The 72,049-nt window shown below is 41.9% G+C and overlaps 1 long non-coding RNA gene across 2 annotated transcripts; it reads left to right on the forward strand.

The window, feature by feature from the left end:
* The first annotated feature begins 33,115 nt into the window (after positions 1-33,115).
* Positions 33,116-38,608, forward strand: LOC128782068 (uncharacterized). Of its 2 annotated transcripts, none has more exons than XR_008428639.1 (3): positions 33,116-34,104; positions 36,748-37,086; positions 38,194-38,608. It is a non-coding gene; the product is annotated as an uncharacterized LOC128782068 (long non-coding RNA). The 2 variants fall into 2 exon arrangements; XR_008428638.1 differs by having other exon boundaries at positions 33,116-33,824.
* Positions 38,609-72,049: the final 33,441 nt, after the last annotated feature.

Here is a 72,049-nt window from a genome sequence, read left to right on the forward strand (position 1 = left end):
TACTCAGTGGATTTAATTTGGAATTAATAAAATTAAACATCCATCAATTATTTTCTCACAGCTTTAGCTTTGCACCATATCTTGAACAGATTATATAAGCAATGAAGAAACTGTAACTATTTAATAAAAATATTTCACTCTAGAGAATGAGCTAAAACTGAAAAGATTATCACTGAAAATAAGAGCCAACCTTGCAATCTTCAGACAGAGTTCTCCAAGGGTATTCTTGTTGCCCTATGTGTTTAAAAAGAGCCATGTTCTGTCTCCCACTTTTATTTAAATACATACGTACATGCATGTGTTTGCATACATTTATAGCACTCCCACTGTTGCCAAGGGATTTATGTAGAGCATCTAAGGGCAAAAAAACACCACAAACTTTAAAAAGTTGATTTATGGAAGTTGATTTATGGTACACTCAGATGTGATTTAAGAAACAAAAAGACTGTTTTACTTTCTTTCTGTTTTGGGGTGATTTTATCATGGTACTCTATTCCTTAATCCTCCTGCTTGATGCCCAATACAAGTTGCTGAATCTCTAGGGTGGGTCTGGGGGAGTGGGAAGCCTTGGGCTTTCTGGCATTTCATTTTTTTCGAAGCCTCAGTCCCAAGGCATCCAGGGTGCCATGCAATCTGGTTTTTTTTGCTTGGTTAGCTTGGCTTTTTTGTTAGTCCAGGCAAGAAGCCTTTTTATCCTTCCCTGTCCTTGGAGATGCTGCAGCAGCAATCCTTTGGCGTCTTTTTCAAAGTGAACTGGAAAATTTGGTTTTGGTCTAAGATTAGAGAGGATTACTGGCAGGAGAGGGGTTCAGTTGGAGCTGGTAGGAAAGGCAAGGGGCTCTTTTTTGGCTCCACACCTCAGAAAAAGCCCAGCCACTGAGAGAGAGCACATCAAGCCCTCCTGCTTCATCTGCTATGAAGAGGGGACCAACACACCAGAGTTCATGTCTCTTTGCCTGAACTGCTACTTGAATCTCATATTTAGTTTTTGTTTGTTTTTTTTTCCTGAATGCCCATGCCATTTTCTACCCACCGTGTGGCAAGGTGCTGCTGTTTTTTTTCTTTCCCTGGCATTTTTGGGTTTTGTCCCAGGGTGGAGGAGGAGAGGGTGGCAGGGTTAAGGTCTGACATTTCAATATCTAGCATTTCTTTACCATTTTCCTGTGTCATGTGGTCACTCTGTCTGTCAATAAACAGTTGTTTATTTGGGTTTTTTCACTTTCATTCACTAGTATTCATTTCCTATTGGCAGAAAGGAGTTGCTTGAATCCTTTTGGAGGAAACACTCATTCCAGGGTGTTTTCTCCTAAACTTGTCTCTAAACTGAGACATGTCCCCATTGTGCTCAGAAGAATTCTGCTCTGTTTATATAAAGCCTTTTTTCTCTGTATGATTTTACTTTCATAGGTAGCCAACAAATACCCACTTTGCAAGTAAAATTTCCATATGATTAAAATTCTTGTAGAACTGCAGGGTTACCAAGCCCACCTCAGCTCCAAATGCAGAGCCCAGCAGCCCACCTACCCTAAATTCCACTGATGCATAGCTTGGAGGCAAAATACGCGTGATATGTCTCCAAGCACTGCCCATGTACAGGAAAGCGTCTGACAGTGGTTATCGGTTATTCTGTTGGCTCAAATGAATGCAGCCTATACTACAGCTTTGAAGGTCCTACCGTCAGCCTCTGCTGATTGAATAACTAAGAAAAACACTATGTGACAGTATCATAATGGCTTCAAAGGAGGATTTAATTCTTACACCGCTAAACTTTCTAAAACTCAACTGCACAACTCTCTTCTAGTGAAACTTTAAGACAGAACTCACAAACTGAGTTTTCCAAGATTGTAATGCAAGAAGGGCTTGTCTTTTTATTTTTGCCATATATATGCTCCACTGCCTGACACACTTTTTCTGTAAAATGGTGACAAAACCGCTAACATGTAGACCCTGGAAGAACAGGAAAACTATTTATTACTTTTTTTGCTGATCAGTTAATTAAAACTGAATAGCATTTATGATACAAAACTGTAGATAAAGAAGTGTTTGTGTTTGCTGCTGACATTTATTTGGCCACTAGCTTTCATCCCAGTTACTGAAATAATGCCCTTTCTGAGTAGGAGAGCCCTTTTTATCACACAGTTTAATAAAACAAACAAACAAAAAGCCTTCTCTCTCCCCCCTTCCAAAAAAAAAAAACAACCCAAAACAAAAAACACCAGAAAACCTCAAAGCATAAAATCATCAAGTGATGGGTCATAGTAGTGGTTGTGGCAGGAGAGTGGAAGATGCTGTTGACAGAGCTTTGCTCAGGACCCTTTCTTTTCAGGAAAAAAAAAAAAAAAAAGAGTCACCTTATTGGGAGCATGTTCAACTCTTCAAACATATCAAATGCACCACCAGACTCTGGCCTATCAGACATAGAGCTAGAGGAGATGCCAAAAGAAGGACTTACATAAATTAAGCAGGCCTGGATGCAGCCAGCCTAAATTCTACCTAAATCTTTCTGCCTGGCCTTATTATAGGCTGCGTCTATTTGTCATCTCTACAGAGAAAGTCAGAACTATTCCCCTTTGCCAGGGATGGGCAATTTCTAGATGAGGACACTCAGTCTTGCTCAACTTGCAAAGAAATACTCAAATTCATCAGGCCATAGAGGCAAAGAAGTAGAGCAGCTAATGCTGCCACTGTATAAGTTTTAGGATTTCTAAAAAAATAAAACACCCCATTTCTATTATACAAAAATTATTTATTTTTTCAGAATATGAAATATGAACAGACACCATATCAGCTACACCCACCTTACTGATCCAAGTCAGCTGAGCTGAACATAAAATTTGTCCTATCCAAACCCTTTTCCAGGGGGAAGGCACCTTGATGTTCTTGGCTAGCTTGGTGAGTCTTGCTGTATCCTTAAAAACTGGGATTAACCTACACTGGAATTGAGATGAAATCTCAAAGCTTTCCTGAAGAAACGGTTGCATAGAATGGCAGCTTAAAACAGGTTCTTAAATTAATTATTAAGAATACCTCGAGTTAAGGTATTTTCCAAGAGTCTTAATTTTATGGAATACTGTTTTTAACCTTCTAGATAAGCTACCTTTTCTGTTGTCTAAAGTTGTCTTCCATTGTCCCTTTTTACTAGGGAAGACCAGCACCTGAGTTACATATATCTAAAATAAGACCGAGGTAAGCAACAACAGCAAACTCAGTCTGAGATCTTATGAATGTTTTCACAGATAGGAGGTAGCATTAAATATCCTGAAGAGACTAAGCATTTTGTTGAACTTCATATTAATAAAATATTTCTTTAATTAGGTGGTACTTGTATTATAGAATAATATACATTTTAATAAAGATGTTCAAAAGCATAAAGACCTTCAGACAGCATAAGCATTTCATTTTCTTCTAGCATTCTAGCATTAGGGAACACTAGAAATTACAGGGGCATTTGTATACCAAGGTATACCAATCTGAATTCATACATAATTTTGTACATACTTCCTCTTAAAGAGAATTGTGTGTGTGCATATATATATATATATATATATATATATATGTATTCTTTGTTACATATTTTAACTTGACAACAGATGTGCAATTGAGATAGTTATTAGGAAGTGCAACAACTTTTGTCTTTAAGAGATATTCAGATATCTATACATCTTCTTAATACATAAGACATTTGTTATCTTTGAATCAACTTCTGTAAACATGAGTTTTGACAACTGAAAGAAATTACTGACATTGACAAACTTGTGAAAAACATTTTTGTTCACACTTTTTCTTAATATCAGTTTGGTCCTTTGTCCTACGTATTTTTGGAGTGAGGATTTTGTTATTAAGAACCTAGAGTTTCAACCCCCTGTTTACAGACTTCCCACTGAAATCAGGTCACAGTTTTGGAATAAATAGAAATTCTGAACATGAAGCATATTTGTTTGCAATGGGTTTAGCATTTTAATTTGTTTTCTGATAGTAATTTGAGCACCCTGATTTTTTGGGGGGTGCAGGTTTTTCAGGTTGCATAATGCCAACAGTAATGTTGGCAAGTTATTCCTCCTCCAAGCAAAGGTGGCAGAAGCACAATGTACCTATAACATAATTAAATAACTAAACATGATTAAACAATAATTAAACATAATTAAAATGGTACCAATTTTGTCTTGCTGAAATTATTAGGAGAAGCAGTATTTTCTTTTACACTACAGACATCTTAACAAACAGTGTTTATCATTTACTCTTTTCAACAGAAACAATTTTTCAAACACTCACAAGGGAGAAACAATTAGTGAAATATATTTCATAATAATTAGAATCTTGCTAAGGCCAGTCTACTATCCATAATGAAAATGCCATACATAACTTATGTAACCTTGATGAAACAGAGTGAGACAGATATACCTCAGACCAGGGCATATTTTCTGCTGCTTTCTAGCTAATACCATTTAAATAAAACATTTCAAAAAATCATTCCATAGCAAGAAAATTCGTTTTCATGCATATCACTTGGCAAATTGTACTTGTCTTATTTATGTGTGTAATCCTAAAGTGGCTGATTTTGACCTCATTTTATGTCAGGTCCACCCTGATAGAAAAGATTTGTAACCAAAACCTGTTCTGGTGAAGAGTTAAAGAAAGCAGAATTTGTGAATTTTCTAGTAGAAGGCTTAGTAGTAATATGACACATAATTTTACTGCCCACACTATCATTTTAAATTGTCTGATTTTCTCATAGTGGAATCTCTGAGGTTTTAAAGGCTCTACAAACTAACCAAAAGCTATACCACTCCTGTGTTTGCCATTATGCTGAGTATTGTTAGGTAAATGACTAGTTAGTTAACCTACAAGAAGGTGCTTCATTATGGCAGAAATCTGGGCTATCATTGTTAACAAAAACTGCACCTAGAAATTACCTAGAAAAGCTTTTGGCTTCACCAACCAAATATCCCTCAGAAGAGCCTGATGTCCTCAGATTTTACCCATTTTGACTCTTTCCTTTGGCCCCAGGCATGGGGAACCTTTTCCCCAGCTGACATTGTCAATGCACAGACAGTTGGACATATATCACTTCAGATTTCTTGCCTTTCAACAGTATTACCTCACTTTGGTAGAGGACATCTTATGCTGGTCTAATTCCAGGAATAATTTCAAAGACATCTCAGCCATTCTCCTCAGGAAGATAGGTCACTAGCCATGCTCTGAAACACAGAATTATTAAGGATATTAGAAAAATGTTTGCTATAAATCTTAGTAATTTTTTTTTAATTTAAATCAAACTTTAAATGACAAAACCTCCCTTCTTTGATTCTATGTGCAATACACTGGTGCAGGTGTATGTTCGTCTAACTAGAGATGAATCACTAATTTTAGAGGTAGCATGACACAGATACTTACAGAAAAATATTTCCAATATTTCACTTTGACATTCTTAATAAATTCATTTGTATTAGAGTAAAAGGGCAATAATAAATTCATTTGTATTTGAGTAAAAGGGCAAATGAAATAGAAATATGCAGTTCCTAGGAAAATGAAAAGCACTTGAAACCTCCTAGTTTTAACCCTAATTCTAATTATATCTTCTACTTTGTCTGTAAATAAACTTATGAAAAGGGAATAAAAACATAATTTACTGTTTCCTGAGGTGACTGAGGATTTTTACTCAAAGCAGGTATACTGTTATAAGACATTACTACTAGTGGAGGTTCATGCAGTAAATCTCTTTTAGAAAAATATTTGCTAGACAAAAATAGCAGCTTAGAGCATGAGCAATACATAAGATAATTTTGCAGGAGTGAGCAATGTCTGTTTAACTTAGTGGAGGGGTTTTTTTTGTACTTAGCTTGCTACCATTTTACCAGCTGAAGTCCCAAACTATTTGAATCTAAAGAAAAAGACCAGACTAAATTCTTTTTCAAGAGCAGAAATACAAGCAACCTGGACTGCACTGAAGCTGTCCCATTTTGTCTCAAATCCGACTTGAGCTTGTCTTTCCTTTGTTGTTTCCATGGCCCAAGAATGGGTGATAGGTTGCAGACTGTTTCAGACCAATATCTGTCTCATTGCCTCCTCACCAGAAAGCATCACATATAGGTTGATGGCTGACTCTCACTTTCTGGCAGCCAGGACGGAGCAGGTCGTGCCACACAATATTTGGATACTTAGTGAGAATGGAGCTAAATATCTACAGAAGGCTTACCTATCTTTAGCTCTAGGCCAAATATATCAGCAATCTTGCAAGCAGCCCTTGAGGGACTGGGAAAAAGAGATCGAGACTTTGATTAAAGAGTGTGGGAACACAACTTCCAGCAGCAAGTCCATCTGATGGCACCAAAACTCTGAATTCAGCTGTGTGCATCCCATGCACATAAAGCAGCATTTTTTCAAGACATACTCCAAAGCAGATCAGATAAATAAAAGAAGAAAGCAGACTACTGGAACGTTAGCTGCATGCTGTGGCCAAGTGTTGAGCGTTGGAAAGCATACCACAAAGATGTAAACATAAAAGGAAATTTAGGGTTAAGTATTATTTTTAGAGTGCACATTAACCTAACTGATGTAAGAGAGCACATATTTTCCGGCATTCCTTTAATTAAAATTAAAGGTAAAATTATAAGAACATTAATATTACATATGAATATTGCCTTAACAAAATAATTGTGTGCTTTGCATGTCTGGGTAAAAAATACACTTCTGATAAAAGGAATTAATTAGCTGAATTATTTTATTCCCGTGATTAGCACAAGTTGTCATTCTGAAGCTGTAATAAATTTCAGACAGTCAAAAGAGAAATGGAAAGGCATCATTTATAATTTAAATGCAGTGCCATACATAACCTCAAGATATTCAATGAAACTGTGTAAAATATCTTTTTACAAATTTCAAAGATAAATAAACATAATATAGGCAAGGGCATTCACTGTCTATATCCTCCAGATACTGTCATTCTCTGAAGTGAATTCATTTTGCATTTTAAAAGTATGTAATGACATGAAATACAACAGCACATTTTTGTAGAAAGCATTTCTCAGAAGTGTTTTGCTAATCATGTTAGAAACATACTAGTTGCTGGGGTTTTTTTTCTTTTCTTTAAAAAGTGAATCACATACAAAGGCTGCATTAGACTTTCTGTTAAATGAAAGGTTCTTACAACTTAGCTGTCTTTCAGGTTGTGTCAGGCTGCAATGCAAGATGTGTTTGCAGAACAGCCTTAATAATAATGTATTGTACATCCCTGATGTAGCTGTTTCATAAGGTCACCTCCCCCATTTGAGTTCATTGGTATGACTAATTCACGTAGAGTTAGGCACATGCATTTGGCCCTGAGCCAGCAAACATTAGCACAGGGGCAGGGAAGTGAATCTGTGCAGAAGCCCCCTGGATTCAGTATGGGAACACAGAAACATGCCTTTCCTGGCTTGAAATATGGTGTTTACGTGACAGGGACCTTTGAAAGAAATTAAAACACAAAGCAGTTCAACTCTGGTTTCATAGCAACCCATTAAACATACACCCAAAAAACCTGTTTACTGCATTTCCTAGTAATGTAATTTCAAATAGTATCAAAAGACTTTATGTTGGGAAAAAGAAGGACCATTCAACAGAATTATGTCTAACTTACTTTTTAAAAAAGAAATACAGGATAAATCACTAATATGGTATTCTCTTTGTTGTGTTTATCCTCAGATAATTTCTACAACTGTGTCATTCTACAAAGAGCACTTTCTGACTGCAGTCCTCACAAACATGCTCCAGTAGCCTACTTCTGAAAATAAGCTACTATCTCATTGGAGTAACTACTTCTTCAGCCTGAGTTGCAACAGGGTTACACTTGAGTAAGGGCTGTCTATAGTGAAGCAATTTTCTGTGTGCATGAAAGACCTTCCAAGAAGAATTTAACAAACAAGATCTCAATACTGCAATATCTCCATTTAATATTATGCATATGAGCCATCTAAATACCCTCTAGGTATTTAGTGCATCAACATTTGCAAAATTGAAAGTGACATGTTTTTGATGCACAAGAACAGAATTTATTTTTTTTCAACATTATTGCAGTTGTAGGTTTCTTCCTTTTTTTCCTTTTTCACTCCTAGTCTTTAGTTCAGTGAATTAAGCCATACAGCCAAGACAACAGAGGTAATTTTCTTTCAGAGGTAAGGTTCTTTCTCTCTCCCAAAAATAAAAAGGTAGGGTGAAGGAGGCAGCGGGGGCAGAGGGAGAGAAAGAGAAAGAAGAAAATTGGGTCCATTCAGTAGATCAACAGATACATATGGTTAAGTGTAAAATCTACCCTGTTATACATTTATATTATGCAAGTTTAATGTTTATACGTAGACATGGTCATATATAGATATATGCATATTAATTTGGTATATGCTAGGTTCCAAAACACTACAATTTCTCTCTCATGAAGGAGACACACAAAGACTTATTTTGCTTACTGACAGCATTTAAAGGATTGCTAATTTTTTATACCATGCATATGTGATGTTACTGCTATGAACTGAGTGAAGAAAGTTAAGTTTCTAGAGATTTTTCCATATAGTGTGAGAAGCAATTTATTGAAAAGTTAAGCTCTTGTTACAACTTCAAACTTCTGTAAACACAGTGGTCAAGTCAGTATTTTCCTACAGATTGTCAGGCTTTATAAACTAAGTGTTTATAAAACTCCTAAATATGAGAACAATTTTTAGAACTTGATTAAGGTCACACAAAAAAGGCCTTCTTTCATTAAAAATTTTAGCTGCAAGTGCCACCTTACAGATCCTGGTGAGACAGAAATTATAAATAAGCTTGAGCAGCAACTATTGGAAATGCTAGCTTGTAATTTTTAAGATTTATTTTTTTAAAAAATCAATAAATATCATATTTTCCAGTCCAAAGGAAACAGCTTTCCCATTTCAGTGGAGGCAGCAAATGTGCTCTCTCCAGGCTGCTTAACAATGGTCATTCCATAACCAGCAGGTTCAGGAGAGAATTACATGACTCATATCTCCATCTCCTGAGCAAAGGCCCCTTAAGCATCCTCCAGTATGTCAGCACCCTGCTGCTGCTGCAGGCTCTGAGCCTCCTTCAGATGTTATTCTTGCTCTGACAGCAGCCTCAGGCCCTTGCTGAGCACCCCTTCTCCTGCTCACATCTTGACTGCCTTGCAACAGCCCAGCTCCCAGTAAGCCCTATTACCCAGGAGATCTGGCTACCACTCACCACACATCTTCTTCTGTCACTGCTGCTCAGAACAGCCCTCCTTGCACTCCATGGCTTGGTGTATCCTTGATTTGCCCTCCTTTTGTGCAGAAGCACCACTCACCACCCCCCTCACAAGCTTATTAATTATACCCTCACCTCCCTTTTCCCCCAGGATTTCAGGCACTCTCCTCAGTCACTCACCATTTCCAGGTGATGCTGACAGGTGTTAGTGATGCAGCAATTAGTCCACCACCACTATTATAGTGTGCTATGGGCAGCATCTGTGAGAGAAAATGGCTTCCTGGACTAAAAGTGCTAGACTTTTATTAGCAAAAGTATGCCTTCCAGCAATTTCATTGAGTTATCAATGCTGACCCTTGTTTTAAATATTTTTGTTCTTCCTCCTAGATTCTGCATCAAAACATTCCTCTTTTCCATTCGAACTTTCAGAAAATTATTTTCAAGATGATACTGCAAATACTCTTGCAAACAATCCCCTCAATCAGCTGTGCCATTTTCTGCAGCTTCACTTGCCTGCTTACTCTGAAAACACAAGAAGAAAAAACACCTGAAAATAAACTCCTAGTAAGATGACTGATTTTACTTTTTTTTTTTTTTTGCTATAATCTCTACTGTAATATAAACAGCAAAATGACACTAGGCATAGATAATTGCTAAAAAGAAAAAAATCTGAGCATTAATATATTAATACTTGAAAATCAGGTTTCTACAAGCTCTGTGTTTTTCACTTATCTCAGCAGCCGAAATAAGTGCTTATCATTTCTGGAAAAATGGATGACATTGGACAAGAAATATGAAGCAAGATTTTCCATGAAATTTGGCAGGGTGAAAAAAAAAACAAACCCAACTTCTGCTATCTTTAGTTTCCCACAGAACTTCATTAAATCCTAGTACTTGAGAAGTACTCATTCTTGAGAACTACTATATCTCTTCTGTACAGAATGAAAGATACCAAAATTCTCATTAATTTTGTGTTTACTACTGCATGGCAGCAGTAGCAAAATATTGCAAAGTTGCAAATAACAGTAAAATGAAAGACTCTATGGGAAAAATTTATAATATACTCAGAAGGTCGTGTAAAAGCACAGATTGTACCAAGGAAATCAGAATAAAAAATTGTAAGGACTAGGCTGGGAAAAGTGTTGTTTAGTGATACAACAACGTGTACTAATCTGCAGTCGAGCAGAGTTCTTGTATTTCACAAACTAAGTGAAGCTGGACAATGTCAGTGACTAAGATAAGAGATAGGTGATACCAGTGGCATTTTCTATGCATAAGTAGCTGGCATACTTCTGCATAAGTGGGCATTAAATTAAACAGTCAGGCAAGCAATCAGTTGCATAATTTTGCCAGAAATTGTTCAGAGCAAATGAATTTTTTCAGAACAAAATCCAGATCCTAGCACTCAGCTGGTTAAAAAACTCCAAACGTAATAATGTATTGTATGAAAGTCACCATTGTGCATGAAAACCTATAATATTCAGAGTTTTTCCTATTCATCTGGTGCTTCACGAATTCTAAGCTTAAAATTCAAATTTTAATTTCATGGAAATATATTCTAAGTCAGATTTTCCCAGCACAGGGTCCACTGAAATGTAGGCATGGATTTTGCAATTGTTCACAGAATCCCTCAGCTGACAAATTAGGCCCTATTCTGATTTGTTTGCTGGACTCAAACAAAAAACAAACAACCAATGTTTAGTTAGATAAAGTGAAAGACTGGCTCTTTCTGTGATGCAATGCAACAGTCTGGAGCAGAGCAGTGTTGAACAATGGAATCCTGTGTGAAGGGTCAGAACTCCCAATAGACCAATTTCCACAAGAAAGCAGTGATTGGATGTAGCGGAGTAGAAGGATGAGTAGGTGAAGAAACACAATCAAGAATGTATATGAAGAAAATCAGAATATATGATTGTTATCTGGCAATTGGTAGATGTGTGAGAGCAAGTGTACACACAGAGTTTTCTCTCTTTGTGGTTATGATTCTCACTTTCAAATAAATAGTGTCAATAAATTAAGGGATAAAACTTCACCTTCTCAATTCAGAGTTTGTAGAAATACAGTAAGGTAACTAAGAATGACAGCAAGAAAGTTTCTCTGCTTTCTTGTGTATGCACACAAGGATATCATTGCACCTAAAAAGAAGTTTACAGAAGAAAGTTTTGATATAAATTTTCTGTAGCTCAAATAAAAGAGAAAGATAAGTAATAAAGGCATTAAGTTGCATGACTTTACCAAGGTCACTTTCACGTAATCTTGATTTTGTTGGAGACTGATTTATGAGAAGGCAGATTTGGCAAAAATGTCAAAACACAAGATTTTTAAAATAAATATTTTAAAGAAAACTTTGGTTTCATTTCAAATAAATTACAGAGCTGTATATTTTTTCACATTTATTCCATAGGCTAAGGACACAGGAGAATTCTGTTGTACAAATAACAATTGTAGAACAAAAAGGAACAGAGGACTTCTCTTAGTTTTTAAATTATTTCTTAATTTACATTAAGCCCAAGCTGTATTTAATGTTGGAGTATAAAGCCTATGGAAAATTACAGATTTTTTCCTCTATTGGAATTTCAGGATCCAACTACTACTACTGTTTTACTACTAAGAATGCATAATTTTTCTTTGACGTTCTATCTTTGTTAGGCATTAAAATTTCTTGAAACATTTACATTTTTAAGCATTAAATTTTTACATTAAGAATTTTAACTTTTTAAGCATTTTTAGCCTCCTTAAACTTTTTAAAATGCTTTTTTTAGCTTTCTTAGGCATTGTATTTCCAAAGCAAACATCTTTTTTTTCCCCAAAGTTTACTTTTACTGCAATTTCATCACAAGTTTGACAACAGCATCAAATTAGACCAGTGATGTATACCTGCAAAAATTAAATAGCCTCCATTATTTAGCAAAAGCAACTTTACCTTGTGGTTGATTATTTTAATATTTATAATTTCCAAAATAAATATACTAATAAACATTCAATAATATCACAAACACCTTGCTTTAATTCCTTTAATTCCTGAAATTCCTCTGCTAAGAAGAAGGTGGGTATTTCTTAATTCAGTTTGCTAAGGATGTGAATGGATAGGAGGAGACAAAATGACACAGACGAGGTAGGCAGCCAGGGCACCACTGGTAACATCATTAGTGAAAAAGAGAGGGCAGAAGAAGGTCAAATATCTAGGTCAAATAAGGTAGGGCAACGTTATCAGGAAATCTTCCTACAAAGGCAAAAGGGCCCGGAATTCACACAAGGTGATGAGTTTGAGAGACATGCAAAGCTTAACAACGTGTGCCCAGCATCTCACGGAATTGTATTTGGAGACTAACTTTTCATCATTTTACATTAGTAGTGACTGCAGAATTAGGTTCCAAGTGTTTGGGAATGTGTCTGGAAAATGATACTGTCTGTTTGTCAGGTTATTTTCATTAATAGATGTATCTGAATGAAATGAAGAAAAATCAAATGTAAGATGAACAAAGTGAATTCTATTATACCGTTAAAAAGTTTCCCAGGGCAGTAGTGGGCTCCTGTTCTTTTCAAGATAAAACACTTTAAGGAACAATCCCTTAGTGGAAAAGAAAAGCATAAGGTGACCTATTAGGTCTTTACCACGCTTTATTTCTACGGAACTGAACAGAGTCAAAACAATAGAGCAGCATTAAGAAATCACAAACCCTAGTTTAGGGAAAAAAATCTTATTACATCAATGTTTGTGTGACCTGTGAAAATGCAGGTAGGTAAGTCTTTGCTACCATGACAGGAATGGAAGTACCAAAAATGCTACTGTTTGTGCTTTTGCAAATATGTGTTAATGCAGATATCCTTGTCCAGAACAAACTATATATCTGTTTTGAAGACTCCTATTTTCATGAAATAAGAAGCATGAAATTTCATGAAATAATATAGGTAACATAACAAGAAAGCAAGACGATACCACATACTATACAAGTGTTGAATTAGAATATAAAGCATTTGCATGAAAGTACAGCCAAATGCCTGAGAAGTATCCACTGCACTGACTTTATCTATTTTACAGAAAAATAATAGTAATAATAAAACCTTATCTATCCATTACTGAATTTTTTTGAGTACTTTCTTTTTTTGAGTACTTTTTTTTTTGAGTACTTTTTAAATTATACTTTGTATAATTTTCACAATTAGTTTCTCACAGAATACTATGAAAAAATATTTTTTAAATATCATTATGCTAAAAAAAAGCCAATTAGAATGGTCATTCCTGTGATACAACATGAAGCAGCAAAGAAGTCTTGATGTGAAGTCCAGCTGACTAAATTAATATCATCCCTGGATTTGTAGGTTTACAATCAGAATTCTCAAACAGAAAAGTAAAAAGTGCAAAAAAGCAACACTGCTGTGCTGCATTTCATAATGGTCACTGTTTTGATCTATGAAAAGGAGTTGCACTCTTCCTTCCACCTTCCTTAGTTCATCTAATGACTCTGATTTCTGGTTATGGACACTTTGTATTTGACTGTGTGATGTGTCAGAAGTCTGAGATCCTCAACAGACACTTTCATTAATTTTAATTTTATTTTTATTTAGCACATAATGCAGATAACACAATTTAAAAAAAATATTACTTCTTAATCAATGAGAAACAAGAATAATACTTCCTGGGTCTTAAAATGAGACCAGTTTATTCTGAGACATGACTTCATAATTTAAATTTAATTAAGAAAGAGCAATAAATTTAGTTTTTTTAGCAAAAACTAAAACCAGTGCTGAGATGGCAATAATGTCTTATTTATGTGTATATTTGTACATGAGCAGGCTTGATTAAGAAAACTTAAGTATACATATCTTTTTATGGAAACTGGACTAAATAGAGCTGAAATGATTTAATCCATCTTTAAAATCTCCATATTCTGTAGTTTCAGTATGCATATGCACACATCAAGGTGATCTTGAGATATTTTATACTAAGCAGGGTTGTAAATTCGCCTTGCCTTTTACTGCTTCTATGATGGTTAAGCATACATAAGATGCACTGTAATTTTGATCCTGTGATCCTTGTCACAATGGGTGAAGTCTTCAAATAATGATTCCAGCAATATCCATTTCCCATTCACATAAAAAAAAAGAACAGGAATTTCTCTTATTTATGCCAATTTGTTTTTTAAGGTACTAAACCAATTTGGAAAAGTTGGCTGGTGTGACAGATAACCATATAACCACACAGTGCAAGCAATCTAGACATAGAGTTACGTCACTGACTTAAGAGAAAGGTCATCCATCATACTTGAATGATAAGGGTAGGAAAGTCAAAGGGTGTATGGAAAAAAGAGGAAGAAGAGGTCTCTGAGACTTGGAAAGATAAAAAAAAATGCATATTGGAAACCATAAAGAAAAAAGCTATATAAAAATCAGACAGAAAAGAAACCAGAATAGTAAAAGAAAATACATGCAAAAGACTTGAAGGAGTCTTCCTCTGTCTCAAAAGAGGGTGGATAAAATTTTGCAGAGAAGGGCTACAAATGTAGAGCTTACATCAGATTTTACAGAAGAAGGGGCTTTATGCTTTTACAGTACTCTTACAGATAAAAAGAAAGCTTCATTTTTAAATTCCAATCGAGTATTTGATCTAATAAATAGCCATATCAAAGAAAGAATACCTTGAAAGTACCTTAAGGAAGCCTTGTCTCAATCATATTTTCTGAGATTTAACACACCATATCTTATAAAATCATTGATGTTGTATAAAATTATCAAATTAAAATATCTTCAGTTTCTAGATGTGAAAGATCACATTGTTTTATGTTCTATATAAGAATAGAATTTCTCTAAGGATTTTTTTTTGTTGGGCTTTTTTTCGTACAAAACCTTTAATCACAATCCTAATGAGTTTGTAATCACTGTTGTGCCACATGCAATTTCCCTTAATTCTGTGGGAATTAGGTATCTAGTAGAAAAAAGAATGGGAATTGATATCCTGGATCAGATTGACTTGACTTTCCAGCTGGCCAGCATTATCTAAATTGAAGAAAAATAATTTACAAACAGAAATGGCCCATGATGAAGTTATCAGTCCAGAGGAAAAGTTTTGTTATTTGACTTGTTGACTGTTTATCTATATGCAGTTTACTTCTCATATGACATAACTGTGGCAACTTGAATTGTCATAAAATACCTAATACTCTGCTGGAGTGTCATCCTGGTTATTGCTTTTGGAAGTGACTTCTACACATCAATTATGTAGCTTACCTTAAGAAACACCACTTCTTCTCGTCCTGAAAGGAAAATATTCCTTTCAGGTTTTGAAAATTATCTCATTTATTAAATGCAGTCTACCTTGTTTTCTATGGTGGGAGTTATTATATAACACCTATGACTATTTCACTTTTACAACTATTTACACGTATTTGATAATTTTGATCATTTGATCAAGATTACTTAAAGGAGAAGTTAAAACCCCAGTACTAGAGAAATTAATATAATACTGCTTTAGAGTTTATATTCTAGCAGGTTACTATAAGACATTAATGGATAGGCAGAATTAACAGTTTTTACATGTAAGGGAATATACTAATGAAACCAGAAATTCTATCTTGAAATACTGAATTGTAAGGAGTATGATTTACACTTTGTTCCAAAGCAATTATTATGTATGTGTAAAATTTTAATATCAGAAAAAATACAAAAGCATCTCAAACTTTAACTGAGAGTGATTATATGAAAAAAATGCTGGTTTTTTTACAAGTAAATAATAAAAAATCAATGCAAAATGTATTTTCATAGCAGATAATACTTAAACCTAACTGAGTTATTGTTTAAGGTGGCCATATTGTTTCTTAAGGTGGCCATATACATTTCAGCAAACACCAGTAATTTTAGTCCCTGGTGTATTGATATTCAATAAATATACTCTGTTTTCCTCATTTTCTTTTGTTCAAGATTATTCATTCCAAAACCTGAAATCGTAATAACTCTGCTTGAAAAACAGCTCTGAATCTCAGCTACATTTACACTGTCATTCTGTAACCCCGGTTCATTGCTAATTGGGTTAGTTTCCACTTTTACCTACCAGAGCATTTTCTGGGTGCTTTACTTATGTTTGCTATGTAAACCCACTGTAAGCCTCACACCCCTGCCAGTAACACTCTCCGCTATGCAAGATTTTTGGTTATCTCAAAATTTATAATACATTTATATTTGGGTATTGTAAATTTCCTTCTCATTTTTCCCTGGATTTCTTTATCTATCAAAATATTTTCTCTCCTGCTTTCAAAGTGGTCACTTCTATACTTTCCAGGAGTGTTGGTGGGTTTTTTTTTGTTTAGTGGTTTTTTTTTTTTGCTATAAAATGTTATGCTCAGTTTAAAAATTTGGCTCCTTTTAGCACAGCAACAAAATTATTTCCAGTCAACCTAACTCAAAAAAATTAGGCATAGGAGAAAATAGACTAGTCCTAAGCCACTGTGGCTCTCCTTATCTTGCCTTCCATACTACACTGTATATTTCTTGTCATGGAAGCACTCATAGCTGTGTTTTGTTCTCTGATCCAATTTTGTTCAATGGCATATACTATATATATACATTTTTTGTTTTTATCTAAAGACATAGCTAAACTAAGTGGAAAAACATCATGTCAAATTACCGATCTTATTAATGCATTAAAGTTTGTTCAAAATTGTGAATAGATCATGTGGTAAGTGTGCCAAGTATTTTTTTTTGGCCATTAGTATAACTCAAAAAAAAAGTCTTTTAGTTTCTTCTGGAGGAGGCGAATACCCTTACAAAGTCAGTGTGATTCCCTCACTTTATTTTGAGGGAATTGGAAAGATGAATCCTCTGTTTTTTAGGCTGTCATAGATTATGCCATGAATGTCACAGCCTCCACGCGCTTAAGACCACATCTGTAGAAGGCAGGATCATTTTTAGCAAAGGATGCTATCAAATATACTACTGAGTCCATATAAGACCTCCATGAAGAGAAATGGACTGTCATTACTGACCTGGAGAAAAAAGATAATATTTTTATTCCTCTGCATACAATATCTCCTCAAATTCAAAGACAGATTATTTTAAAGTGTTTGCATTTATGTACTAATTATGAACCACTAACTTATAGGAATATGTAAAATAGATAGGCATCTAATATGGGACATAAAATTTTTATCTTTAAGAGAAAACTTAGGTGTCCAAGCATGTAACCTTTACAAGCATAAAAACTCTTATGTGAATATACTCTATATGCTTTTACTACACTGTTGTAAATCTAAAGTAACTCTTCTGACCTTAATAGCTTTACTTAAGATAGACCCCTTGTACAGATGAGATGAGAATTTGGCCTTTTAACCTCAATTAAACTCTATGCACACATAATATCATACCATGAAAGTCAGGATGGCTGAAACAGGTCCTCTGCATGAAACACTATCAGTAGGGAAATGTTTAGACAGTGATTTTTAGAGGAATGTTTAGGCCTATAAGGCTTAGTTAAGTCAGTGGCAGTCTTAATTATTCACCAGCAGTGTCCCTGGGCAGAATATTGAATTTAGAGCAACTTTGGGTGTATACTTCTCAGAGTCAGTTTACTAAAGAAAAAGTACTTTTCAAAACATATGCTAAAGTAAAGAACAAGATTAGGGGCAATGTTCTGAATTGAGGCCTTTCTCTGGCTGAAGAATTAAAAAACATACTAGTTTTTCACTTATGGCCTAAAGAAGACACAACAGGCAAAATAACACCTTTAACTTCTATTTCTGAGTATCATTTGGTATCAATTCTTCTTTCATTTTCCAGCTTTCATACAGCTACCTCTCTATCAGTATGCTATTTTTATGAGACATCAGATTCTTTCTTCTCTAGGAATCTCACAGTGATCCCCACTAGGCAACTGATCTTTTAGCAGAAACTCCTATTACAGTCAGTGGGAAATTCTAATTAAAAATCCGTGTCACAATCTGACCCAAAATGAGTGAAATTTTTTTTGCAAAAGTCAAGAAATAAATGACATTTTAATTCAAAATTGGAGGCTTTGAATGAGCTCCTGGAAGTGTACATTGAAGCGTATGCATTGTCTTTAGCTTTTGACTGCTTTCCAGGTACATGGGGAAAAACAATCAGACAGTGGATTGAGAAACAGACAGAAAAAACAAAATCATATCAATTATCTGTGTGGAGATTTTTGCCACGTTCTGTTCCACACATTTCATGCTTAGTTAAAAAAAAAAACAAAATGCAATTATCAAGTATTCCTTTTTGATTGTTATTACTTTAGAGGTATCATTTACATTCTTGAAATATTCCTACATACTTTTCATTTCAAACAACTATAACACCACTTACACATTGACAATATCATATTCACTGGCATTTATTTTCATATTGTATGTTGCAGTATTTTTCTGTTAACTATTCAAAAATACCACCTTCTTTGAAATACTATTTTGATTTTCATTTAAAATGAGTAAAAAAAAATATATATATATATATATATATATATATATATATATATGCTGATTTTGGTACCTTGTAGCTTCATTTTTGAGATTAATTTTTAAATTGTAAAATCTTTTGATACTTGTGAAAGAAAAATCACTGTTATTACATAATCCTTACATTATTACATAATCCTTCATTATTACATAATGAACATTTTATTTTCCACATATTGAATTAAATGTGGAAGTAATATTAGAATACCTAAACCACTGCTTTGAAGGATTAATTTGAAAATTAATCTTTGACACAAAATACATTCAGAAGCAATAAATTTTTAAACCTTTTTATTTACTGGAACGGGAACATCTATAATTTTTAATTGCCTTTATACCAGACACGGAAAAAAACTTTGCAAAATGTTGCACTTCAGCTGGAAAAATAATCCCCCTCCTTACTTTAGACACTGTAGTCTTAGGTGAACATGTTTCTGACAATATTTTTCACTTTATTAAGTCACCTGATCAAGCAAGTAAGCAGGATTTATTTTGTGGTCTTGATGTTGTTATTTGGGTTTGGTGAGGGGGCATTTTTTGTTTGTTAGTTTGCTTGCTTTTGTTTTCTTGGAGATGTTTTCCTTTTTACAATTTAGGCCCAAGTTCAGAACAAGCTTTTTTAATGAGTTAAAACGGCCACATTTAATAGCCACAGCAATTTCAGACTTGCAATCAAAAAATATAGGGACTATGCTCTTTGTACCAAAGTGCTGTGCAGGGAGAATCAAATTATATCAATAGAGGGATGTAAACTTAAAAAACTAAATCTAATGCAGAAACTGGTGTCTGCACTACTATCTGTATAGAATAATAGGTGGGAATCTAGAAATCCTGGCTTTAGTTCAATTTTTACTCACATAAATTGCCAGAAAAGATTGCCAAACTTGATGGTGACTGTCTTGACAACAATCGCATTTTAAAATAAAGGGAGACACAATCTTTCTTAGCTCTTCATTTGTATAGGTTGAAAATCTGCCAAATTTCTGAGTAGGGGAATCAATAGGTTTGCTTAAATTACTCACTGTTATAATAGAAACTTGCTCTTTATTACTCAGCTACATTTTATCTACACTAGTCACCAGTCTTGACTTAATTCTATTGTCCAAACTTGTTGCATCCCGGAGTTTGGGTTTAGATTAAGGTTTTTAATTTATGTTAAAATAAGTCAAGTTCTGTAATCCCGTGTTTCCCCCGCGTTGTTCCCCCCCCGCGGTTTCTAGCCCCATGCTGCCTGCTGCCGGATCCTTACCCCTGTGCCGCTCCTGTAACCACCCTGCCATCCGGCCCCAGGAAACCCTGTGCTGGCCACCCTGAGCCACACGATCCCGCTCAGCCCAAGGCTCGGTGCCCGCCCCTGCGGGGTTCTCTGGTTGGTCGCGGTTGCTGGCGTCACCGCCACGGCAGCCGCCCCTATTGGCCAGCAAGCCGTGGATCCTCTCGCCCCGCCCCTCCATAAAGCCCTATCCCGCCGGCAGTCAGGCGCCATTTTCTCCCATGCGAGTGCCTGGAGCAGTCGCGTCTTTCCATCGATCCGCACCATGTGTGACCAATAAACCGTTCCTGCCAAGCACAGAGTAAATGGACAAGTTCCTTACCTCTTTGCCGGACCCCTAGCGCACGGTAACAGAGGCTGGCCAGCCCACGCGCCCGAGACACGGAGCCGTGTCCGGGAACCCGCGGCAGCAAACCCCGGCAGCACGTGGAAGCTACGCCGCAGCCAGGCTCCCAAGAGCCGCGTGCAGCCGGGGAGAGCAAAAACCCACGCCGCAATTGGCGCCCCAACGTGGTGCCGAGGCCAGCGCTCAGCTGATCGCGTGGACGGAGGTTCACTGCGGAGCTTCAGGAACAGCGCCGGGAGCCGCCGCCGCCGGCCAGGGACCGCGCTGCCGCCAAGGGGGGAGCGCCGCTGCCAAGCCAGAGCGGGCAGCGATCCGCGCCAGATCACAGCTCCGTGCTGGACGGAAACCGAGAGCAGGGGCTCTCCAAAGTACGTCATTGAAGTCTCCATCGCCCACGGGGGACCAGACAGTGTGTCCTGCATGGGACAGGAAGTGCAAACTTTCGCAGCCAGGAGGGCAGAAGAAAGAACACTTCCCGGGACTCCAGGACCCTGGTGGCAGCTTTGCTTTGCAGAGACTTCAGTCTGGTAAGTATTAGTCATGGAAACGTGTCCAGCTAATACGGGGAGGGCTGGCCGTGCTCCCGAGGTTGGGACGTGCGGCGCGCAGCACGAACGGCAGCCGCTGGAGTTGCCTGCGTTTTTTTTGCTTTTTTTTCCTTTTTACTGCCCCAGGGGTGAGGTGGTTTGGGTGGAAGAAGCATGGGGACCGTGCTCTCTGCCCAACAAAAGGAATTTTATTCCCAAGTTAAAGAAATCCTTTTGGTGAAGGGCCCCTACCCAAAAAATTTAGTTAAGAAATTTGTTTGGTGGTTGTTCTTTGCTTTCCCCCGTCTGTCTACCGAGGACGCGCGCAAAACAGAATTTTGGGAGCAAGTGGGAAAAAGGCTAGCAGAGGGGATGGGTAGGGATCCCTCCATAGAAGACTGCTTCCCTAAATTCCATTTGTTGATCACAGATGTAGTAAAATCAGACCCTGCGCGAAACTCGGTTGGGGAGAGGAAAGAACCATCCAGAAAATCTGTTACTCCCCCTGAATCTGTTTCCCCATCCCCTTCTCCTACCCCTTCTTCCCCTAACCCGGGTGGGTGAGGGGGGGCACCCCGTCGATCTGAGACGCAGGGCAGCTCCACAAACGTGGACCGTGCTCCTGGCTCCCCCAAGCCACCCCGGCGTCCCCGCCTTAGCGAGATCGGTCGATTTGCTGAGGCCACGACCCTAAACCCCTTCTCCAATCCCTTTTTCCCAGTTGAAAATCCCAGTTTCGGCGCTACCCCGTGCAGTTCTGTTTCTTTAAACCCCTCTTTTTGTCCCACTGAGGAGGCCGATGCCTCGTGGTCTGTCTCTTTGTCTTTCCAAGATGGAGGGCAGCCACATGGCAAGGCTTCCCCTTCCCACAATCCCTTTCTTCCCTTTGTTCCCTATGACCCCACCCCTTCCTGCTTCCTGGTGGGCACGGGAACTGCGCACTCAAGGCATCGGGTTACCACCCCTCCCCCTGTCCCTCCTCGAGTACGCGTAGGCGTTCCCTCCTTGCATGTTCTACCTGCCACGTCAGCAGCCCCGCCCTCTCCCAGCCGGGAGGGCTCAGTAGCCTCCTTCCCACCTTCCGAGCAGGAGGATTCTCCCCGCCCTGTCCGTCCTCTCCCTCGCGCTCCGCCCCCGCGTCCTCCTGCTCCTCGGAGACCTGGGGTGGGGGGAGGAGAGGGGGTGCAACGGAGCCCGGTCCATGAAGTCGAGCAGTCGATACACACTCCAGTCCCCTACACAAGGGGAGGGGAAAACCCTGCGTGGACACCCCTCTCCTACAATTCACTCAAAGAGGTCTGCAAGACATTGCAAAAATTTGGCAGAAAGAGTCCTTTTTTTAAAGGGATTCTAAAAGCAACTTTAACATCTAAAACTGTAGTGCCAGCTGACCTTAAGCGTTTATTCAACTGCCTGCTTCTCCCTTCTGAATACGACCTGTGGGGGAGGAGGTGGAAAAGGCTAGCGGCAGACCTGCTTCCTGAAATCCATGAGGGGCCTTATGGCCTGGATTTCGCGGAAGAGCAAATCACCCTAGACCATCTTGTGGTCGAGGGAGAATGGAGTGAGGGGCAACTGCAAGCTCGGGGAATTCCCACAGCAGTGTTGGACATGTCCAGGAATGCAGCAGAGCATGCGTTCCTGGGCATGCCCGCCAGGGATCCGGGGATACCCTACACGGCAGTCAAGCAAGCCGTGGGGGAGCCTATGTTAGATTTTGTAGATCGGGTCCGGGCAGCCGTGGAGAGACGCATAGAAGTACCTGAACGCCGGGAAGGAATGATCCTAGAAGTGGTGCACATGAATGCCAACGCCATGTGCAAAAGAGTCATCATGTCAATGCCGGCCTCACCACCGCCAACCCTCAGCCAGATCATCGAGGAATGCACACTGAAGGCGCACCTGATGGAAGAGGAGGAGGCCCCAAAGAAAAAGGACAAGCAAGTTGCCTCAGCTGCTGCTCCTTCGAGGAACCCAGCACTGAAGCGACTTCCATCCACACGCCGGTGTTACCATTGCCATCAGGAGGGACACTTCCAGGCTCAATGCCCACTTCTAGGGACTACGCTACCCAGAGTTGCGGGAAGGGGGAGGGAGAATGGGAACCCCGCGGTCCAAAAAAACTGACCCATGGACGCGCACTTGCCGCGCGTTCAGACAAAAATGAGGCAAGTCGCGGTGCTGCAAGAGGAGCCGCAATGCACCATCTAGTACCATCAGTAAGCGGCTGCCTCTCAACTAGTGACAACCGGGAGCCTTATCGACTCCGACTCACTAACTCTGTTCATTTCCGTTCCCAGGACTGGCAGTTTTTCATAGCAGATGCAGAGCTTCTATCGCACATCTGCCGCTGTGAGACCAGGAAAAAGGAAGATCTCTTAAATTGCAGGTACCTCGTTGTAGGGGACACAAAGAGCACTCCACTGGAGATAGAAGTCCCTCCAGTAATCTCCACCCTCAATCCGAGGCTCTTCTATCTCGCAGCACGCTGTGTCCACCCCCCGCTCTTCCTGCCTAAGGGCCAGGTAATTGCACAAGCAATTCCCATTCCTCGTGCTCTGTGCAATGACCTGGAGCTCTCTGTGTTTTATGCTGGGAAGTTGGGAGAGGAAAAACCCCTCGTATGGTGCAAACTGAAATACGAGGGGCGATCTGTACACCTACAGGGGATGTTGGACACAGGGGCAGACGTGACAGTCATCCCACCACACAAGTGGCCGTCACACTGGGAGCTGCAAAGCGTGGCCACACCAGTCTTAGGACTAGGCGGGCCACAGCCGGCAAGACAATCCAAAAACATTGTCCAAATTCAGGGTCCGAATGGGCTGCTGGCCTCAGTGCGTCCGTTCGTGATCAACTGCAAATTTACATTATGGGGGAGAGATGCCATGTCGCAGTGGGGAGCCAAATTGGAATTTCCGGTTGCCCAGCATTTTTTGGTGCGGCCACTGAAGAGCGCCCCACACAGAAAGTAACATGGCTCACAGATAAGCCTATCTGGGTGGAGCAGTGGCCGCTGAGTAAGCAAAAGCTGCAGGCGCTCACCAAATTAGTTAATGAAGAGTTAGAAAAAGGACACCTTGTAGAAACAAACAGCCCCTGGAACTCTCCTGTGTTTGTAATAAAAAAACGGGGAGAGACAAGTGGCGACTCCTCCACGATTTGAGGAAAATTAATGAGGCAGTGCAAGATATGGGCTCCCTCCAACCGGGTATGCCATCTCCATCTATGCTACCCCAGAATTACAATTTGGCTGTAATTGACATTGAAGATTGTTTCTTCCAAATCCCACTCCATCCGGATAATGCTCCCCGTTTCGCATCCTCTGTGCCTTCCATCAACAGAGAAGCCCCAATGAAGCGCTACCACTGGACGGTACTACCACAGGGTTTTAAATGTTCCCCTACTATATGCCAGTGGTATGTCGCTAGGGTTCTATCCCCAATGCGTGCCAAGTGGACATCCTGTATTTTCTATCATTACATGGATGATGTGCTGATTTGTGCCCCTGACAGCGAGATCCTGCAAGTAGCACTGGAGGACACTGTTAGGGCCTTGTTGATGGCCGGATTTGAGTTACAGAAAGAAAAGGTAGAGTTGCTGCCACCCTGGAAGTATCTGGGCTTGGAAATTAACAACCGGACGATCAGACCCCAACAGATACAGATAAATGATAACCCCAAGACGCTGAATTATCTCCAGCGCCTGTGCGGGTCATTAAATTGGATCAACCCATGGCTAGGACTCACCACGGGGGAATTATCCCCCCTCTTTGATTTGTTAGCAGAAAGGGAGGGGGATGAGGGTTTAGGTTCCCCGAGAGTCCTGACCCGAGAGGCCAGAGCAGCACTCGAGAAGGTCCAGAAAGCCATCACGAGCAGGCAGGCCCACCGTTGCCAACCTGGGCTGCCTTTCCGATTCATCGTCTTGGGTGAGTTGCCCCATTTGTATGGTGTGATATTTCAGTGGGACAAGGGTCAACGGGACCCCCTCTTAATAATAGAGTGGGTGTTCCTTAGCCACAGGCAGTCCAGGAGTATCACCAGGCCACAGGAGCTGATGGCGCAGCTCATAATACAGGCCAGGGCTCGTCTGCAAGTACTAGCTGGCTGTGACTTTACATGTATCCATCTCCCCATCAAAACATCCACGGGGAAGATGACCAAAGAGGCTTTTGAACACCTGCTAAGGCAGAATGAGAACTTACAGTTCGCTCTAGACAGCTTCTCAGGCCAAATTAAGATCGGACATCCTGGCCATTATTTGTTCAATACTGAATTCAAATTGTTACCCAAAGAATTACAGAGCAAAAAACCCCTCCGAGCACTAACAGTATTCACGGACGGGTCAGGGAAGTCCCACAAGTCAGTGGTGACTTGGAGGGACCCAGAGACTCAGGTGTGGGAATCAGATATTAAGGTAGTAGAAGGTTCCCCACTGGTGGCTGAGTTGGATGCTGTAGTGAGAGTGTTTGAGAGGTTTGAACAACCATTTAATTTGGTAACAGATTCGGCATACGTAGCTGGAGCAGTGTCTAGAGCTGAACATGCAGTTGTAAAAGAAGTTCCAAATCAGGTCATCTTTGGGTTGCTCTCAAAATTAGTACACCTGGTTTCTAACCGTGAGCATCCCTTTTATGTGGTACATGTGAGATCACACACGGATCTCCCAGGCTTTATTGCCGAGGGAAACCGCAGAGCAGACGCCTTGGCAGCCCCAGTACAGCTGGGAGGCCAGCCGAGCATAGTCGAGCAGGCCAGGCTGAGCCATCAGCAGTTCCATCAGAATGCCCCGGGGCTGGTACGCCAGTTTAATCTGCGGCATGACCAAGCCAGGGAAATTGTGGCCTCATGCCCCAACTGTCAGGAGGCAGCTTTACCAACACTGGGAGCAGGTGTGAATCCCAGAGGTCTCCGCAGTTGTGAGGTGTGGCAAATGGATGTCACCAAGGTCCCTGAGTTCGGTAAGCTCAAGAATGTCCATGTAACTGTAGACACCTTCTCGGGGGCAGTTTTTGCTTCAGCACACATAGGGGAAAGGGCCACAGACGTCAGGAAACATCTTGTCCAGGCCTTTGCCACCTTAGGGGTCCCAACCACGATTAAAACAGACAATGGTCCAGCCTATACTTCCAAGGTGTTCCGCAACTTCCTGCAAGATTGGGGGGTTCAGTATAAGACCAGGATTCCCCACTCCCCCACTGGCCAAGCCATAATAGAGAGAACCCACCAGACTCTAAAGCAAGTCCTCAAAAAGCAGTGAAAGGATGTGCGAGTGCTGTCACCGCACGAGAGGCTCTGTAAAGCATTGTTTACCATCAATTTCCTGAACTGTTCCTTTGACAGACCAGAACTGCCAGCCCTGAGACATTTCAAACAACATCAGGAGCTCCAGCCAGAGGAGCAGCCTCCAGTGTTAGTGAGGGATCCGGACTCTAAAGAAATCCAGGGTCCATTTCCACTTTTGACTTGGGGACGGGGATACGCCTGCGTGTCTACGCCTTCAGGAGTCAAGTGGATCCCCAGGAGGCATGTTAAACCCTACACAGCAGAGCAGTCAGTGAGTCGGAGTGATATGGTGCCAGTAGATGCAACCTGTGATCCCACCAACCTAGGGGTTGCATCCAATCGCAGACGCCGCAAGGAAGGAAAAGATTCTACCTCTCTAACCAATGTTTCCCTTACAGCTACCTCAGCCCAGTTATACCCCCACTTCCTGTGTTTGTAATAAAGTTGTTTCCCAGTTTCCCTATCCCTAAACACCCTGAGAAGAACCAGCACCATCTCCAGGCCCTCTCCACCTGCGTAGCAGTCACCGCAGTTGCAGCAGCAGAAGAAGCTGGGAGAAGAGGCCACCGCTTGAGAGACTGAATCAACACCACTGCTTTCTTTTTATATTTTATTAAGCGGGGAGATGTTCCATCCCGGAGTTTGGGTTTAGATTAAGGTTTTTAATTTATGTTAAAATAAGTCAAGTTCTGTAATCCCGCATTTCCCCCGCGTTGTTCCCCCCTACGGTTTCTGGCCCCATGCTGCCTGCTGCCAGATCCTTACCCCTGTGCCGCTCCTGTAACCACCCTGCCGTCCGGCCCCAGGAAACCCTGTGCTGGCCACCCCGAGCCACACGATCCCGCTCAGCCCAAGGCTCGGTGCCCGCCCCTGCGGGGTTCTCTGGTTGGTCGCTGTTGCTGGCGTCACCGCCGCGGCAGCCGCCCCTATTGGCCGGCAGGCCATGGATCCTCTCGCCCCACCCCTCCATAAAGCCCTATCCCGCCAGCACGCAGGCGCCATTTTCTCCCATGCGAGTGCCGGGAGCAGTTGCGTCTTTCCATCGAACTGCGCCGCGTGACCAATAAACCATTCCTGCCAAGCACGGAGTAAATGGACAAATTCCTTCCTCTTTGCCGGGTCCCTAGCGCACGGTAACAGAGACTGGCCAGCCCACGCGCCCGAGACACGGAGCCGTGTCCGGGAACCCGTGGCAGCAAACCCCGGCAGCATGTGGAAGCTACGCCACAGCCGGGCTCCCAAGAGCTGCGTGCAGCCGGGGAGAGCAAAAACCCACGCCGCACAAACTGATAAAAGTGATGTCTGAAGTGGATACATAAGTGAGGAACTGTAAAAAAAACGGAAAATGATGCTTAGCTTTCCAATTAATTTAGGCAAGAATCTACACAAAGAAATTAAATTTAAAGTCACATGCCATGTATTACCTCAACAAAGATAATTTTTACTTGGATGTAGTATTTATTATACCTAGTTGAAACTAGCAGTGGGAATGGAGCCCAGTGACTGGACCGCAGCATCCCCTCAGCTGGGCTGAGGCTGCGGAAGCTGGGGATGCTCTTCAGCGGCGCTGCCGTGGATCTGGATTGGTGGCTTGGGCTTCAAACCACCAGGATCGGCTTGGGGAACCATGGAAGGAAGTGCAGCCTGGCAGAGAATCCAAGGGCCAAGCGCAGCCTCTTCATTTGCCAGGGGAATTTCCATCCCCTCTCCTACCCCTTCCCCACCTCCCCAAGCATGGATTAGCATTACTTGTACAGAGTTATGGGGAAAATAGCTTTTTGAGCATTAGATTTTAAGACACAGACTGAACATTCCCTTTCCACTGCATTACTGCATACATCCCTAAAATCAGGCTGTACAGCTTGGTGTCAGACTCAATCCTGATCTCTGCAAAGTGGGTGACACAAGTTCATCCATGTCAGAATCTGACCCTGACAGGGTCACACCAGCTTTACACCATAAACTATGGTTATATAATGTATACATACTCAAATGTATGTCTATAATTATATGTTTATACACCAGTGAGAGCTTCAGGAAGAACAAAACAAGTTACTATTGACAAGCAAGAGCACAGCCAAAGAGCTCCTTTCTCCTCTCCCACTCCCAGAAAGGACAATAAGAAATGCCCTAATATTTACCTCATGCACTTGTTGTTTAATAGAAAATCTAATCGTCAAAGTCTGACATTTTCTTTCTTCTAAATTAAAATAATGAAGGACGTAATGGGTAATAAATGTGCTTACTCCAGGGTGAGCAATCTCTGGAAGTGGTGTATGCTTTAAAAATTTTAATGGCCTTTTTTAATAGTGTCCCTGTGGGACAGCTATTTACATATACCCCTCCTTCTAGCCAAAAGAAGTCAGAAAACTGTTTTTAATTCACATGGGAAGGGAGGGATCTAGGTAACACGCAGTATGTCCTTGACTTCTCTACAAAACAAAATATTTCACAACACCAATTTTAATTGAAACAAAAATAATTAATCTACCCTATGCTATTTCATATTAATGGCAACTTCAGGAAAGTGGAGGTGTGCATATGAATATATCCATTCATACAAACAACACTTCTTTAGTAGGTGAAAGGAACTCCCTCCTCCAACAGCTGCCAGCTTTTGTACAGCAGGCCCGGGAATGGTGAAGAACTGGCTTCCCTTTAAACCTCCCCATCACCTGCCTGTGTTGTCCTGCTTCTGCTCCAGATCCAGATGGCCCCAGCTGGGATGGCCCTCATTCACAACTGGTTGCATGAGCAAGTCAGAAAATAATTTATCTAGGACCAACACCTGCTATGTTACCCCACCAGTCCTCTGCCTACCCCATGTACCAGCATTCCCAGTGCAGCGATGGAACTGCTGAGAAATGCAGGAAGTGGAGCTGCTGAAGGGGTGTGTTACTCAGCACAAGGGTAGTTGCTCATCATTTCAAGGTATCTATACCAGGAACTGTACTGTGCTTTATGAAATGCAGACAGAATCATGGTCACTTAGGTTTGAAACACAGACATTCTAACAAAGCACACACAACTAACTCTTCACCATGCCTTTGAACCGTTTACATAGTCTTCACTGTGCATGAATCCTAAGCAGAGGCCTGACCTGAACAGCACTCATAATAGAAAGCATTATAAAGTGAAGGTAAAAAGCCAGTAGTTAAAAATTGAGAGAACTGAAAACTGTCCTTCTGGTACCTGTGTCAACACTGAGATGCCCTGGTGGATTTTCTCCAGCACCTGAAGAAATACATTTCTCATTGCTTTGCTTGTGTCATTTCTGCTAAACTTTAAAGAAGAAATCATCTGCTAGACTAATAAAAAGTGATCTGTGTACTGTAAAGTACATCTACTAATATTTTATCAGTCCTAAGCTGAAGGGTTAAAATAGTTGCTGAATATAAGTTTGTTTGCACAATTTATTTTTAAAATTTCATAAGAAGCAGTGTGGTTGCTTGAAATTTTCAGGAAATTATTATCCAGCTCTATATGCTGAAGTAATTTTAAGAAAATTAAAGTGTTTGTCTGGCTGAAATAACTTGTAAATGAACTCTTTTTTTTTTTTCCTCTGCCTTCTTTTGTTGTATTTCATGCATTGTAGGCACTAGCAATGATATTAGTTATAGTGTGGGAAAATATTATAATTGAGATCTGGGAAGTTATTTGCAGACTTCAAGTTTTTCTTTACACTGTGCTGACATTTAGTACAGCCCCGTTGGGGAAAACAATGCTGGCATTCATAGCTCTAGACATAGATTTCAATCGACTTAAGTGGGCATAATGAAACTTGGTCATTCACCAGTTGCCCATATTGTGTTCTCAAATTTTCTCTCAGCAAAAGTATAATGACTCAGTATTGTGCGGTTGCAGAGACAAGGACTCAGAACAAGAGACACCAGTTTTGTCTGACGGTGTGAGAAAGTCGTCAAGGGATCTTTTCTTCCAGATGGTGTTAAATTCAGCTGCCTTTTTAACATTGGCCTTGCACAGCAATCTGCTGTTCTCTTTTCACAAGGAATAAGCTCCAATCCCTGCTAGTTAACATGCATACTCACACAACCTGCAACTACCTTCCAACTGCTTTACAATGCACTGGTATGCTAAATAAACTTGATCCGGTCTCCTCCAGTGCTAGAACTGGCTTGGAGAGAAATGCCCACTTAGAGTTCAACTTTTTGGATTAGGGTTTGGTTTCACTTCCCATAACATAAATCTTTTCCTTTGTTTGATAGAGTAACCTTTTTTTTTCCACACAAGTTTTGAGGGAACAACACGTAACAGGTAGATAATCCTAGGAAAGGATTACCTTTCCTAGTTACTTGCTGCATGAGCCTGTTAAAGCATAAAAATGAGGGTCTGGTATCACATTTCCACATGATCTTTTTTCCCATGTCAGAAGTCTACGGTGTAGAAGAAAAGGTGCAGAGAAATGGGTCTCTGCTCCTGAAGAAGTGAAGGAGTAAGAACAGTAATAGTAATAATAGCAATAATAGCCAATAATATTTTATTGATTGATAATCACGTGACATTATTAAGGTACAAAACCATTTAAGATTACAATGGCAAACACGCGATTATAATGCTGCTGTTTTTCTCTGATGTTTTCTTTCACAAATTTACACCGAAGACCAAGATGCAAGCAACAGCTTAAGTAAATTAACTCCATTCATGCCTAAGTAAACAAGGAGTTTTCCCAGAAAACAGCTTATCGCCTTAATTGAAGCTCGTTGAGAAACAAGACCGCGCACTTTGTCATGTAAACTTTAATTGTAGTAGACAATGGGTCTAGGTAAATAAACCCCTAGACAAGCCGTTAAATGAGAGGCGGGCACTCTGCGGTGAAAGCCTGGTGGCTCAAACACGTTTCCGATGTAAATAAACACAGCTCCCCTCGCCGGGCGCTGCTGCAGTAAAACTTTGCACATGGAGTGCAGACAAAACAGAGGTTTAACCTCAAAAGAGTCTAGCCGGGGTCCCGGCCGGCACTGCCGGCGGCCACTGGGAGGACCCTCCGGCCGAAACTAAGGTTATTTTAACAGCTACAGAGAGAATGGGATAACTTTTGAGGCAAAAAATTTTGGTTTAGCTACACAGTACTCCTGCTGCTTCCAGAACACGCTGGCTGGCTCCTTGTTCCATCCTTCTCATAGTGCAGTGTATGGCGTGAAGGTAAATATTCCCATTATAAGCCCCAAACCAATGTTTTTTATAAGCAGTTCAACAACAAAGTGAAAATACAAAATAAAATTAAATAGTTATAAAAAGCGGCGCACAAAGGTTTTGCCCCAGACAGGTGGAGACTTCTAACCCACGTTCCCTTATCGCTGATCTTATTTTAATCTGCCGTGGAGAACGTTCGGTTACTGACTCAGTATCACATTCCAGCGTGCCTCTGGAAAAACCTTTAGGTCAAGTCTAAAGAAAATATGTTATTCTGGGCAATGAATCCTCCTCAGTTTCACTGCGAGAGGTGCCTAAACCGCCGCAATTATAAAGATAATATTTGTTGAAAATACAGGACTCTTTGCATCCCGACACGCCTGCCCTGACCTTCCCTTCCTCCATCGGGACCAAAACCCGCGTCCCCTCGCGACCTCCGCTGGAGAAGGATGCAAGTTCCGCCCGGGCGCAAGTTCCACCCTTCTCCCGCGGAGGGCACGGCAGGGTGCGGTGCAGGGGAAGCGGGCGTGTTCTGCAGCCCCGTTCCTTCGACCAGCATTTCTGGGATGGCAGTGGGTGGGAAATGCTCTCCCGGGTGCCGGCGGTGGGCTCCCCCAGCCCCGGCCCCGGCCCCCGCCGGGCTGTCTGTCACCGACCGCCGGGACACGGCGCTGCCATTTGCCCCGAGCGTGGGAATGAGAGCACCCAGCCGTTCACATCTCCTGCACGTCTTTTAACGGAATCAATTAAGCAAGACAGACCCTCTGCTTCTCCACCTCCTCCCCTCCCCCCGCCCCCCTTCCTCTCCGTGTTTTTGTCAGGTCTGTACGTCCTAATTATTTCTGTATGGGATACCAGAGCTGTTTCCAGGATAGACCTGATCATCCTTAAACAAAAAGAGAGGAGGCGCACACGTGGGTTTTGGAGTAAATGTCACTTTCATTTCCAATGCTAGGTGCAGAGTAAGGCATAGAACATTTTTTCACTTGACGGGGGGAGGCGATCTCGTCTCCATCATGTCTTTCTGCTTCAGTAGCTTCCTCAAGGAAACCCTCTCGAAACAAAGAAGCATCTATACTCGCGTTTTGAATAGAGGAATAAAAATCGGCAATTATTTTTTTCTCCACCTTTGTGCAACTCCGCCGAGTTCTAAGTAGATATAAATTATTAAGCTTGCCTGCATCCGGTGTAAACTTTTTCTGAAAGTCTGCTTTCACATGATTTGAAATTAACCTCAATGCTTTGTCTCAGATGCACACAGGTTTTGGGTTGGTTTGTTGCATTTGTTTTTTTTTTTTCCTCAGTTCAGTAGTCAGCTCTGTATCATCAGCACCACCATCTTCATCATCACCAACTATCACCTTTATTTTTAAGGCCATTTAATTGCAATGAATAACTTTGAAAAATGAAACTCAGCATTAGGTTTCTAATAGAAAAAAAAAATATATCCTTAGTCCTGTTTAACGTTGACTGTTCTGGGTTTCCCTTTATTTATTTATTCAACAGCAATAGTTGCACATACACTGTTTACCATCAGTACCAGGTTCTCTCTGCAGTGGGTGAATGTCCATTCTGTGCCATGCAACAACTTCATATTTTGGAATAATTATGCCATTTAACCTCCTCCAGTCTCATCTTCAGCTGTAAAAATGTTAGATTCAATAAGTATTCCTGTCCCCTTTCGAGTTTTACTGTCTCTTGCAGCAGTCTTTAATTTTCACATGCTGTACGATGATCATGAAGGAGTTTTTACTTTCGGTTATCTAGCTTTATGAAGACCAAAACACTCATACAGCTAGATAACCAAAGATAACAACTCGCTTCCCTCAGAGCTTTTTTTTTTTCATTTTTTTTTCGTCATTGCTACAATCCAGAGTCTTTCTGGCAAAAGCATTGTTTCCTCCATGAGCACTAGTGCGGCTTTAAAATGTCATCCTTTTATGTAAGTATTTCTGTATGTATGTGCAGCTACAAAACGATCCCTTGCCTTCAAAGTTTATTCCGAACTTTTTGTTTCAGCCAGTAATTTCCGGCAGGGGTAGCCAACAATTCGTCTGTTAATACCAGAAAATAAAGCCAGCCATTAAGTTGTGTAAGCTGCGTTAAGAGAGAGGAGCTTCCATTCCTTTACAGGCCCCTATTTGCATTGTAAATCGCTTCGTTTTCACGAAAGACTCCTTAGCGTCTATAAAGATGAGAGCCTTCGGCAATTTCCAACGCAGTGTAAGGAGGAACAAGAAGGTGGGGAAAATCCATTTCAGTAGGAAGTAACAAGATGATTCGAGGATGAGGCTCCTGATCCCCTTAGATTGTGCACGGCATAGAGCTCTTTGCCAAAAGGTGGCAGCTTGATTGTAAATATCTTTCCTGGGTGTGTATTTTAGAGGGGGGAGACTCGCTCTTTCTCGGAGCTCCTAAAGCTGGGGAGAAGACAGCGGTCTTGCCGGCTGCTGCTGCCCCCGGTCTGAAAGAAGGAGAAAAGGGCCATCATTGGAAGGCTTTCAGTGCCAAAATGCGGGCCAGCCCGTCAAGGTCAGAGGTCCTGGACCGCGGGAGACCAAGGTAATGATGATGTCATGAGAAACCTCGAGTATACACGGCTATTGATATGCATGAGCCACCAGTGGCCGGCGCTGGAACCGAGTCCGGTCTCGCCTCCAGCATCGCCGCCTCCGCCGCCCTGGCGCGGGGGATCCGTCCGCCGCCTTTACCTTTTTCCTCCTCTGCAGCACAGACCGCTCTAACATCCAGAGGCCGGGGGAGAGGACTCTCTCCCCCGGGACGAGCAGCCTGTCCGACCCCAGGGAGCGCTGCTGCACTTCTCTTAGGGCAGCCCCCGCTGGTGAGGAGGGATGCCGCGGCGGGGAGCGGGGCCTTGCGCTTGGAAGCTGGGAGGGGGGTTGTGTTACGCAATGAGTCGATGTGTAATTACACTGACAATTTTCCCTGTCGTTGTGTATCTATGAGGGATTTTTTTTTTTTTTTTTTTTTTTTTTTTTTTTTTTTTTTTGTTGGTTAGTTGCTTTGGGGAGACAAGGGGTGTGCCTTTTTATTTATTTTTACTCCGCATCTCTGTAGTGTTTCGCGCCTATCGTGATTCAGGTATTTACAGCGGGACGGTCGTGCGAGGCGTTCTCCTCCGTCTGTCTGTGCGGGAAGCTGCGAGCAGCAGGCTCAGCGTATTCTGTAGCCTCTATAACCTCTCTCTGATCTTCTCCCCACACTCCACTCCCTCCCAGCCTGTGCATGTTTCTGTGTCTGTGTTAGAAAGCAACAAATGTGAACATTTGCAGCAATATTTACCAAGACCATGCATTATCTGATGAAACTCCGTAATAAAAACGTTTATTTTTAAACGATTAACCGTTTATTTTCATTGACCTCGTACTAAGAGAAAAGAACTGCATGCTGGTGTTACTCATGGAACCGACAGAGGAAAGTCTTGACGCGTTATGTAGAGTTTTAGGATTTAAGTTTCTCAGCTCCTCCTACCCCACCCCAGCCCCCTGCTAAAAGAACATTACACTTTGAATTATTTAACAATATAATTTGTATAGAATTTTTTCAAGTGCAAATATTAAAGATCTCTCGAGTATATGTGATAAAATGAACCTTCTCACTGTGATCTACCATGCTTACTGTTGAAATTAATAAATGCATTTCAACAGCTCCTGTGTGCTGTGTTCAGTACAAGATACACATCAAAAAATTCATCACAGACTATAGACTGCTCAGAACTCCTAAAGGAATACTAGGTTAAAATTCATCCTTCTACTCTTCTAAGCTACAAAATAAAATCTGTGTCCAAATACAATCACAGTCTATAGTCCACACAGCATTTAAGTGCATTTGTTTGTAAATTAACCTGCACTTACATACATTGCTATTTTTAGATCGATTTTTTTTTAATTCAAGGGGTTAAACTGAAGTTGTTGATGCTCTGTGTCGGCTACAGAGCTTGCTTGTATGATAAAGCTTATGTCCCCTTGTGTGTACACAGGGAAGCCACAGGTACGTGTGTCAGTCTAGGTGCATGTGTCTATGTGTTTGTCTTAAAATATATATGCAGGTGTATGTGGTTACACTATAAAACAACTGTAACAATAAGTCCATTTTTATTGCAATTACGTAAACATGAAAATGGGGAAACAATCCTATTTGTAAGACACGACCCGAAATTAAAACTGCCACCAAATAGTAGCACACAGACGTTGGCAATCTACTAACTGCTAAATCTGAATCCTGCAGGGACATTACCAGTATACTTGTGTTTGCAGATTCTAAGACTTTGAAGCTGAACACTTCTGTTTTAAACCAGTATTATATATTCTGGTATGGACTGGTTTTTTCCACCAGGAAAAAAAACAACAAACATTTTTTTTTACCTGGGATACATAAGACCTACTTGTGGCAGTGCTCTTTGAGGAAAATTTAGAACTGGCACAAAATAGTTAGAATTTTTATAATGCTGCATTATGTCTTACTGAGCTGCTTCATTACCTCTTGGACTGCTCAGACACAACTGGGGCAACTGAATCAGGTATCTGATGCAACCAGAGGCACATGATCACTTTGATTATTCTACGAAGTTCTAATGAGTATATATGAGTTTTTCTGAGTTGGCAGATAGGCAAAAGATACTTTTTGTGGCAGTAACTAGGGGCAGTATTGTTGGTGATCAAGCATGTGTTGCAAAGGACAGGCTTGTGAGTTTATGCATTAAATTCTTTCATTCAGAGACATGAAATTACAAGTGATCCTCATGTACGTGTGTGTGTGTGTATGTGTGTGTGTGCACCTATGCGTACATACAAGTGCATATGTACATATGTGTATATGTAATCCATATTAACACAGATGCATACATACATGTTAAATGCATGCATGTCACCAGCTGTGACACCATCAGATTTAAATGCAAGGTACGTTATAGTAAATTGGCATTTTTTTCAAAGAGACAAAGCATATCTCTAAAACACCAAGCTTTCTTTTCACAGTCTCACTTACGAACTAACTTCGGAAGTAACTGCAATACACCTGACGTATTTTGTTGATTAATCATTGGAGCCTAAGCACATCAAAAGAGGCAATGTGATGGTTATGACCCAGCTGTTCATTAGCCTTATTACCAACTACATTTTCTAGCTCTCAGACATCAAGGACCTCAACAACATCATGAGTTGTTTAACTATTTGCTTATTCTGAATACAAAAATATATTCAGCAGTTGTAAAGCACTTTTCTAAAACTGGACTGTTGCCCAGCATGTCGAAAGTTTAAGCAAAGCACAGTTGTGAAAAGCAGCTGTTAACACTGCCCACTCTCTTCCAGTTGACATAACTGTATAAAACATATTCCAAAGTCACTGTAGAAATACCTGCCTATTAGAAGTTATGGAATACATAACACTTTTTCCTTCTAGCTTCCCAGCAAATTCCTGCTAATTGCCTCTAGATTATCATGCTTGTTTTCTAATCTTTTTATAGGTCTCCAGACGTCTGTGATGTAAAGAAGAAATATCCTGTATGGATTCCTTAAGAGCAAACCATCCCTATTGACTTTAAAGAGGAATGCTTATGACTCTCTAACTATTGCAATCAGACCCCCATCCTATCTCCAGCAACACCACCTTCTTTGGGAAGACACACAGGAACCCCACTTAAGCTGCTGTGACATAAGAAGGGTGTAGTGTTGCAGAAATTCCCTTTTTGCACTAAATTATAACAAAATTCACGTAGAGGTAAATTGCCAGGGCATGCCAGTACGTGCCAGTACAGTCCAAGCCTTTTTTCCCTGCAGAGCAGCATCCCTTTTCTCCCATCCCGGTAAGTCACTCAAGTGCCTCGCCTTCAAATGAAGGTGGCTTATCATTTCTTTTGTGACCACAGTTTCATTTTACAGGCAACTGAATGTTATACTTCTCTTGCATTAAACGTAGAGTATGCAAAAGGGTATCTACTACAAATCCAAATTCAGAAATAAGAAAAGATAGAATATCAAGAATTCAAAGTCACAGAAAAAAAAAAAAAAAACCCCAAACCCTCAAACAGTCGGTTTGGGATTACAACGTGGAATCCCTGTGCCGTTAAAGGACATGTATTTTTTCAGTAATGTATATAATATAGTATATAATATATAAACAAACATTACTATTTCTTGTTGCAACTGTCACTACCTGTGGTCTGTCTGCATTGTTTAAATCTGAAAAATAGCCCAGTAAAAAGCAAAGGATCATAATTTAAACATCTTGTCCAGAAATATATATGAATATATAAATCTATGTGATTAGAAGGTGCTAAGTATATTAACTTCTGGGATTATTAGATAAATCACTAAAACGCTTGACCCTAGATTAAAGGTGGAAAAAACTGGCCACATTTCCTGCAGTTGGTTTAAGATGACACAAAACAAATATGAGGGATATACTCCTGTATCTGCAGGGTTAAAGACGGTAATCAATATTTACTGGAAATATTATGAATAATATAATATGTGTATTTTTTACTGCATTATTATTTCTGGAGAATTACACTTAAAAATAAAAGGCTAAAAATATTATTTGGGGCTGCTGAACAGAAGGGGTGAAAACTATAGAGGCAGATCTGGATTTTTTGTCCTATAAACTGCCAGTTACTTAATAAAGGTTGGAGGCTCCACCTAGCCTTCAGCTCAAACATGCGAAATATATTATGCCAGCCTTTTCCCACCATATTTCCCACATGTTCCTGACAGATGATGTCCTGAAAACAGAATTACTAGGAAGGCATAGTCTCTATTTACAGCTCTGCAAGCTTATCAAGGGCCGCGGGGGTAAATAAATACAATATAAGTTGCTGGTTTTCGTTGCATTATATCGATCACAACAGCCTCAGCTAAAAATTGTTGTTGTTGTTGTTGTTGTTGTTGTTGTTGTTGTTGTTGTTATTTCCCAGGCAGCAGTGCTGTTCTTAGGTGCTGCGATGAGGCAGTTTCACCCGGATAGAGGGATGCTGAGGGTCACGCCCTCCCGCAACTCCACTGGAACTGTCCTGTCCCCGACACTCCATTGCCAGGTGCGTTCCTGTGCTGAACGGAGCCATTTTGGCAGGGATGGATTTTAGAGAACCCGAGAAGTGATGGTCGCTTGCTCCGAGTGACCCACTACATAGAAGGCAGCGGATGGCGGCGAGCAATCCTTTGCACCCTGACCAGCTGCAAGATATGACTCCGACTTATCTTCTTTCCTCTCCCCCCCTTTTTTTTTTTTTTTCCTGAATTTCTCCTCCCCTTCTCCCACCTCCCCCCCTCCACTTTGTGGGGTTTTTGTTTGTTTGTTCGTTCGTGTGGTTTGAAAACTGCTATTCTTCAGCTCTGTGAGTGTTTGTTCTTGTGCCTGCACACCTTCCGAGGGCAACCAGGCACTGCAAAAATACTCCCTGAAAAGCCACAGCTCAGCATCCGCTGGCAGTCTGAGAGATAATTAACATTTCCCGCACCAAATAGAGCCCCACGACTAACAGGTTTAGCATCAGACACACAAAAATGGCTCACCGCCGTAAGCCGTTATGTCCAGTCATAAACCTTTGTTAATCAAACGTCCCTTGCCCGGAGCGAAAGAAGGTAGCCAGATCTACACCAAGCGACCTGCTCCGGTTACCCGGGGAGAGCCGGCCTCATCGCCAACTCACAGGCACCCTGGAAATCTCCATCTGTCGAGGTTTCAGCATCCAAATTTTGCAGGTAATTCAGGACACACACACACACACAAACACTGCAGTACTTACATATCTTCGCCTTTATCAGGGAATGATTTTACCCCACTTGTAGGGGGTGAGTTGCGTCTCTGGTGGCAAACAAAGATTCCCACAGCCAAGCCCCCCAGGAGCAGAAAAAGCTCTTTCGGGTCTCCAGAAATTCAAGTATTTCCCCTCTCCATCCCTATTTAAAAGTGTCCCTTAGATCCACGGTGTTGTTCTTGTTCCAATGACTCTAAAATAGTTTAAAATCTTCCATCCATGAAAACGGGAGAGAGATGGAGAAAGTTGGCTTGGGTTTACCATTTTTTTTTCTTTTTCCTCACTGTTTCCTACACCCCGGAGTAAAAAGTGAACTGTTGTATATGAGGTTCTGCAAGTTTTTGCGGGGGTTGGCCAAGGTCTAGTCCAGCCTCTCTGCTTAGGAGGACGTGCTCCGAAATTCAACCAATTTCCCCAACGCTTTTGTTGCTGATGAACTGAAGCCCTATTGTTTTTCATCCATTGCCACGGGCTTTTTCACTTCTTACTATATGTTATGTTTTGCCAGAGATAATGAATTTGCACCAAAACCTCTCATAGTCCCGTTCTGACAGACAGAACAAATTATAAATGTCTAGTGCAGAGAAGAGCAATGAGTACTTTTTTTTCCTAGAGAAGAAGGGAAGCTCCCATTTCTTTAAAATCAAAAAACAAAAAACAAACAAACAAACAAACAAACAAAAAAAAAAAAAAAAAAGAAAGAAAAGCAAAGGGTCGAGTTGTCGAGTTTCCTAAGGTGTTTTCCTCCAGTTAACTTCTGAAGAACAGTTTCATCTGAGTCTTGTTTCTGGGAGGCACTGATATTTTGTGCAACTTTTTTCAAAATCAATCAGCCTGTCAACAGCAGGTAAAAAAACCCAACTCCCCCCCCCACAACCCCCCCCAAAAAAAAAAAAACCAAACCAAACACACCAAAAAAAACTAACCAACAAACCAAAAAATCAAACAGGAAAACTCATGGTGTTAACAAAAAACACTCTTCCCATTCCTGTTGTCAGGTGAACTTGTAGCGTGACCTCTCGTCACTGGGAGGAAGGTGTCCCCAAAGCGCTGCCATTTCCTTCTGCCCCCTCTCATCCGTTTCTCCGAGTTTGAGAACAGCATGAAAACACCAATAAAAGTCACCTAGGTTTTAGGGTGCGGGGGCCGACGGAAAGAAGTCTGGGTTAGCGTCGGAACAGGAGGTGTGTAATAAGGGAGGGGTGGAGGGAGAGATGGATGAGGGATAGAGGGAGGCACGCAAGGTGAGGGGATGGCAGGACGGCTCGTCCCTGCTCTAACCCCTGTCTGGGGGGGCGTGTGGGGTGTGACTGAGGTGGGCCGATATCGTGCTGGCCTCTCACTCTGGGTCGGATATACGTGGCGCCCCGCGGAGGGGAGGGGGCTGCGAGGGGTGGGGGCTGGCAGGGGGAGGGGCGACTCTAAAAAACTACTAAATACATACATACACATATATGCATCCTACAGATGCCCCTACACAGACACCTGTACGTGTATGCATCCATCCATATATATATTTATTGTTATGATAACAGGCGTCTATCCCCCCCGGCGCTTGGCTTTAGGGAGAGGGAAGGCGCTCTGCCGTTCCCAGTCGCAGACTTCCGCCGAATGTTTCCACGGGGAGAGTCCCGCAGCAGCCCCGATCAGACGGGCATTCCCTGCCGGCAGAGCCTTCGGAGACCCGGTGGACAAAGAGAGCTCAGTGAGGATGCAAATGCCAGCCCCGATCGAACCGAAGGAATTCAGCACGAGTGCCCGGCTGCGCGGAAAAAAAAAAAAAAAAAAAGGTAAGAGTCGACACCGCTCACCGCTCCCCCGGTCAGAAACACATTCAGGTTTCTGCTTCCTGGAGAAAGTTTAAGTTTAGCTGAGATGTTTGAAGGGAGAAGCAGTGTGTGAATATGCAGTAGGAACGGTTGTGTCAAGCTCCACAGAGATTCTCTGGAACAGTTCATAGAAAGCTGAAAAAGTGTAAATAATGTCAGCAGAAAAGGAGAGAACACCACGGGTTTCTAAGCCAGCGGCTACATCTCACCCTGCCGCCTCGACGTCTGAAGTTCCCCAGGAAGTGAAAATTCTCCCAAACATCACGATACACCGCAGTCTCCAAAAGGAGTGGGGGAAGGGAAAGAGGAGGACAGAATGCTCTAACCTACTCCCCATCAGTACGGTGTCTGTGGTACACCGAATCCCCGCTTACACAGCGTCTCTTCTCGGTGGAGTGAGAAAGCATCACTGCAAAGCAGTGAGAGAGGCTTGGACTTGCAGATCGGGGCAATACCCGAGATGAGGGCTACCCCACCCCTCTGGCCGCCAGCCTACCTTCTCCCGCTTCCTCTCTCCGAGCCCTGTGCCTGCGATGCACTACAGAGCAGCGCCTGGATGAATGCTGCGCCCTCACCGGCTCAACGCTCCTCTGTCATGCAACACTTTGGCTAGGCAGGGGGAATTTTCTTATTATCTTTTAAATTGCTTGGAAATTTCTATTTTCCACTCGTCTCCTGATGAAAAGAAGCATCAAATAATGTCCAAATACCACTACTACTACTATTTTATATATATATATATATATATAAACAAAAAATGGAAAGAAAAAAGATAGAAAAGGCTGGACGGACTCTGCAGTGCTGCGGTGAGGTCGGCTTTCTTTTGAGGCCAAGCGCTGGGCTGGGCAGCACTGCTCCTGCTGCTAGAGTTTATTTCATGGGGTAGAGTGCGGGCGGGAGCTTGTGCGCCCGCGGAACAGCGCGGAGCATCTCCGCGCTGTGCCCTCGCCCCGAGTCCCCCCATCCCCTCTTCACGTTCAAGGCTTAGCGGAGAGGTCGCGTCTATTGACGTCAGCTGGAGGCTGCACATCCGTTTACACATTAACGAAAGTAGGACATTAAAAAAAAAAAAAAAAAAAAAGAAGAAGAAGAAAAGAATATGCAAATCCCGCTGTTCGGAGAAGAGACCGCGGATTCTGGGAGCGATCGTCCCTATTTGCGAAGATGCTAATTAACGGGAATTAGCAGGGCCTCCCCTTTTCTTCCAGATATCATTATCATTATCAACCAAACAAATATCCCCGAAATGAGCGATCGGGGACGAGCTGCGGCGCGTAGAAGAGCCCGTATGGGCGCAGGCGGCCTCTGTGTGTGAGCCGGGATCCACCGTTGCGCCATTCTCTTTTCCTCCTCCTGCTCCTGTTGGCTCCAGCGTGTGTTACTTTTAATACTGATGCATGTGTAAGGTATATTTGCATTGTTTTTAATTTACTGGAAATTGCAGCCTACCACTTGTCCTTTGCTCCGTCCTTTCTATTTCTTTAAATATACTTGTCCTTTCCCCTACCCCACTCCTATTTCCCTGTGTTTTGGTGAGACTCTGCAGTGTATGTGTCTTTATATCCAGTTTCCTCCATGCTTCTATTCTGTATAAGATTACAGATTATGTACAGTGCTAGTTTTACAAATCAAAGTGCATAAGATGTTTATTGGACATTTAAAAGTCTGGAAGGTCTTGTTACCCTGCTCTGTTATCACACCACTACTTGGAGTCTGGAAGCTGATTGTCTAAGTAACTTCATATTAAGAAAACAAAGTTTTACAAATCACTAACACCCCCCTCCCTTTCTGCCCCATTTTAAGGTATGAGGCAATATATAGATAAGGGGTGTAATAGGGGCAGTTTAAATGGATTTAAAATATTTCATTGCTGTTTTACGGCCTTTAAGTGCACTTGTATCAGCCTTTATTTCAGAAATAGTTTATTTCAAAATTCTTACTTAAAATATGCAGAGCCAGGTACGGAGACCTCTCTCCGAGAAAGACATTTTGTAATTTCTGGTTTAGGTGCTGCATTATTAAATGTGTGACATACGGTTTCTAACATGTGCATATCTAAATCCAGTACCTAATTCTTCATAGAAAAAGGTCGATATTTAGAAGAGGTTTAGAAATTTTTTAAAATACTGCTTGTAGCCTTACACTTGCTTTATCTAGAAATCCATAGGACTTGAATTATATTACAATCACAGGTAACACTTTTCAGTTTACCTTAATGCATAATGAAAAGAAAGAAGTGTAGTTTAAATAGCAAAACCAGAAGATTGCTCTTTTTTTATAGTCCAGGAATGTTGTTTTTAAACACACAACGTTATTCCACTAAAAAAAAAAAGAAAAAAGGCCGTGCATACGATTTCTTTTTCTTTTTCGAAAGCTCAAGTGCATGAGTAGATTATGAATGACCTACCAGAATGGACATATCGGGCAAAAGTTAGCCCTCTCCAAAGACTGTTATGCATGTACTTTTTAAAATAAAGATTGGAGTGTCTCTTACCCTGTGCCCGCTTCACCGCAAGTATATTTTAATTCTTCGTCGCTTCTAACGTTATTTCCAGCGCTATTTCTCTCTCCAGTTTTATAAGCCCTACGCTGAGATGTCACCCAGTAATAAACAGTCATGTGCCTACACGTAAAACGTGTAAGAAAATAATACTCTCCCAAAACGGCACTCGACACGGTCATCCATCAGATTAGCTCATATAGCAGCAATCCATTAATAAAGCACAATTTCTACACATTTTTACCAATAGCAAGTGCCGGCGCTTCCCTGCCCGCGGATGCAACCCATTCCCCGCCCATGTCCTTCTTTTAATGAGCACACGTGAGCGCACGTGCAGTTGTCGCTCCCTTGCGGAGCCGCATTAGCGTGTGCGGGGAGGCAGGCAAAAGTGAGCGTGGGTCTGTCCGTCTTTCCGTCCCTGCAGCGCATGGCGCATCGTCCCTCACACCCCATGGTGGCTTACATCGGCCCTCGCTGCAGTCACGACGGGACGGAGGTAGCTGCCGCCTCCGCCCCCGGACCAACCCCCTGTCGGGAGGGGTCCGCCCCGCAGCTTCCCTCGCTCTCCTTTCCCCTCCTGGCCCCGCTTTACTGCACAGCGGCCCCGCGAATCACAGCGGTCACTTTTGTATAAGCCCTGGATCTGGAAGTGTGGCAACGCACCCCTTCCTCGCCCTGCCTGCGCCTCTGCCGGGGCCACGGGCAGCATAGGGAGAGCTACGTGTCCCCTCACATCCCAGACACTTGACACTTAAACGTGACGGGTGGAGTAGGAACAATAAATACAGCCCCTGCCCCTCCTCAGCCACCCCGCATACACATTGCCTAATATCGGCCTAATATCGGATCTACCGCTAAAACCAGTGGCGCCTATGTTCTGCTGCGCATCTGCACAAATCATCCAAGGTGACTGAAATGCCACCGACGTTGGCGATTTCTTGGATTCCTGTCCAAGGATAGATAAATAAATGAATACATAACAGCGCTAATAATGCTGATTTGGGGTGGCCGCTGCATGAGACACATTGCTGGATTGTAAATAATGCCTGAAATAAATCCTTTTTTCCATATTCTCATTCATTTTCCCCCATAATCCCTTTTTTCCCCCTCCCCACCAATGCTTTTAATACCTATCCTTCTCTAAACCCAGTATTCTGCATTTTACACTTAAATTTTCTGCCACTTCTCTTCATCCCTGTCTTCTTATACTATATGTAAATAATCCGAACTGCATATTGTTCTACATATAAGCATTATCTTTTAGAGAAGTGAAGGTGCAGGTACTGTGGGTATAGTACAAGTATTTTCTAATTTTCTTTTTTCTTTTCTTTTCTTTTCTTTTCTTTTCTTTTTCTTTTCTTTTCTTTTCTTTTCTTTTCTTTTCTTTTCTTTTCTTTTCTTTTCTTTTCTTTTCTTTTCTTTTCTTTTCTTTTCTTTTCTTTTCTTTTCTTTTCTTTTCTTTTCTTTTCTTTTCTTTTCTTTTCTTTTTTTCTCTTTCCTTTTCTTTTTACTTTTCGTTTTGTTCTTATTTTTTTGTTTCCCTTGCAAGACGGAAATATTGAAATGAAAAAATGTAGAACGTCAAACAGATAATATTTGGTGAAATAATTGAAGTTTGGCGTGACAGTTTTTTTTTCCCATAAGAGAAAAATTGCCAGAATTTTATCTGTGCAGATAAAAACATTCAAATTAAAAAATAAGCCATAGTTTTATCTGTGCATGCAGGAAAAAAAAAAAAAATTACACACAAGCTTCCAGGGCGTATATACCCTCACTGTGTACCTCTTCTGGAAATAATAATAAATAGCCAATGACCATTTTTTTGTGGTTAAGAACATGTCTCCTTATTAGAGTTACAAAGGCAGAAATCAAGAGGAGCAGCAGAAGAGGGGATGGAAGTTGTGTTTCTTGCATCCAGAATTCATGTGATCACTAAATGTTAAGGTTTCCAGAGGCTGAAGTATAGCAAACACTTTGTTAGGTGTATTTTGGCGAGCATATAGGATGCCAGCTTGAGCTCCAGCCCGGGTTGACCGGCCAGAGCAGGCGACTCTGTGCAAAGCATGGTTTTGGCTTGCAGCACAGGCTGAAGAGGAACGAACCAAATTTTTCGATGCCATTTCTGTTCTTTTTTTTTTGACTATTCAGTTTATACCTAGGTGTAAAATAACTCATCGGAAAGACCAGGTTTGGAATGCATTGTTATCTCTCTGTTTCCCGTGAATATGATCCCTAGCAGCAGAGTGAATTTGATTTTTTTTTTTTAATTTTTGGTGGTTTTATGTTTGGGGTTTTTTGTTTGTTTGTTTGTTTTGTTTTCTGTTTAAATTTCCCCCCCCCTGTTTCATGGCCTTGTTTTGTTTTGATTTGATTTTAAATTCAGTCTGCAGGTACGAAGTTCATGTTTACCTCTCCCTCCCCGCCCAGTGTACAATGCCCGGGTAGGCCGGACTCCACTTCTGAGACGGGAGAAAAGGCGGGAAGGAGGCGGGAGGACATTCAGTTCCTCCGTGGGGTCGGTCCTGCCCAGTGCTCGCGGCTGCCCGGCCCGGCCGTCCCGAGCCCCGCAGCACTCATCCTCTCCGGCGGCGGGGAAACAGCGCCGCCTCCCGGCGCCCGTCCTTGGGCACTGGGTGCGGATCCTGCCGTCCGTCTCACGTCTCCTTTCAGCGCCGTCCTAATGATACCCCTGGCTGCCGTGTATGGACTCTGCTCCAACAAAATTTTAAAAATAATCATTAAAAAAAAATTAAAGTGGTAGTAAAAAATCAAGCTATAGAGAGATACCTAGCAGGAAGAAGCATGATCTGCAGGTGGAGCATTCCTCGGGTGACAGGCAGTGTTCTCGGCTCTCTGTCCCTTCTCTACTCCTCGACCCCACAGGGTCCTTCCCTCCCTACAGGTTCCTTCCCCTCCCTACACTGCGCTTCGCATGTTGTTTGCTGCAATCAAAATACGGTGTTGGTCTGTGGGTGCCTGTTTGAAGAGAAGTCGGGCTTACGAAACGCAGGGAGCGGGGGGAGGAGCTGCAATATCTCAGGGAACAAAAATATTTTAGTATTCCTCCCTGCAGAATGGCCCTCCGTTCTTTATTGAATTTGTACCGGTGTTGCGTGGAAAGACCTTTTTCTCGGAAGCTCTTATTAGCTGATCGTAGCAGGCTTTTATCTTCCCTCGATTCTCCCTTCCTCTTTTTAATAGTAATAAAGTAAGGAAAATGAAGGATTTGATGTTACAGAAATGCAATTCTTATGCGAGGAAATGGCGGGGAAGAGCTCTAAACGCAGTAGACTGTCAGGAAAAATATGTAGTCCCAGAAAGGTAGAGGTCGTGTTTGATTATTTGATTGGATTAACTGCCCCGTCTTTTTTTTTTTTTTTAAATTTTTTTTTTTGTTTGGTTTTTTATTTTTATTTTTTTGGGGGGGTTTTTTTTTTGGGGTTTTTTTTTCGGTTTCTTTTCTATTTTGGTAGCTCATTAGCTGAACTTTCTCCAAGACGATGCATTTCTGTGATTGATTTACATCTCCTCTTAGTAATTTGTGGTTTTCTCATATCTCAACAGGCTGTGGACAGACAGAAGAATAACTCGTCTGTCTCTCATAGGACATTTCTTCTTCACCTCCAGGAAATGATTTCAGAAAAAAATATAACAACATGATCTGTTGTGTGTGTGTTGGTGGTTTTTTTTTAGTTGTTTGGGTTTTTTGATTTTTTGTAATTTTTTTCCCCAGTAGGCGCTTTGGGCTTATGTCCATAAAATATTTAAATGTAAAAGTAGCGTCGCTGCTTAAATGCAGTTGCAAAATCATGTGCGATATGTCTTCCCCTTGCATTTTTTAAGTTGCCGTGCTGCATGTGCCGATAGGTACCAGCGATGCACACGGAGAGAAATACACAAAACTGGGCTACATCTACCACATAGCAAAACCCGAGTGTAAATTTATCTGCCCTTCAATGGGATAACAATTTCGAGTTGTTTTTCTTAGCATAGGCATCTCAGCCAAAGGACCGAGCAGATTATCTGAGCGCCGCTTTCACTGTGGCAGTGGAAAAATAAAGATTAGAAGCAACGACAGAACCCATGGGCTGCAGAGGTTCTAGAAAAGAAGACGTCGTGGTGGCTTTTGTCCGTTTTTCCTTCTGGGAAGGGTGTTGTCCTTCTGTTCTGGTACCACCTCAATGATGGTTTTGACATCATTGACATCATTTTGGCGATGACTGTTCTGACACCAAAACGACGGTTCTCACTCTTTTTTGCCCTGGGCAACATATCGCCGTCCTCGTCCCACTCCCACCGCGTCTCCCCACTGTGCCGCGCCCTGTAGATGAATGGACGACAGATGGACAGCGCTGCCGATTCCAACACTGCCGGAGCACCAATCCACCCAGCCGGGACACCAGCATCCTCATTAAAACCTCGCAGTTTGGATGCTTGTACTCCTGTTGACAAAATGTTTCAGAGCTCTCCCAGCGCATCTCCCGAACTGAACATCGGGAGGAGAGCTTATCGGGCAGCCCGTCCCAAACCCGGGACACTGACCAGGACAGAGACGTAGAACCACTTGCCATGATAGCCCACTTCCTCTGCTGTTTTCTTCTCCATCTTTTCAGTAGCAACAGGGGAATCTAGAAACAGAGCTAAGGTGATGCCAGACTGCTGTTCTGTTACCACGCTGTGGGACCTGTGGAGGTCTGGCAGGAGAACACGGTTTTAAAGCAGGATGCAGGGCTGTCACCACACCTCCCTCGGCCCTTACAGGACATCAGATCCCCTTTTTTCACCCCCAAGAGGATGCTGAGCGGGAGAAGACAGACCTGTACACAAACATGTACCTTGTCCCCTGGCGCAGACTGTGCCCCATCCTTTTCCAGTACAGACCGGCACACCCCGAGCAATCAGTGGAATGCGCCCACCACCTCGTTCCAACACCATTGATTTTGATTTCATTCCGAGGGACACTCGACGGTCTGGCCGCTCCCTAACCCCCCATGCCTGTGCGGTGCGATACTCAGGGCACAGACAGTGCGGTGTAGATACACCACGGACTCCCCGCGCGTGTATTTAACGAGGCCCATGGACCCACATCAGCTAATCAGGTTTGAAACCCAATAGCTTCCCTTCACGTCAATAAGATTTGTCACTGACGGCAAGAAATTAGGGGGCAGGAGGATGTTAAGGAGAAAAGGGGTGCGGCGCAGGGAATCCCTCCACCCGGAAGGGATGCCTTCCTGGATCGCCCCCCTCTTTCCATTCGGCCCGGATCCCAACTTTCCCGTCGCGCGTTATTTCGGAAGGCAAAGACATGAAGATCTGAGAGAGGATGGGGAACAGGAGGGTTTCCCCGCCTCGCCCTCAACTCCGGACACACGTGTCGTGGTGACACGGCACGGCCGGGCCGCTCCGAGCTCCCCCCACATCCCTCACCGGGAGCTCCCCGTTCCGGTACTCACTGCGCGGCCTCCATTCTGCAGCCGCCCGTCGAGCACCATCACTCGCAGCGATGTCAGGAGAGGCTTCTCTAGCCCAGTCCCTCTCGGACGGGCGGGAAGAAAGGAAGAGGTCACGGGGGGAAGGAGGGCCAGTTTGCTTTTGGAGAGAGGAGGGCGGCCACGAAGGCTGCCTCACACCGGACTGCGGCGTGGCTCACTCCTCCCCTTTGCCACTGTATTTCCCACCCACTTACCTCCCCCGTTCCCCCCCACCCCAAGACAGACAGCCATCGGGAGCGGGGAAACGTCTTTCGAGGGGGCTTTCCTCCCGCCAGGCAGGCTGAGGAGTCGGGGCTTAGCCTATAGGACTCAGGGGTACTCGAGATTGGTCCAAGAGAGGGAGAGGCGTGCTCGCGTCCCACGCCGAGGCTGTCGGGGCTCGGGTGCGTTGGCGGCTGGGGTGGGTATGGCCCTCCCCGCGCCGTCCATCGCCTCCTGAGCCACCCCTAGTTGTCGTTATTAACAGTACTATTCCTACTGAGGCCGATGGTAAATTTAAGAGGCTTCTGCAAGCGGAGGTCGGCGTCGGGGCTGGAGAGGACAGAGGGCATGGGCAAGAGTCTTCTTGGGGAAGATGGACTCCGCTGGCGGCCAGCCCCCCAGGAGGGCAGCAGGACCCTGAAGAACATCGCTGCGCGTCGCTGCTGAAGAGCTGGCGGTGCTCGGCACTCAGGGGCACAGGGGGTCCGAGGGTCTGTGGTCTCAGTATCTGGATCCAGACCTCCTCGAAACTTTCACTACTGCAGATATACCGATAGCCCTTGCAATTTATTGGCCGGACCTTTATCTGGTCATATTCTCCCAAAGCTTTACCGAAAATTGTTAGCATCGGTACTGGGCGGGTACCTCCGCACGGTTTTGACTGCGACATCCATCACAACTTGTGCGCGATTTGCATGCCAGGATAGCATCATTCCAAGCCTTCTTTCCTCTCTATGCCAATGACGACACATATTATTTGCCATACAATTATTTGGAGCAGAGTGCATCAACCAGACTGTGATTTCTGTGGGGTTTTTGAAAGTTTTGTTAAACAGAGTGAAAAGAGGCCAACGGTGATATTTGTCAACATATATCTGGATGTTTATATGTTTTATATGCTATACCCCAAAGCCCAAATAATGTAATAAGAAGTTGAGTTACTGATACCGAATTAAACTAATAAGAATTATAATATATTGAAACCCAGATTCTACTAATATGAAAATAAATATAGCATAAACAGAAAAAAAAGTATTTTAAGTATCATATAAAATGTTCACACATTGTCTTTAGTTTCTACCGATTATGGGTTAATATACAGTTATTAATATAACAGAAACAGCTAACCAGGAATTCCTATTACTTGGAATTCCTATTACTTAAATTACCTAAATAAAATCCTTGAATGATGCTATTCATTCCAACGAATGCAGAACCATTTTCTTTTTTTCAAAACAAAAACTAAAACATATTAGGCCTGACTTCATTTTATAATGAGAAGAGTTGGCATTATCATTGCTTTAATATTCCACTACCTGAAGTGAATGAAAGAGAAGGAAACTCCTGAATTTGCGTGGTGGGAGGTTTGTTTTTTCTCCTTGCCCAGTTTATCGTTACTGCTGTTAATTACATGTACTCACTTTCTCGTATGGACCATTGTTTTTCATCTCTCTGTATGTTTTTGAAAACACTCAAGCCCAGGTTTTCCTCTTCAACAGTTATTTGGGTTGGGGTTGAGGTTTTTTTGTATTTTTTCTTTTGTTTATTTTTTGGTCTTTTGTTGTTTTGGCTTTGGGGCTAATTTTTTTTTTTTGTTTTGTTTTGTGTTTTTTTTTTTTTTTTTTTTTTTTTTTTTTTGTTTTTTTTTTTTTTTTGTTTTGTGTGTGTGTGGTAGGGATTAATGAAAATTGCTTTTGACTACAGAAATCACCTAAGTTCTTTCTGGGTAGGTCAGCCCCAGGCTACTATAGAACTCTAAGAATTCAGGAGGGATAAAAAGCAGATTGTTAGATAGAAAATCATCAAATTGGTTCTAAAGCCATTGAAATGACAAGGGTGTGTGGCTGCTTGTTTTAAAATATAGATCTCAAATTTATCTCTTGTTAAGTTATGTATAAATTTTCACCTTTGCAGGTAAAGGCAAGGTATTCAGCTTTTTCAAAGGATTTTAAAGGGGCAGGAAATCTGCTGAAGTTAAATTAGTTTATTTCTAAATTTATTAGTGTTCCAGCCATGCAGCTGTACGGAACATAATTATCAGATAAAAAAGTCTTGTTAAGAGTCTGAAACCATACAATAGGAGATGAAGCACTTAAAATCCTCCTTAATGATTCTGGTCAAGGGAAATGCTTAGTTCTACTTCCGTCTTTCCTCTAATGGTTTTCTCTCCTCAAAATTCTCATCGCGAAATAGCACACATGGATTTCTAACCATAAGAGTAGGACATTCTGAAAACTGTCTGGCACCAAGAGTCAGAATCAGGATGCTCAGTCTGTGGTACTTCCTGAAGAGAGTTCGACTTTAAACAGGACACACTCGTGCTCCTCTCCTTTAGACATGATAGCTTCAAATGTATCGTAAGTATTAAATGTAATATTTTTGCTTTAGTTATTTGAACAGCTCAAAGTAGACTCCAGTCCTCCAACTGCTACTCAGCCAAAACTTCCATTATGGGGAGGGGACACTTTTTCTGGTGGAGAACTGAACGTTTCTCAAAAACAAGGATAGAAAGTTTTCTATGTTCTTTGGAAATTGAGTCCTTTTTTTTTTTTTTCCTTCCTTTTCAAACTCTGAGCAGAATACTATTATAAAAAATGTGCTTAAATAATAAAGCGAAAAGTTCTGAACATGCTTTGGCTTGGCACGTTTTACATGAAGTGTTTAAAATAGGATAAGACCCCACTCCCACTGCAGTCCAACCCAAACCATCCTATGATCCTGTGATTCCGTGATTCTAAGGTTCTGCGATTCTATGACCGGGAAGTCCAGCTTGTGCACTGGGACCCGGGATGCTTCCGTCGGAAGGGAGCTACTGATAGCTTCCTGGTTTCTGTGTGGGTGGGAAGGAGAAATGAGCCTGCCTGACCTCAAAAATGGGGTAGGAGTCTCCCTGCTGGGAAGGAACGAATATGTTCATCCCAAACAGCTTTGTGAGGAACATAAGCCAATTTTTCCCTGAGCTCCACTGACTTATTTCAGCTGGGATCATTACTCCCATTAGAGAAAAATGAAAAGTGATATGAATTGCCTCAGTTACAATTTTTTTTTTTTTTAGGTGTATATGTATGTTTTCCAGACATGATTAAAAGGGATGATTTTCCCAAAGAACTGTAGAAACAACAGGATGAATTTTCTTTCCCACACATATTTTTTAACACCTATATGAACAACTACACTCGCTAAAGACCAAGAGGTTGGAAATTATCTTAAGGAGTAGTTCAACCCACAGTGATTGTGGGCCTGTTATCCAGGATCCAACAGGAGTTGGGATTCAACTGTGTGTAGGAGCAAACTTGAAACCCTCACGTAGGTGTCACACCCCACCACATGGATTAGGCGTCCCTATGTCGGCAGGCATCCCCGTAACCTGCGGCACACAAGCCTCTGCATCTGTGTGTTAAGGGTAGATGCTAGTGAGAAGGGAGCAAAGCTGCAAAGCGGCTTTGAGGAAGAGTTTACATGCACGGGCCCTAACAGGTGAGGAAACATTCTCATCCTGAGAGGATAGCTTCTCCCTAGACATTAACTGCACGTTGCTTCTTTGCTCCTACTTCCAGAAAAAACAACCTTTACTTCATGGGCAGATTGTCCATAGCAGGGACGGGAAGGAGAGCAGAACGCAGGGACACAGCTCCCAGAGTGGAGAAAACTCTTTGCTGTGGTTTGCCAGGATGCAGCACCATCCAGAGAGAACTTTCGTACAGGATGATGGAGACCCCACCTGCTTCCTAGCTGTCACGGGGGCCCTATGTCCACACCACCACAGCCAGCGAACTTCACCAAGTAAAAACTGCAGCATTAGGAAAAACCACTACAAAAAAAACCATATTTCTCTGCCCCCCACCCCCTCCAGCTGAGTTATTATCGTGTTTTTATCACGATGCAATTGTTTCTGCCTGGTTTTCAAGCTGTCCTGAGCGGATCGATGCCTGCATCTTACCCATCTGGTGTGGGGGGAGATACAATAATCTCTCCCAAACAACCAACCTCCAAATAGTATATTACACTATACCTGGTGTTATTACCATTATAAATATGATTATTAATAATCATCATTTGCATTGTTACTAAAAGAAAGGTCGAAGAAACCAACCTCCGGAGGTAGAGTGGTGCACTCTTCCCGGAACGGAAGGACAGACGGTAAGACGGACAGAGAGGCAGCGAGTGGCAGACCCCTCTCCGCTCAGTGAGAGTCACCCCTTGCCGCCGGTGGGTGCGCGCGGCCGTGCCGGGCCCGGGGCGGTGCCAGCGGCGATCCCTCGGGAGCGGCGTGCGCGGCGCGGGGGGATCGGGCGGGACGGGGGGAGCGGCGGATGCGCTGCGGCGCTGCCTCCCCCTGACGGCGCCACGCGGGAGCGCCTCACCCGGCACGCGCGCATCGCGCATCCTGCCGCGTCCTCGGGGATCGCACAGCACCGTCCCCGCTGCCTCGGTGGAGGGCAAGAAACGCGGCAGCACCCGAATAGGCAGGAAAAATAGTGTTGGAACGATAAGGTACGCCGCAGTGACGCGGGAGAGAGAGCAAGTTCAACCTCACCACCGTCCATGTCCGTGCTTTGCAAGGAAAAAATAAAATTCGAAGTCTGAAAATAAAGGATACTTCTTTTTAAGAGATACTCGAAACTTCGGAAAATCATTGGGAAATGCGGCGGTGTGTCTCTGGAGGGTCCCTCTGGATCAGCCAGGGCCCAAAGCAAAAAAATAGAGCAAAAAGGTGAAAATTTGGAAAGGGTAAGAGGAAGGGAAGGGAGGAGGAAATTTGAAGCAAATGCGGTGGAATGAGACCAAGGAAGGGGATCGTACTGAGACTAGGTGTGGAGACAGGAGGGCTGCTGAAACAGACATGACACAAAAAGATGAGATCTGAAAACATCTGCACCATGAAAAAGAGGAGTTGTGGTTTTTTTAGTTTGTTTATTTATTTTCCTTTTTATTTTTTGTAATATATATCTTCAGTGGGGTTTTCATTGTGTTTGTTGGTTTTGGGTTTTTTATTGTTTTATTTATATATTTATATATTAAAATTTTATTTCAATAATTTTATTTTGCCCTCTGTTAGGGGTATGCAGTGGTTCTGTCAGCCGGGTCCTCCCTATACTGACCTGCACAACCCCACAGAGGTTCCGCTGCTCTCCAGAGAAAGAGGTGAAAGTTTGAATCTCTGTAAAAGGGAAAGCTTCCTTTAGGAAGCACAACCTGAGAGTTCCCACCAGTCATCCCTTTAGTCACTGATCACCAACTCTCACTTACATCAGAAAGCACAAGCAGAACTAACTCTTGAAGGGAAATGCATGTTTATTAATGAACATTAGCTTTCTTGTGTGTAACAGACCCCCCCCCCCTCCCAGTGACAGAATTTTGCTGCTACTGAGCCTAAAACAAAAACTTTGGTAGATTGGTAGAAAATTGCTATTTAAGGTATCAGCTGATCCATTTCAAAACTGTTTTCACTGGGGCTCTGATGAAGAATTAGGGTTTTAGTTTTGCTAGCAGACCCTGCTTCTTACACAGTCCATTTGCTTTGCTTGTGATTATTTTTCCCAAACATGTGAAATACATAGGTTTTCTTCCTTAAATATTATGGGGCTTTGTTTTGTTTTGAATGAATTTTAAGGTGAACTTATAAATATGAAAAAGATTTTATCTGGTGTTCAGCAACCAACATTCAAAAGGCAAGTGCCATGACAACAAATTAGCTGCAAATAAAATAATATTTCTCTTGCCTAAGGATTGTTGTAATCAAGATTATTTTCTGGACCAAGCTTTTATTTGTTCACAGAGATGCATACAACAGCCCTCATGTGTGACTTCATGTTTGACAGTTGTTTAAATACAATGGTTAGAGGCTCAGTTCCTTCTCCTTAACTCTACCTAAATGCCTGTCATACAATTTTGACAAACAGAAAAGAGACAATTAATAAAATGGAATTCAAATTCTGTTCTCTATTGGACACTTTAAAAAGAACAAGATCAAAATGGATAGAAGTAATGTGCACTTTTTTTCCCGCTGTTGTGTCCAGAGCAATAGAAGTAAATGTTGAAATTTAAAAAATTATTAAGCACACACTTAAAAATTCAGGTTATGTATTTTGTGATTTTGTGAAGTGGATGAAAGCAGCAGTTTATCTCTGTGTTGATCTCAGTGACAGAGTGAGAATCTGTCAGACAGACATTATTTCAGAACCTTATTTCAGAAGTGAAGAGATGATTACTTTGCTGATGGAATTACCTTAGGTGGAAGAAGGAACTATTTTAAACACAAGTAAAATTATGTTATTTTTAGTTCTCCCTGATCCTTGATACAGTTCATATTGACAAATATTGGGTAGGCTAAAAAGCAGCAAGTATTCCTTCTTTGTAGTATAACTGAGTATTTCAATACTTTTTTTTTTTTTTTTTTTTTTTTTTTGCTGCATTCAATAAAATAATATCTATCAATTTCCAGAAGAAATTAACAAAACCAAGCACCTGCCTTTTAGAAAATGTACGTTTTTTTCTTTTAAAATCCATTTCTGACAACAGAAAAGCCTTCTAATTTCCTAAAAGTGGCTACTTGTCTCCCTTACTTGCCCCTAAAAACATATCACCTTTTAAAACTGGAAGAAAAGAATGTGATTAAGAAAACAAGTGACAAAACCAGAAGTCTGCTTGCTTTCTGTGCTCTCAAATGGGAAAGACCAGATAGTCAAATAATTATGATATTATTAGCAATTTCCACTGAAGAATAATTAAAGCATTGCAGCACTGCTGGAAGACAGTGCTGAGTTAAACAAGTAGGTTTGTTACCTATTTAGTAAACGGAAAAATGAGGAAAACTTACCCTTTGTACAAATAGGCATCTTTTCACAATCATACACATTTCCTGCTACAGATATTGTCCTTATGACCTAACTGTTTTAAAATGAGACTAGCATGAAGGACTGAGCTGTTCAGGAATTCTTGAACAGTCCTTATTTTCTAGTTTGAATAGTTTCATTCTTGGCCACGGGAGCTTTTCATTCTTGGCAACAGGGCAGTGATCTCCCTTCACTCTTGAAATTTAGCACTGTTACATCATCTCCTGTGTGTGTGTTTTGGAGGGACAGAATGGCAGAGCCTGGTTTGTCCCTGACATTTTTGGGGATTCTGGCAATTATGGTTCAGAAACTCTACAGACTGAGCTGTGGACACTGATCTCCTTCAGGAACAGAAATAAATGATTCAGTCAAGTGTGTATCACACATTTTCCCTAAAACCATTACTGCTCTGTTTGTGACAGAAAATTCATGTGAGATCTTGGTTTGTTTACAAACCCCCTCCACTGTGCTGCTAAAATAGGGATGAAGTGTATGACAAACCTTGTTTCCCTCCAATTTTCCACTCTTTTCAGATGGTACTGCTGATTGGGTTTTCGGATCAAGACTAATTGTTGAAATTTCCTTATAAAACTTTTCTTCCCTCAGTTTATTGTCCTGGTGACAAAAGCAGACTCTCAATACTTCCCACCATATTGTAGCCATACAATAGCAACAGCAGCAACCCTCCCTGCTAAATTGTCCTAACACTGACTCTCACATTTTCTACTGCTTGGTAAATATATCACATGTTTAACATTCAGCATGGGATTTCTTTCCTGTTGCCCACAGCTTCTCTGTAAGGCAGTGGTTTATGCAGTTTTTGTGTCTCAAACAGATGACAAGCACATGCCCTTTGATCACCCTTCTGTCCTCTTACATGAAGTACTGGGTTTCTTTGGTGAACTGCTCACTGTCTCCCTCCTCACTTTCACCCATCTGAACTAATTAAATCTACATTCATCTTGTCTGCTCTGCTTTTGGGACCATATTTATTGTCTACTGTGTCACCAAAGACACACCAAGAAATCTCACTCATGATACATTTTGAAATGAGTAATTTTCTAGGACAGTGTTATATTCTATGTGACCAAAAATTGATGCTGTTTTTGGAAAACTATTTGAATTTGCACATAGACTTTTGGATATTTTCAGTCTCAGAACAAAGGTGCCACTGGCTGCAAATAGAAGGAGAGTGGAAAAACTCAGTGCTTTTCCTGTAATAATTTAAAAAAATTATATTAGATGCATTATTGGCATTAGTCAAGACCATTTGTCAGCAAGGGCTTGAGTGTTTGTGGATGACAATTTACATTTCTTAAAAGACATATATTACTGCCATATTTTTCTACTCAACAAAAGTACCAAGGACAGTCCTGAATCACTCATGATAAAGTTTCTGTCTCTATGCATAGCCCTATTTTTTTTTTTTTTAATTACATGAAGTTACACAGGAAAAATGAAATAATTAATGGTTAAACTGACACAGCACAATGAAGAACTGGTGTATGATTAATTAAGAAGGAATTGCAGGATTGGCAGCACAAGGGGTGACAAGTAACAGTTTTATGGAAAATTTGTTTAATAAAAAAATATGGATTTTTATAAGGTATCTGGGTTGACTGATAAGATTTACTATGTAGCTCTACACAGGGCAGTTTGATTTAGCAATGCCTGACAGTCTGACTGAAGACTATCAGATTATCAGTACAACACATGCTGTAACGACTTAGGAAGTGGTCAACCAGTAGACCTCAAAAGTTGGTGTCAGAGGAAAAACTCTCAAATGAAATGTTTTCCTGACACGAGTCTTACTGCTCAATTGATGGCTCTGTCCTTTCCAATATTTTATTAACTATTTTAAACTAAAGAAAACACCCTACAACTGGCAGCTGCAGAGACAAGAGAGAAATAACATTAGTTATATGGAAGTCATAGAGTGTGTTCTAGTTGTGACTTGTGTCAGTCAAAGCATTTTCTAGCACATACAAATCAAATGCGAAGTCATGCATCATGGGTCAATGATTGCGGCCACCAGCAGAGGGGAACTTCTTCTGAAAAGCAGTAACCTTGTTGAGCATCTACAGTATTTCTCATCTTGAGGCTATCAGAAAAAACACCCCAAAACCCCCTCTTCTCAAAAGGTGATGTGCAGAAAGATTATTTTGCATTTTTGTACAACTTAGGAACCGTACGTCACATAAGGACATTCTCTCATGAAGATATTCCCTCATGCTCACACATTCTCAGATCCATTTTTAAAAACAAAAGCAGAAAAATTGGAGACCATATCTAAAAGCTATTTGAATGCTGGGGGAAACAAAAGCCTAGGACAGGTACAGGTTCTAATATAATTGTATATTAAAAAAGCAACAACAACAACAAGTCTTGTCTATGTAAGAAAAGTAGCTTTAGCAGCTGTAGAGCATTGAAGGGGTCTTCCTTGAGGGAAGTATTTGCATTTGTCAATAGCAGGCACAAATCTTTAATGGATAGAGGATGTCACAAGTACAAGAGAAGTGTAATGCTTAAACCTTGTCATCCTGCCTCAAAGGTGTATTTTGGCATATGACTCAGATCAGTGCAGGGTTATGTGAATATCTGCTTCCCACAAGACACAAAAAGCCAGCTGAGATGATCTCAGATTAGGTCTGTTTTTCTAATCTGAAGGACATCACTGAAACCATCTTCTTTAAAAGATTTAGGAGGCTATTCCCTGTAGGCACTCGATAATCATTGGAGGGAGACAAAGTCCTCTCTGAGAGCATTTAAGGACTGTTTTCAGAAGGAGTACTTTCTGTTACAGCTGTACAGCATGTCCAGAAAGAGCACTGTTTCCTAATACTGATAATAAGGCAGAGGTGACTCAGTGCTGATGTGTGTACATCGCTGCTTGGCAGCTGGAGGCGCCTCAAAAGTGCTTATGCAGGCAGAGAGTGGGACAGAATATCCAAAAAGTGCTGTCCTCAGGAAGCACTCTCCAGGAAGATGATGGGCCAGGAGCCGGTTGTATTTCGGGTGCAGTGTCTACACAGAAACAGAGCAAGACAGTGTGATTGAAAGACTAAACTTTGCTCTGGAATAGATGCCATTATGAGTGGCATACCTGGTTGTTTGATGCCAGCTCCACAACATCAATTTCTGAGACAGGGGTGTCAGACAGCTAGGCTGTGAAGGTTCAGTTTCATGTGCATCTGTTGTTTGGGAGCAATGGTTTCCTGCTGCAGGCAATGGAAGACAAAGGGGGACAAAAGCTGGTAGCACAGTAAGAATCTAACTTCTCTTCATGAAAAACCAAGAAATAAAACTGTGTTCCTGAAGAAGCAAAAATTCCAGCTTCCAAAGCATGTGCACCTTTATACAGCAAAGAAAATCTACACAAGGATACATTCACTGACAAAAATTCCTGTGTTTCCATGTTACAGGCAGTCCACAGTTTGGGACTAAGCCCTCACAGTACCTTGGGTGGCCTGATGACTCCTCCAGTGCCAGCAACAGGACCTGGTGGAAGTACTATCCATGGCTACACTTGATTAGCCACATGGTAAATAAGAGAGCTGGCAACACCAGCTCCCATCCTACTCTACCTGAAGATGTTAAAAGATGATGGTAGTAGAAAGGAGTTACCTCTTTGGATTTCCACTAGACTTCCTCCCTCAAGATTTCTCATTAATAAAAGCTACTGCTTTCTGAAATTGGATATATTTGGAAAAGAGAGCCTTGTCATCTTCTTTTAGACCTTAATTCTTTTTTCTTTGTCTTTATTGACATCTCTGTGGTGACGTGGCCCTCCCAACTTGGACTTACTTTTTAGTGTCACCTCTGTCTATTTTTTTTTTGTACAGAAACTTGTCAGGTCATGCCACCTCTCCCTGCATATCAGAGGAGAGAGGAAAAAAGCCACTGCAGTGCCTTCAAAATAGTTCTGTGGTGTGTCTTAGCTTTGCCCTGAGGAAATACAGGCAGCAATATACTCTCAGGTTTGGCTTACAGAGATGGTAATTCAGGTTGTTAGCTGATTGTTCTATTTCATGACCCAAAGGAATGCAATCAGGTGAACATCCTGAACATCCCTGAACATCTCTGAACACATTTTTTCCCTGTAGCCAGCTTTTTTTGGTGTGGATTGTCTGGTGACTTATCTTAAACACATGCCCTCACGAACACTGAGGAGGTAAAAGAACAAGACAGTGAGATAAAAGAACAGACAGAACTTTCACCTGCTACTGACTTTGCACAAAAGATGGGTTTTTTATTAGGCTCACAAAATCTTCTAAAGGTTTATATTTAAGTTCCATTATTGTGTATCATAAATGATACACAACTATAACACAATTATGTACTTAAGCAAAATGACACACTTAATTTGTCTTACTTAATCTTAGTAAATTATGGAAAATATTGACCATGTAGTGTTTAATTGCAAATCCACATACAAATATGAGTAATCGTCAGAGTTTCTTCAAATACACCACAGACTTTTTTGAAGAGAGAAAATAATGTCAACTCATAAAAAATAACAAAACAAAACCACACTTTCTATCTCTACATTCAGAGTTTTGAGGTCATACCTCATCTGACTGTGTCATACCATTTGTATGACACAGTCAGATGTCTTTGTTTCCAAGATGTAGAAGGAAGATAATGCGAGCCGCATTTTTACCAAAACCTTGTGAGCAGAGACCAGCAAAGCAACACTAGCAGTTTCTACAGCTACTCTATCTGATGTGAGCTGCTGCCACGTATCTATCAAAACACAATTACTAACACAACCACAGACAGAGAGAAGTACTTGATTGATCACGCAAATGGTGGATTTGTGTTATAAGACCTATCCCTGTCTTCCCAACTTTGTTAAGTACCTGCTCCTGTAGAAGAAAAGGAGCTCCTGCTGCTCACTCAGGAGCTGGGAATGAGAGCACTAAGAAGAGATGCAAGTTTAAGTTCCCACCAGGAGGAGGAGGATTCAAAAATCACTCTTTAACTGCTTTGCCATTTTTTATTTTGTGAAACCCATGCACCAGGAGCAGGGATTAACAGACAAAAGGACAGATCCTGCATTCAGGGCACAGTTTGGACTAAGAGGGTCTGTGTGGCAAAACTGGCAGATGCATAAGGGAGATGCTTGGGGCGCTGCTAAGCAAAGCACATTCTGTCTGCCCACAGCAGTGGTCAGGCAGCTCCTGATGTCATTGATATACCTTAGGAGAGTGCCTTTGAACATAAAGGTCCTACTCCAAAGCCCATTGAAGACAACTGGAGCCCTTCCAGCACTTTCCATGAGGTTCATCTGGAAACATGCACTGCCCAGTCAGTTCAATCAAACTGGTTATAAGGCTGTGCGCACATCTGTGCTAAGTCTTGATGAAATGCTTTGATTAGGCTTTAATTTCACCTTTCTTTGTCTACACAGCTGGATTGTTAGTTACACAAGTGGTGTCAGGTCATCAGTCTCTGTGCTCCTTCACAGAGATAGAACAAATTCCACCAACAGTCAGGTTTTTCTATCTCAGCATGCAAGCCACGCAAGCCTTTCATCCTCCCTCACCAAGAAGATAGTCTGTATGGTTTACTTAGACATTTGCAGTTGAAAAGGTCTTGAATTGGTTAGGAGTATCTTTGAGAAGAAAACTGAGATGCAGAAAGAACCGCTTCCCTTTTTGCAGAATTTGTATTCCTTTAAATTTAAATGGTAATTAAGGTGGAAAGATTGCCTAGAAAAGTTTCTAGATATCTAACATATAGTTAATAATAGTATCAAGTCCTCTGATCTGAAAATATCTTACTCTCAGTTACAAAAGATTTGTTGCTGTCCTACATCACTTCAGAAAGAACTTTTCCATTGCTGTCCAAAGAAACATTAATGAATAGATATATTTTGCAACATGCCTGGAAGAGGGACAGGCCCAAATCAGACATGTTACATAACAGAGAAGAGATTAGGCATATCAGTGCAATCTTAACTTCAGTTACACACCTATGAGCTGTGGCCTAGCATGACTTTGAAGACTCACAGTCTTTCAATGAAGACTTTTAAAACCAATTCTGTCTTGTTTGTCTATTCACTAACTCTGTAATTAAAACTATAATTTTAGTCTCCTAGTATTCATAAAGAGTTACTTTGTAATTATCAGAATGCTATCTGTGCCTCCATCACCTGAGTACCTAACAGAGCAAAACAAGTTGCTCTTTCTTCTTTGGGCAATGTGAGGACACCATGAGATTTTTCCACATATTGTAGCCACAGAAAAGAGTTTTGTACTGTAAATTAAACTCAGTCCTGCTGAAACTGTACTCTGCTATAAAACAGCATTAACTTCAGGGAAATTAAGTCACCCAAGAGTGAGGTTGAGCCAAGGTGCTTCTGTGCAAGGGCTGTGTGTCCATCTCTGGCTGACTATTTGCATTTATTGGCTAAACCCAGTATAGTGATCAAAAGAATGGGACTACTTACTGATGGAGAGCATGGCTGGACCTGTTCTCCAAAAATCAGGAACTCCAGGGAGGCAGTGGTGAAGTATGAGGTTTCTTTAAAGTAACTGGATGTAGTCCAATACAGTCTGGGATCACTCACTGTCAAAGGGGAAATCCAAATGCCTGGGAGTTGGAAAGGAAGGGTCTTCCTGAAACCTAATATTCTGTGACTCCAAAAAAACAGGATAGAGAAACAGGAGAGACAGATACTTCTTCTTGCTAGCAAAACTATAATCTAGTATAACACTTTATAATCCCATAGACTGGAGAAATCTGTTGCCATTCAGAAAGTGGGAAAAGATCTTGCTGATGCCTGTCTCTTCCACAGCTATTGACAGAAATATTTAAAGAAGACTGATGTTGACATTAGCTGAAGAACTATCCAAGATCAGCTACATAGCCTCACTCTAGGTGCCAGCATGGCTATAGAGGTTTCTCAGAAACAGCAGATGGTCTGTTTGGCTTTGTCAGAAGAAATAAGTGCAAGTGGGCAGCTAAGACTCTCACAGTTATAAAAACTTTCAGAATAGAAAATTTTCATCCAATTTTCATATTGGCTGAAAATGATCTGAAGGCTTATAATGCCTATGGAAAAATTACCCCTAGATTAAGGTATCTTAACTAATTACCCCTAGATTAAGGTTAAATCTTAAAAACTATCTTTATATAGCCTTATCTTTCCATGTTTGGCAAACAGAACAAATATGATGTAAACTGCCTCTTCATTGTATGTAAATGTAAATACATTTTATTGTGTTCTTTCTTCCAGCTTCTGACTAGGGGAAAGTAGTTTTTCTTTATTAGGGAAGAAAAAATTAAAAAAAAAAAATAAACAATGCAGTGAACCAAAACAGCACTGACAGAGTCAGAATACAACCTGACACCCTGCTAGTCAGGGTGCTGACTGCAGTCCAATTGGGAATTATGGCTGCAATCCTCCCAGAGTGTCAGGTGTGGTTCTGTCGGAGCAGTGATCCTGTACGAAAGGGGTGTAGTCTCCCTCCAGTGGAAGAGGGAGCTGTTCCTCCAGTACAGGAAAAACCATGCTGGTGTTCCAGAAACTCAAGATTATATCCCAGTACAAATGCTTGGCTCCTCCCTCTGGGCGGAGCATCTCACAATGGGATGTTATAGTTCTTATCAGTCATGCAGTGACATTAAATAGCCCATTATCAGCAGATGTCTCCCCTGAGAGAGGCTTGGTTGTGGAAGAGATAAGGAAAACTGCTCACTTAACAGAAGACAACGGCTATACAGATGGTGAATGAATATATCTTGCTTCTCAATCTGAGACACCTGGTCTCTTTCGTCTTTAACATGTGTTTTTCACAGAGGTGTGTCTGGCGGCGCATCACTTTTCCCGCCTCGACCGGCTCCCGAGAACGCGGCTTGGCGCCTCAACTCCTCGTCAGGGTTGGTGCTGCTGCTACTTCTGGGCACTTCTGCGGCTGCGCCCCAGGGTGGGCTGGCTGCGCTTCGTCGTCGGTGCAAGGGAAGGAAACAAAGAGGCAGGGAATTGTCTAAACCCATCTGTGTAACGACTGGGTGCTTTATTGGTCGCAGGAGCCGCAATGGAGAAGCCGTGGCCGCTCCCAGCCTCGCTTGGATGAATCTGGCCCCGAGGCTGGGGTGCTGCGGAGGGATATAGGGGTGGGACAGGGGAGGACTGGAGCTTTCCACCCAATGAACACAGACGCCGTGGCGGTGACGTGGCCACAATGGCCAATGGGACACGATGGGGGCGGACATGGGGGTTCAGGACCAGTGGGACCGCAAGAATGAGATGACAAGCACGGAACTGCCGGGGACTGGACTGGGGAGTGGTCACAGGAGTGTCAGGGGAGAATACCCAATGGCCAGCAGCCTGGGGCTAACTTCTGGGGGGGGGGGGGATAACATAGGGGATGCACGAGGATACATGGAACCAGTAAGATAACAAAGACCAGAACCCCAAATCTGAACCCAAAACCCAGGATGCAACAGTGTGTACCGCTTTCCAGTGGCTGGAAGCTTTGCATCACTTCTGTGAATGCCTCCCATGCAAAACCACCACACTAGAATAAATAGTAAGAGCCATGGTAGAGCAAACTATTGGTTTTTCACAGTCTTTCAAACAAAGCATACCATAAGCTGCAAGCAGGTAACATCTCAGTACTGCACAAAGTGTATAACCTCTGCGGTATGTGATGCAGCAGCAGAAGGAAGAACCCAGTCAAAGTAATAATCTTATTAAGGAAAATTACTTCATAATTTAGAAAAAAACACCTTGAGAAGCCTTGGAATTATAAGCAGTTGATTATAATTTTCATGTTTTTTCTTTCAATACCTTCATTCAGATGTTACTCAACCTGTGAGTAAACAACAACATATCCAAACAACATACCCAAACAGCAACATGTAGACTGACCATGAATTCTCAGCTAGAATTTTCCATTTAAAATTATATCTCTCTATAGAAACATGTGACTAATTCTCTTTATAATAGCATTCCTCCTATGTTCTGATAAGTTATGTAAAAATATTACCAGGAAAAATTAGAAAGGAGCAAACTGGCATCTTGTATATCTGGCATATTAAAAAAAGGAAATGACAAATGACAAGAAATTTGGGATATCACTTTACATGAGGAAATATTCTGAAAAATTAACTCCATACAAAAATGGTATTGCATTAAATAATGTCTCTTTTCTGTTCTCCATCTTAAAATATGTTAGAAGGCAGTAAGCAACTCCCGAGGTCCACTATAAAAACCATGTGTTTCAGAGTCAAGGCTCAGTGCCAGGTTCTGCCCTTGGGTCACAATAACCCCGTGCAGTGCTATAGGCTGGGGAAAGAGTGACTGGAAAGCTTTCACTTTGGTGAAACTGATGAGATTTTTCTTTTCCTGGTGGGAAAGGACCTAGAGGTGCTGGTTGACAGCAGCTGAACATGAGCCATCATGGGCCCAAGTGGTGGAGAAACCCAATGGGATCCTGGCTTGGGTCAGCAAGAGTGTAGCCAGCAAAACCAGGACAGAGATTGTTCCCCTGTATTGGGCACTGGTAAGGCCACATCTTGAGTGCTGTGTTCACTTTTGGGCATCTCATGACCCAAAAGACATTGAGGTGCTGTAGTGAGACCAGAGAAGGTCCATGAAATTGAGGAATGGTCTAGAGCAAAATTCTGATGAGAAGCAGCTGAGGGAGCTGCAGGCGGCTTAGCCTGGAGAAAAGGAGGCTCGGATGGAACCTTGTCACTCTCTACAGATGCCTTAAAGGAGATTGTAGCCAGGTGGGTTTTGGTCTCTTCTCCCAGAAAACCAGTGACAGGACAAGAGGGAATGGGCTCAAGTTGTGCCAGAGGAGGTTTTGACTGGATATTAGGAAAATTTTTCTCACCAAAAGGGTTGTCAAGACCTAGAAGAGACTGCTGTCAAGATCTGGGTACTAAAGTTCTTAGAAATGCCCCTGCCTGAATTAAGGTGCCAACGAGACCATATGCCAATGTCAATAGTATGGGTTTTATTTGATAGTAAATACAAGAGAGAGAGAGAGAGAGAGAAAGAAATAGAAAATAGGACAGAAAGGGGTTGACAGAGACAGAATAAGGAAAATATCACCACTCAGTGGATCCCAACAATGTTCCATTGATTCTGTCCTTGGTGGTGAAGGTCCCCCTGAAAAGCACAGGATCGCATGGGTTAATGTATATACTTTGGCCAGGTCGAAAATCCAGGCACCTCCCTGGGGGCTGCAAGGAGGGGGGGAGTTTGCCATTTTCTCTTATAACACACTCCACATTTGTTGCATCACATGCAGTCCTATGGTGCAAGGCCTCAGGAATGACTCAGGGGGACATTTCAGGGGGCCTTGGATGGACAAAGGCATCCCTTCAGCTGCTCCTCATGTGGATGTCCCACATGTTTCGGGTGATTGAAAAATGGGTTTTCCCTTTATCTAATCTCAGCAGTTTGACTTTCAGTCCAAAACAGTTGCCACATACCACAGTACAAACTGGCTTGTTACTGTGTGAATTAATAAGCCCCTGGGTGGACTGACAGGGCCTTCGCACATCTCTCCTAAGGCTGCAGGCATTTCACTGGACAGAACCTGAAGGGCTGTAGAGATCAGACCAATGAAAATATTCAGACTGTGTTTTTCAAATGCCCTTTATAAGGAAGGGCTTGAAAATAAATGCAACAATGCATTATTTTTCTTGGCCCCAGTCAGCTCCTGAGTGCCAGGCTTGGGCCTCCTCGGCTCCTCAGTTTCTCGTCAGGGCCAGCACTTCTGTTGCTGCACACTGGGGTGGGCTGGCCGGGCTTTGCTGTTGGCACGAGGGAGGAAATAAAGAGGCAAGGAAATTGTCCAAATCTGTCCGCGTAGCTGCTGGAAGCTTTAATGGCCGTCGGAGCCGTGGTGGAGAAGCTGCAGACTGCTCCCAACCCCGCGTGGACAAAAATGGCCCCGGGACTGGGGAGCTGCGGGATGATGGTGGGGTGGGGCAGGGAGGGCGAAGGCCCTCCCGCCCAATGTGGGGCAGGCACTGTGGCGATGACGTAGACCACGGCAACAAACGGGAACGCGGCAGGGGCGGACACAGAGCTCCTGGGCGAATGGGGTCGTGGGAACGGGGTGACCGACACAGAATTCTCAGGAGTGGACGGGGGGGTGGTCACAGGAGTGGAGGAGTGGCTGGGGGATGCTCCAATGGCAGGCAGCCTGGAGCTAACCACTGCGGGGGGGGGGGGGGGGGAACACGGGGGTACACAGGACTCGGCTAGGTAACAAAGATCAGAACCCCTAATCTGAACCCAAACCCAGTATGCAACAAATAAACTCTACCTGTTGCTACATAGACATCAGGGTGAGTGGTCTCTTTATCTCCAGCCCACTCACCCCGCAAGTTGACGTTACACAAAGTCCCAGTCAAGTGTCTTCAGGGAGGCTTCTTTGGGTGTAGCTTTTTTATACAGTTTTTGTTATAATGAGCAAAACTTTATATCAGTGTTTGAGACATTAACTATTTCAGTCTCTGACTGCTGCCCAGGGCAGTGGTGGAGTCACCACCCCTGGAGGGATTTAAAATATGTGTGGATGTGGCACCTAGGGACATGGACTTGGCAATATTGGGGTAAGGGTTGGGCTTTATGACCTTAGAGGGCTTTTCTAGCCTAGTTTATGATTCTTGTCAGACCATATCTACAGTACAGCAAAATGGGGATGAAAGAAGGCAGAGGTTTTTCTCCTTTTCTCCCATCAGGAAAGTGGAGAGAGGGACAGCTGAATGTTTGTGATGGCATTGTTTTCACTGACTATACCACATACTGGAGGACCTATTTTTCTATGGCTTTCCTGTGACTACTTTTCCCTAAAACTACTGGTCAGTTGTTTCAAAAGCTACAATTTGTCTCATACATTTCTAAAGCAGAAAGAATTTTGTTTTCTCTGAGCCATAGTGACACAAGATGGGTTTTGTCTGTATTTTTCAGTGTCCTCAAAAATTCTTAAAATAAACAGAATTAAAGAGAGGAAATATTAGATGTTTAATACATTGACTCAGGAATTTAATTGCAATATGCAGCTGGTATTTAATAGATGTGAGGCTCAGAAAGGCCAGCGGTAGAAAGAAAATTTGATGAAAAATCAGGAGGTGATGGATAGGTATCTGTTGCATGTTGAAAGAAGAAAAGACCTGCAAATTGTACCAAACCATATTACACTTGAAATATATCTACATTTATTCCTGAATATAAAGAGTGAATCAGCCCCAAACACTTGATTGGAGAAATTACCTGTGTTTTCAGGAGGTAGGGTGCGCAATTCCTGTGCTACATTCAGAAGTTTGCTGATCAGTCATATTTGTTCTGAAAAGCTGAAAACCTTAAGCCACTATTCTTCCTCTGTTCAAGGTACTTTAACCTTTTAAAAGGGGTTAGAAGTCATTGCTCTGGTAATTGTCATTGGTTTATCTGCAGGTTGATCTGCAGTTCTGCAAATTCTGAACCAATTGTTATTTACACTTATGAGGGACACCTACAACAACGTGAACAACTCAATCAGGATTCATTTTACTACTATTTTATAGTAATTTCTCTTTTTGACCATTCAAATTTAGGACAGCTGAAATTTCAAACAGATTTCAGAAAGAGGGCACTGGAATGATATTTGCAAGCTATTTTCTTGTGTGCTTTTAATTTGTCCAGCTGCCTCCTTCTATCTGTCTTCTACCTTAGGACGAGGTCTGTTTTTCTGCAACAACTGAACAATTTGATAGACTTAATTGTTCAATTACTATTCAAGGGCTATAAATAGCAAAGAAGTCATTGCAGGAGGCTGTGTTTGACTCAGCCTCTGCCTCTGCATGTTAAGGTAATACAGGAGAGATTTAAAAAAATGATTATTATATTTAGGCTGCATCCGTCATAATATCTCATGAGTTGCTATATTGCCCTCAGTAAATGATTTCATAGTTAGACAATTACTAAACTTGACTAATTCACTGTCTCAGAGATATAAAAACATTTTAGGAAACTCTGCAAATATCCCAGTCTATATGCAGAGATATTAGAGGCAGGAGAAAACATCATCAGCAGTCTTCGATTTTGATTGGTGTAATATATCTGTGGGATTTTGCTCAGGAGTTTCTGCATTGAATGCTTAATTCTGATTAGACTACAGCATATCCTTGTTAAAACTGGTCAGTCTAGATACTATAAAGAAAGTCTGCACAGAATGGCTAATCCAGAATATCCATTTGCATGCTGATTTGATTGGCTACTTTCAAAAGTATTCTTAAGGTTTGACATGAGCACACACAGTATATTTCCTGATAATGTCATTTTGTGAAATTTTATGTGTAACTGAGTACTCTGACAGTGAACAAAGATTTCATTTTTTATCAACTGCATATATGTGTTTTATTAATTGAAGTTTGATGACTAATATTGGTATATTTACACATGCAAACAGTTTTTTTCATGGTGGGAGCAGTCTTGTTGCATTAGCTGGCACTTTGCAGACAACTACAAATCTTTTGAGCAAAGTTCTGGTGTGTGGTTGAACAGTAAGTATGTGAAATTACAGACCAATGTTTGCATTCATGTCATCTCTTTGTTTTCACTTCCCGTGTCTATATTTACACAGAGATATTTTCTCATTCCTGCATGTGCATGTTAATTCTATCAATCATGCACCCTTAAGTGTACCCTTGTGTCTATAATTTATGCAGTTATTAATTTTTCCCTGGCTGTTGTGGAATAAATAAACAGCTGTATCTTTACGCTTAACTCAACTGGGTGTACTGCACAAAACTGGAAAAGCAGAATCACAAATTCATGTAAGTTTGAAAAGACCTCCAAGATTATTGAATTCAACCTTTGTTTGATTACCACCTTGTCAACTAAACCACAGCAGTAAGCTCAGTCGTTTCTTGAACACCTTTAGGTATTGTGACTCCACCACATCTCTGGGCAGCCTGTTCCAATGTTTAATAACCCTTTTCATGAAGAAATTCCTCCTGATGTCCCACCCAAATCTCCCCTGACTCAGCTTGAGGCCATTTCCTCTTGTCCTGTCGCTGGTTGCCTGGGATAAAGAGACCAAGCTCCACCTAGCTACAAGCTCCTTTCAGGGAGTTGTAGAGAGTGGTAAGATCACTCCTGAGTCTCTTTTCCTCCAGGCTGAACAACCTCACCTTCCTCAGCTACTTCTCATATGACTTACACTTTAGACATTCTTCAGCTTCATTACTCTTCTCTGGAGATTCACTCCAGCACTACATGACTTTATTGAAGTGAAGGGTCCAGAACTGGACTCAGCACTCAAGGTGTGGCCTCAGCACACTGTGCTGAGTACAGGAGGACAGTCATGTACTGCTGGCTATACTGTTGCTGATACAAGACAGGATACCTTTGGCCTTCTTGGCCTCCTGGGTACAACACATTCTGTCCTCCTCGCTGTTGACCAGCACCCCCAGGTCCTTTTCCAAGGCAGCTTCGCAGTGACTCTTTCTCCAGTGTGTTGCACTTCATGGGGTTATTGTAGCCAAAGTGCAAGGTTTGTCACTTAGCCTTGTTGAATCTCATACCATTGGCCTCAATCCATCAGTCCAGGCTGTCCAGATCCACCTGGAGAGCTTTCCTACCTTCCAACAGATCAACACTGCCAGCCAATTTAGTGTTGTACTTTCTGAGGGTGGACTCAGTCCCCTTGTCCAGATTATATTGAACAGTGTTAACCAGTGTTAACCCAGCAAAGAGTGTACCTCTCCAAGCTGTGGGCTGCCAGCTTTTCAAGGAGAATGCAATCACAAACAATTTCAAGACTTGGCTGTGTCCATGTAGACAACATCTATAGCTTTCCCTTTATCCACCAGTTAAGTGACCTGGTAAAAAAGGAGATCAGGTTGGTCAGGTAGGACCTGCTTTTCCTAAACCCCTGTTGCTGATCTTCTGGTTGTCCTGCAGGTGCTAAGTGATTGCATTCAGATGGTCTACTCCGTAACCCTGCTGGACACAGAGGTCAGGCTAACAGGATGGTAGTTCCTCAGATCTTTCTAGCCCTTCTTGGAGATGTACATCACACTGGCCAACCTGCAGTCATCTGGGTCCTCCCCAGTTAACCAGGACAGATGATAAATGATGGACTGTGTCTTGGCAAGGCTTTTCTACCAGCTCCCTCTGTACCCTTGGATGAAACCTATCTTATCCCATAGATTTATGAATGTCAAAATTGCTCAGCAAGTCACTAACTACTTTCTCTTGGATTGCAGGGGGACTATTTTGCTTCCTGTCTATTCTCTCCCTGTCAAGGGCCTGTTTCCCCTAAGAATAACTGTCTTACTGTTAAAGTTGGAGGCAAAGAAGGCATTGAGAACCTCAGCCTTTATCTTGTCCTTGCTGACATGGTCCCCCTCTGTATTCAATAAAGCATGGAGATTTTCTTTGTCCTTCCTTTAGTTGCTGATGTGTTATAAAAATATTTTTTAAATATCTTTCACACCAGTGATTGACCAGATTGAATTCTAATTGAACGTTTTCCTTTCTAATTTTCTCTCTACATGACCTAACGACACCTTGTATTCTTCTTGAGTTGCCTGCCCCTTCTTCTCCTTTATTCCCCAGAATTCCTCCAAAAGCAAAGCCATGCTAAGTGACAGATTTTGATCTTTGCTGATTATGTGTACTGAATGCTTAATTTGTACTGTATTAATTTCCAGCACTGCAAAATCAATATGCTTAATCTGAAAAAAAGGGTTTGTAGGGAAAATTAAGATGGTTATATTATGTGATGTCTAGACACAAGAACTGCCATATCAGAACAAAAGTTCACTTAGTTCATTATCTTTTCCCTGACAGTAGTCTTTAGGGGATTTTCAGGGGGAATTGCATACAAAATTAAAAGCATACATAAATTGTTCCCTAGAATGCTTCTGTTCAAAAAATAAGCCATAGAAAATCTTCCTTTACTCTAGCTGAATACTGTAAGTGTATCATCATACTTAACAAGAGAAATGCAACTATGCCCTTTAAACTTATTTAAACCATTATGAACTTACCCAGGATGTTTGCTTCCACAATCCTTTATGGCCAAAAATCCCACTATATGTTAATTACATATAACATGCTTATCACATGCCCCTGTGAACATGCTGTCTCATAGTTTCTTTGTATATATCCCCTGCTTCCAGTGTTTCTGAGAGAGA

This window comes from Vidua chalybeata, chromosome Z, assembly GCF_026979565.1.
Source record: "Vidua chalybeata isolate OUT-0048 chromosome Z, bVidCha1 merged haplotype, whole genome shotgun sequence".
In the NCBI taxonomy this organism is placed as follows: domain Eukaryota; kingdom Metazoa; phylum Chordata; class Aves; order Passeriformes; family Viduidae; genus Vidua; species Vidua chalybeata.